At 42.5% G+C, this 71,195-nt stretch overlaps 5 protein-coding genes across 7 annotated transcripts in view; 3 read left to right on the top strand and 2 right to left on the bottom strand.

Moving 5' to 3' along the window:
* Positions 1-6,100: 6,100 nt before the first annotated feature.
* On the top strand, positions 6,101-22,873 carry pck2 (phosphoenolpyruvate carboxykinase 2 (mitochondrial)). Its single transcript, XM_083778195.1, has 11 exons — positions 6,101-6,706; positions 13,171-13,380; positions 15,070-15,254; positions 15,783-15,853; positions 16,522-16,657; positions 17,569-17,756; positions 18,648-18,810; positions 19,123-19,338; positions 19,656-19,793; positions 20,273-20,368; positions 21,252-22,873. Exons 1-11 carry the CDS (start codon positions 6,675-6,677, stop codon positions 21,719-21,721), a joined length of 1,905 nt encoding a protein of 634 aa, XP_083634321.1. The 5' UTR covers positions 6,101-6,674; the 3' UTR covers positions 21,722-22,873.
* Positions 22,874-26,586: 3,713 nt separating this feature from the next.
* On the bottom strand, positions 26,587-31,302 carry LOC310868018 (sialic acid-binding Ig-like lectin 14). The gene is made up of 9 exons (XM_083778223.1): positions 31,268-31,302; positions 31,100-31,162; positions 30,167-30,553; positions 29,272-29,595; positions 28,798-29,067; positions 28,431-28,524; positions 27,608-27,650; positions 26,977-27,232; positions 26,587-26,722 (listed from the first exon to the last, which is right to left on the bottom strand). The coding sequence occupies exons 1-8, from the start codon at positions 31,287-31,289 to the stop codon at positions 27,008-27,010; spliced, it is 1,428 nt and encodes a 475-aa protein (XP_083634349.1). The 5' UTR covers positions 31,290-31,302; the 3' UTR covers positions 26,587-26,722; positions 26,977-27,007.
* Positions 31,303-34,549: 3,247 nt separating this feature from the next.
* Positions 34,550-43,700, bottom strand: fen1 (flap structure-specific endonuclease 1). The gene is made up of 12 exons (XM_083777848.1): positions 43,651-43,700; positions 43,252-43,365; positions 41,028-41,130; positions 40,429-40,531; positions 40,188-40,251; positions 39,531-39,640; positions 39,006-39,142; positions 38,180-38,246; positions 36,988-37,119; positions 36,198-36,349; positions 35,404-35,518; positions 34,550-35,080 (listed from the first exon to the last, which is right to left on the bottom strand). The coding sequence occupies exons 2-12, from the start codon at positions 43,331-43,333 to the stop codon at positions 35,003-35,005; spliced, it is 1,143 nt and encodes a 380-aa protein (XP_083633974.1). The 5' UTR covers positions 43,334-43,365; positions 43,651-43,700; the 3' UTR covers positions 34,550-35,002.
* Positions 43,701-47,228: 3,528 nt separating this feature from the next.
* Positions 47,229-63,822, top strand: tm9sf1 (transmembrane 9 superfamily member 1). 2 transcript variants are annotated; one of them, XM_083778007.1, is made up of 8 exons: positions 47,229-47,442; positions 48,196-48,327; positions 48,577-48,699; positions 49,165-49,520; positions 49,916-50,070; positions 59,445-59,630; positions 61,134-61,407; positions 62,085-63,822. In XM_083778007.1, the coding sequence occupies exons 1-8, from the start codon at positions 47,233-47,235 to the stop codon at positions 62,476-62,478; spliced, it is 1,830 nt and encodes a 609-aa protein (XP_083634133.1). In that variant the 5' UTR covers positions 47,229-47,232; the 3' UTR covers positions 62,479-63,822. The 2 variants fall into 2 exon arrangements, with proteins under 2 accessions (XP_083634133.1, XP_083634134.1); XM_083778008.1 differs by lacking the exon at positions 59,445-59,630.
* Positions 63,823-70,208: 6,386 nt separating this feature from the next.
* ipo4 (importin 4) overlaps positions 70,209-71,195 on the top strand; it is a 19,713-nt gene continuing 18,726 nt past the window's right edge. For both annotated transcript variants that reach the window (XM_083778730.1, XM_083778729.1), the window contains exons 1-3: positions 70,209-70,673; positions 70,979-71,065; positions 71,173-71,195. The exon at positions 71,173-71,195 is cut by the window's right edge and continues 57 nt beyond it. In XM_083778730.1, the coding sequence (XP_083634856.1) occupies positions 70,608-70,673; positions 70,979-71,065; positions 71,173-71,195 (176 nt within the window). In that variant the 5' untranslated portion in view covers positions 70,209-70,607. The remainder of the gene's footprint in view (positions 70,674-70,978; positions 71,066-71,172) is intronic.

Here is a 71,195-nt window from a genome sequence, read left to right as displayed (position 1 = left end):
CGCACACCGGGAGGCGGTACAATAAACGGTAAACAAACAAGAAGAAATAAAGCGACCAAATCGGTCAAACAAAGATTAAAAATACTTAACGGCTTCCGCGCCACAGGAGATATTCGCACCGGGATGTATAGCTACTTAAAGTTACCGAATTCAGAATAACTCAAGGAAAATAATGGCGTCACATGCCGCGGGGCCTATTTTAGAGAGAATCTCCACATCCGCATTTAGGAATTTCCATACGAAAATACAGTAGCGAGCAGGGACCCAACGTGAAACTCAACAAAATATCAAAAAAGTTTTACGTAGGGTCCCGAAAGGGGCTAACCGTTTCGTAGAGACGGCCTACACGACGCGTGATCTTGGCGCTGGGTGCGCGAGGGAAAAAATAAAGCGATTTCCCGACATTTCCTTTTCAATTGATACCGTTTCATAGAGACGGCCTACACAAACGTTCTATATACCAAATGAAAGCCTGCATTTCATAGTTTACATAGTATATAACCTTTTTTTAAATGAGCAAGAAATGAGCGACACAGACGGCTAGCTAACTAGGCTAGCTAGCTTCTAGCCTGTTGTTTGTTGGTGAAAGACTCCAAGTTGGGAAGTGTATTTCAGCGAGTAGCTATACGTGGTTTTGTTTATTTACTCCAAGCTGGGAAGTGTATTTCAGCGAGTAGCAGCGAGGGTTATACTTTACAGAAAATAAACAAAACCACGTATAGCTACTCGCTGAAATACACTTCCCAGCTTGGAGTCTTTCACCAACAAACAACAGGCTAGAAGCTAGCTAGCCTAGTTAGCTAGCCGTCTGTGTCGTGTGTTAAAGAGCAAAGAGCCAAGATCATACGTCTTATACGTTCTTTTAATCATAACTAGCTCATTTCTAATGTGAGTCTATAAATGTAACATGGTGGTCCGTGGCTCAAATACTTAATGAATAATGGACCTCGACTAGATGGAAAAACAATTGTGTTTGTTTTGGTAAGAAGGAAAAACACTCGGTCATCGACGGGCCCGTTGTTTATAAACCTTCAACAGTAACCATTCCTACTGAAACACTGTTTTACGGTTTCGTACAAACATCATATATAAACATCATAACAAGTAACTTCAAGTGATAGACGTTTGAACACAAAAACAACAACAGCGTTAAGTATTAAATAACATTTAATCACTTACTTGCTCCGAAGACGGACCCGGAAGATGGTGACGTGGCACTTCCAAACAAACACTGACCAAGCCGACCTCCACGCGTCTCTTCCGTATTTGAGGACGGCGGCACTTCCTTCCGGTGTGAGGCCACGCCCGCGAGATTTAACAGCAAATCTATTGTAGTCATATTGTAGTGATCCTACTTACATCCGGGTCCCTTGGTCCCATCCGCTTCTAATGCAAAATAGCTACATAAAACGCGTGAATCTTTTCTTTTTTTTTTACAATAACGTTATTTGTCAGAAAGGAAGCCATTGAGGGTTAAAATGGGTCTTAATGCTTCCAACTCATATAACTGTCACCAACAACACTTTTAATGATATTACATGAAGCAGACAGCCCTGTGATGAAACCTTTAGCATTACACTGTGGATAATACGTTTTTATTCACAATGGAATGTTATTGTACTCTTAATATATCATGGTGTAGCACAGCACAGTAGATTCATATTTCAATCGATCTGCGATGTTAAAATTGTGCAAAACTCTGTTCAATGAATGGCCTCTTCTGCTACATTAAACATTACTAAACATTAAACGTTACTTATACCTGTTATTGAGACTCCTATAGAGCATGTTGACATGGATAGCTTGGTTAGTAGTATCTCTGTTAGTTAATGCAGTTTGATTGATTAAATTAATAGCCTATTTTATTAGACAAAAATGTAGAACAGTAGTGTCATAGAGTGGAAAATGCCATTTGGTTTAATGTCACAGAATGCAGTGCCACGTAGAGCAGCATGATAAATGGTTAACTTTATAGTGTGTTCAAAAATGGCATATCTGCAAGTTCAGTGTCTTGAATGAGATGTGCTGTGAGTTTGCATATCTGCTATTGTCCAGCATAGGACCGTTGCACAGTGAAGTATAAACAAGGCTTTAGGATTTATAAGTCGTTTTTAGAATATAATAGAATATTCACTCCAGTGAATAGCATTTATCCATTTAGATAACTTTTTGATGTTATTTAATTACTTATTTTTACACAGAAACATAATGTGTGTCTTTACAATAACTGTAATGTAATAATAATACTAATAATGTAATGTAATAATTATTAATTAAATAACCTTATTTTATTCTGAAGGCAACCGGATGTCTTAAATTAGCTAGCTCTCAGACAGGAAGTTCTAAATTAGCTCAAAAGACGGAGCCCTTTCCAGTTTCCATCTTTGAGCCTGAGTCTGGTGCATTGTGGGATTTGCAGTTGGTTTATTTTCGTGAACTACTGGTACTCGAGTCGTTAGCCTGGCTCCAGTGAAACGAAATTAGTCTCAAACACTCACTATATAAAAACAAAAACAATTGGGCTACTCATTCAACTATGCATGATGATAACTTAATTATTATTATGTCACATAGAAACAGTGATTTACTGATTTCTAAATTCTAAACTAGGTGTTTTTTGTTTCATTCGCAAATAACTTTTACACGTAAAAGCCTGCTGCAGTTCTAACTATGTACTGTAGGTGGGGTGCTTCTCCTTATTGAGTTTTTACACTAATGTTCTTTTGGCATTGCAAGGATCAAAGTTATAACTGGCATCTCTTGGGCTTCTAGCTATATCTTCAGTACAATGGCACAATGTAAAATCTGAAAAAATGTATCTGCAGCTGAATAAAGTGCTTGACAGTGTTCAGTTAGCCTACAATAAATTCTAATGTATATTTTATGTATTTAACACAAACGGTAAGTAACATAATAAGTGCCTAATTAAATTTAACATAAATAAAAAAACGAAAAAAACAAACAAACAAATACATTATTTATTCAATATTTATATCCCCGCCGTATGGACTTTTGATTAGTCATACCTTACTGTACAAGTTAAAGTATCTATCATGTCAACAACTTTGCTGGCTAAGGACAAGTCTAAAGACAAATATAAGTGTACAACGCCCTTGAAACCACCCTTTGTAAACTAAATCCAAAATCAATCACACTGTACATCAATCATAATGTCATATTATTAATATCGAGTCAGGGTTAAGTGTGAATATTCAAGCAGAGGAACAGCATTTACAGATCATTCAGGCCTAGACCTCCAGCTCCTGGCCGTTTTATCATATTGCATTGCAATTCATTTGGATACATGTTGGAATAATACAATGGAAATACGATAAGCTTTTGGGCTTTTTTCTGTTTTATCCTTTTTACAGATATAGGCCCATGTACAAATATGTTCATATATGCATTTTTGTCAATAAAACCCTAAATCAGTCAATCAATCAATCAGTCAATTAATAATCACTCTTATAAATATTTATGCTGTTATTCATTTCTGGGTATTTGTTGAGAATTATTCTGGGCTGAACAGATGAGATGGGGGAAAGAAAATAGATAGACACTGACAGACATACAGAAAAATATATATTTCAATAACAGCATCTTTGTCATCATCTTTTGGTGTGTGTCATTTAAAGGAGAATTCCATACTAAAAGGCTTTCCTACCTTTCTTTGTAGTTGTTACGTCCCCATCAAAGAGGTCCAGGTGTTATTTTGTGCAAAAGCTCCTTATTGGCTATTTCCCCTACCATAAGCCCTAAATGAATTGCATTAAATTGAATGGGAATTGAATGGGGCTATGGGGTGTTGTGCTAATTCGCTTATTTCCATTGCTTTGTATATATCCTCTCTTCATAATGTAAATATTATCCCAAGCGGCACACTTTACTACTTCTTTCGATGGAAATAAGCGAACTAGCACAACACCCCATAGCCCCATTCAATTCCCATTCAATGCAATGCAATTCATTGAGGGCTTATGGTAGGGAAAATAGCCAATAAGGAGCTTTTGCACACAAAAAAACACCTGGACCTCTTTGGTGGGGACGCAACGACTACAAAGAAAGGTAAGAAAGATAAGAAAGCATTCTAGCATGGAATTCTCCTTTAAGCATGTTCTACAATCTACAGTTCCTGTATTTTACCTGACAAAGGCTTGTAAGGTTACAGACTGACCCATTGCACTGCCACATTGCACTAAATACATTGTCAATATGTGCTTATGTCACAAGTCAGTGAGTCACCAGTTTAAGCTTCACTGCATTGGCTTCCGATTGTTTTTAGGATTGATTTTCATTCTAAATATGTCCCAAACCACAGTGACACAGTGAAGCAGCTTTCTGCTTCTACGGGCCAACGGTGTGTAACAGCCTCTGTAGACATTTTTAAAGCACATCTCAAGACCTACTTGAGCTGTGCTCAACACTCTACACTGCTTTTAAATTCCTTCTTATTCATGTCCTCACTGTATTGCATTACTGCTATTATTTTAATGTTTTATGCCTTGCTTTTCTTTTCTTTTTTTTCTCCATTGCCCTGTAAAGCACTTTGAGCTGCATTTCATGTCATGAAAGGTGCTATACAAATAAAGTTTTATTATTATTATTATTAACAACAACAACAAGACCCCAAGGACACATACCAGGTTCATGCAAGGAAACATCTTTGGTACAAAGTGCTGTGGCAAAGTTGAATGTGGGTAAACAGTATTGCATCAGAGCAACATGACATTGTAGAACAATGCAACACATGCAGACTGACAGTAGAATATACAAAGCCCATTGATTAATATTACGGAAGCATGCAGTTGCTAAATATGACGTGGAAGTGACGTAGCTCTACTGGTTCACATTTTTATTTGTGTGTGTGTGTGTGTGTGTGTGTGTGTGTGTGTGTGTGTGTGTGTGTGTGTGTGTGTGTGTGTGTGTGTGTGTGTGTGTGTGTGTGTGTGCATGTTTATGTAATCTTCATGCATGGTTGGCTGCTGACTCTGCTTGTCATCAGTGATCAGAGCATGAGGTCTGGACTCTGGAGTCTAACCAGAGACACTTTGGACTGTCACCTCTGTCTCTCCCTGTAATTATAATTTTTGTAAGCAGCAGTGCTGCACTGCCTGCACATACATCTCCTTGTTCTTTCCTGCATGCAACTAGTGCATGGTGTGCATACTGTGCAATATCTAGTGTGAACAATGTTCAATACCTATGTAAATACAATAGCATTTGACTATTGATCTGTAGCCATAGCCGTCATCACAAATGTGATAAGGTCAGCACATTGATTGATTGATTGAAATATTTATTAACAGTTTGTAGAATTTACAGTACATTTTAAGCACAAACTCAATACAAAGACTGTCAACTGTGAGTGGACGACCCAATTAAGCATTACACTTGTTTACAACAGGGTCCACATTGTTCAATTCATCAAAACATTTAAAGACATACAGACATTTAGAGACATACAAATACACATTTCTATGTAGCTAAAGTACAGAACAGGAATTCATCATATGGGAAGCAAAAAAGGGAAAAGATACAATATACAGTGAGGGAAAATGGGGGGGAATTTGTGGATATGGCCGTTATTAGCCCAAGGAGTGTTTTTTGTGCGAAGCTAATGCTTGGAATGGATTCATAATCATGAAAACCTCCTAGAATGACATGTCACATAAAGCATAATGAAAATGTGAGAATCTTGCCTTATATAGGATGTTAATGGTGCCGAAGATTAGCTGGTAACAGACGCACAACTGTTACCATGTGCAAAACATACTCTCTCCCCACGCCTTCGGCCTGGTGGAGACAATTAGTTAGTTATACAAATGAAAATTACAGGCTGGTGGCTGCTGATTCTAGACTACCAGAACAGAAGTTAAGCCCCAGACCCCAGACCCCAACCCCTGTAAACGCTTTATTGCCCAAGTATTCACCTCCAGGTCAGGCTCCCCAAGTATAGCCCAAGTACACTAAGGAAGACGACTTGTTTGTAGTAACAGAGGGAACTTGCATCAGCCACAGAGCTCAGCCACAGCCAGCAGGGGCGGTCTGATTGTGTGATCGGTGTCCCGTCATGTTGCAGAACAGAAAGCACAAGAGGAGTGTGGCGTCAACCACTGGCTGGAGCAGAAAAGGGACCAAATAATGATAATAACCTATGAGATTGAGTAACATGGCGTGTTTTTAGTCGCCGTTCACTTTATATTAGATCGATCACCGACGTCGCTGACTGAATCTGGTTTTATAGATGCCTGGGACTCTGGGAGAGAGATTAAAGACGTTCGATGCAGCATCACAACGAACTTCAGGAAACTACTGAGTTTAGCCTACACGTGGAGGGAACACGGCATTGACAGTCATTGATTGTCGTCGCTCAGGGATGTTGTTGTTGTGTGCATTAGATTATTAATGCCGCCTCCTGTAAAACAGTACCTGTTGCATCAAAGGGGGGTGTCGGTCGGTGTACACGTGTTTAGAGTGCAAGGGTCTCTCTGTAAACTCAGCACTGGACTTAGTGGACTTCAACACACGCCGCAGACCAGTCGCACATGAGTTGTGATCTGTTGTAGCCACCACAACTCGGTCCTCTCTGTTTTCCTTAGTTATATGTGTGTATATCAGAGTTTTATAAACTATTTAATTATTATAGCTAGATCTTTTTTTATTACCCGCCAAAGATGTCGTGCCTGTTACTAGGAGTAATACGAAGGTGAGTGTGTACATAATGCAAGTATTATACTGTATGTTAACTGTATGTTAATTATTATATAAGTTGTTGTATCTCTGAAAGGGGGTGTGTTCATTCATTGCATTTACACTGACGGTACATGGTGTACTGTTACTGCAGGCTACTCAGTAGGCCTACTATTTTAATCGTTCTGGCATCGTTTCAGTGTGATGTGATCAGTCAGTGTCGCTGAATAGGCGATATTGTTCAACTGTAAGGTCAGGACAAATATTTTAACAGTACAATGGCTATACAGATAAGCTACCTATATTTGCAAACCTATTTCAACTTCAAGATATGGCCATTGGCACTCTTCCTAGATACATATTCTATTCATATGTGTTTAGGACACAGTTATTAGGGCACACACATAACCTTTCTTGTCCACATTGGCAATATTTTATTCATATATTGATTAATATAGATATAAAGTATTATTAAAGACATTTATTTGGTAGGTGTGATAGATAACAAGTTGGGAAATGTGTTGAATCTTCTCAGCTGTGTTAGCATACCGGTAACTGTCAAAACTCAAAATCTGACACAGGAGTGGAGCTGCCAATGACACTGACAGGATAGGACAACAGCCACCAATGTGTTGTGTTGTGTTGCTTGTCCTTATTGTATCCTGTATCCAAATCTCTACATTTCCTGTTCTTCACTACTCTCTTCCTACTCCTAGGTTGTGTGGTCCAATCACACAGGGACAGAGGAGTACATACTGTGAGCACTCCCATGTGCGTGTGTGTGTGTGTGTGTGTGTGTGTGTGTGTGTGTGTGTGTGTGTGTGTGTGTGTGTGTGTGTGTGTGTGTGCTTGCCATAGTATGAGAATGCATGTCAGACCATTTCACAAAGAATGCAGCATGTGAAGACTACTTTATATTTATTCTTAGATCGTGGTGCTCGCCAAAAATAACGCTGTGACACGGTCATACAGCATAGATTCGAGCATTACAGATCAGAAAGAAAGTCTAATGTTAATTTGTTTGTATTTGTCCTGAAGACATTTTGAAGGACATGCCCCATTATAACATGTCCCATGCGATTCATTGCTCCTAAGGAGCATCCCATGTACTTCCCCTGAATGAATCCCCCCTGCACTCAACAGAGGCACGGCATGTCTACTGTCTAGGCCCAATGTAAAACACAGTAGGCTGGCTGTATGCAAGATGTGCATGTAATGTAAGGCTCCACCTACGTGCTGTTATGGCTTGCTTCATGTGTGTGCTGTGCTGTAACTAGACTATGCCCTGTGGAACTATTGACCGATGCGGAGTAGTGTGGGTGTGCGCGCTTATGGAGCATGTGGATTGGCCTGCTGATTCAGAGGTGTGTTTGATCGTACTGGGGGGGGGGGGGGTAAAGGAACTGTGCTCTGCTCACCCGGAGCCAAGCGACAGCAGGGGCATGCGCTTATAAGAACTGATACATTATATTCCCATGGTTATCTATCTCCTCTCACTATGCATCCACTCAGCTAGGTGCTCCGTTCTTGATAAGATCCCTGGTTACGCCCTGTAGTTGGTTACAGCTTTGGACTTCCAAAAATGCAAGGAAAAAAGTGTTTTCTCTTTTGGTTTGTCTTGTTCAAAAATGTTAATAGTACAGTAAAGTACACTACAGAACAATCACAAACTTTATTCAAAATGTTTCAAAAATATCTGATCTATAAGTTAAACGCTGTGTCGCATTGTGACGCGACGTGAGATTATAGATTGTCTATTCTTTAATTTCTTTAAGGGCAGTGTGCAGCAGCAAAAAAGATAGCTCAGCATTTTGGCACAGTGCAAGCTTCACCACTATGCTAAATGGAACCATGTTTAACTTGTGTAATTGTTTAACAGACTCGGGGGATGGGGCGAGGAGAGATGAGCACAGGATAGGGGGAGGGAGAGAAAAAAGAGAGGGAGAGAGTTTGCGAAAGAATGGAACCCTTTGGGCATCAAAGGTCATCAGGGGATGATGAGGTCTTTGAAGGAATGACATAGAATGAGGAACAGAGGAGCTGCTCTGTGCACACTTGTTTGTTTCCCATCTAGGTCTTTTGTCGCACCAGCCAGTGTCTCTACTCCTGTAGGCAAGCAAGGACCATTCTGTGTTTATTGATTCACTTTGAAATCTGACCTTTAATCTGATTTCACTTTCTAATCAGATTAGAGTTTTGACTCTGAGCACTGCACACATGATTATGGTGATTTGTAATGTGATCGAGCACAGGGGCCATGATTATCTTTGGCGATAACAACTAACAAGGAGGGGACTGTCGGTAATTTGAAGAAAGGCATATTGATCTATTTGTGGTGGAATTATCCTCATATTTGCGACCCGACTATAGATAAGCGGTTGAAGATGGATGGATGGACATTTATGATCAAATGTCCAAAATGTATCCGTATTTCCCCCGTATCCGGGGGAAATGCATGTGACGGATGTTCTGGCCCGACACTTCGATACACTCTCTGCCTTACGTTGTGTGACCAGTCTTTTCTCTTTGCAGATGAGTAAGGCTGAGACCGAGGCTACTTAAACTGTGTATGCTACATTTGACCAGTGTCCCCCAGTCGTATTTCCAAAGCCCTTTCCTTTTCCCCCTAGGCCACACCAAATCTCTTTGCAGAAAATAGCCGATCTACAAGCTCACAACCCACTGTCGATGTGCTGATATTTAACCCTTCACTATAATGATGACATGCCAAAAGTAGAGAGTAGACACCAGGGTTAATGTGGTTAAGGAACAGGTTAAAGTTCCATGTTCTATAGTAGTCTGAACCTTGAGGTTGGGTAGATGTTGTTCTTGGCATTTCGCCCTCTCCCCTTGTAGTTACAACTACAAGTTATCTTCTCACTGTGGGCTTATAGGCTTGGCTATAGTATATAGCCTTTGTACTCGCATGCTGACCAAATGTGTGTGCATGCGTGACTTGCGTGTGCCCACTCCGTGCACTTTCACATGATGCACATTGTACAATGACGCCCTCAGTGCTGCCAATTGGGAGCTGCATGCCGGCGGTTTCACTCTCTTTCAACCAACCGCTCAAGTAAAAAAAATTGATTTGTGTTCCTAGTCGTAAATGAACCACCGACTTCTACGTGAAGCGCACGTGTGACTGTAATTATAAAGCAAATGACTAGAATTACACAAATTACGATTTATTCATCATATCAGTATCAGCAATATCAGCCTGAAAATATGAAGGCTGTAGAATCGGCCAGAAATCGGCACATCCCTACATATTTGAGTATCTCTATTCTGTTTCTGTATGTTTCCTATGTTGTGGAAGGGCGGTTCTAAAACCAAATCATTTTGACGAGTTGATGAAGATTCCATCTGAGGTCACCAACAGTAGCAGTGGCCCCCCCAACACGCATACTCATTCTTGCACCACTATACTTCAACGTTCAACTGATTAACTTCCATTGACTACATTCATGATTCATTAAACTCTAACCCCTAAACACCCTAATAAATCCATGTCCTAACCCTAACCAACACTGTCCTCAATTGATGTTATTTATCTCCTCTTGCTGTCCTTGTGAGGACTTAAGGTTCATTAAGTGCATGTATTGTACACAGTTACACACACACACACACACACACACACACACACACACACACAGAGTATTTCAGGTTAAGCCAGTCATCACTATGCACTGGTGCCTTTTGTTACAGTTGCAGCAAACTATAGGAAGGCAGAGAAAGGGATCACACACACAGGGCTTCTGTTTCAAACAGCGTGCGCAACTGAACCCCTCTTCAGTGGCTTGGTGTTGTAAATACTGTGCGCTGTTAACAAACAATAGGCTGGCCATCTCCTCTCCTCTCTCATTATGTGACTGAGCTCATTGCTGAGGTCTCAGGTTGCACCGACTAACCCCAGGGTAAAACGGCAGGCCGGGCAACGGTAGGCATGTCGCCGTCCCTGCTGTCATAGGAATGCCCCGCCCCGTAGTTTAACGGCTTTGGACTTCCAAAAATGCGAGGAAAAAAGTGTTTTCTCTTTTGGTTAATTACTGTGAGGTTATGAATGGTTAATGGGGTGGTGAGGTTTTTAATCAGATGGTATGCACGCACTGCACTCCCCCTGTAGATGACCACATGTCTCCACGTTCGGACATGCTAACAGTCCGACAGTCATTAGTCCGACACCCTAACCTAACGCTAACCGCAAGCACGACGCAACACATGTCGGACCAACGCATGTCAGGAGCAACGGGTGATTTACGCATAATAAGTGTGCGCACTCCGTCTCCACCACTACTGTGGGCTCTGTCTGTCGTGCAACTGTAGTCCCGGTATACCGGAAGTGGCATACCTGTTGCCGGTTACAGATCAACTTCCCATAGCTTCACTTGATTGGAACTGGAAACAAACAGGTTCCAGTTTCAATCTGGTTATGCTACTTTCAGTAACGTAAACCAAGACTACAGTTATGCACAGATCCTATATACACATGTTATGTGAGGTGTTATGTCAGGTGTTTCACCAGGGGGGTGTAAGGTAGTCTGGTCCACTGCGTTCAACGGACTGCGTACCTTTTCAGATCCGTTGAACGCAGCTAATCAGGCTGGAGCCCAGGCTAGGTGTAACGCATGAGGAGGAACATTTATCCATCTCGGTTTCAATCCCTGCTGAGCATTTCCCTGACTAACCCTTAGGAGTCAGTGGCTAGTGCAGTGACAGAGATCGCCTTGCCAGGGGCTCAGATAGGCTGAGGTTCGTACCACGCAGAAGACTCTGGTGTCTGACAGGGAGAGCCATTTCTATTTATTTATTTTTTATATAATTTCTTTTTGGTTTTTGCCTTTATTGATAGATTAAAAGTAGGCTGACAGGAAATGGAGAGAGCCCATGACATGAAGCAAACGTTTTCACTTTTCAGACTGGATTACCAGCCTAGGGGCCCAGACAGCTACGCCAGCTGCCCGGCCGAGACCCGGTTTTGATACCCGACCAGACCTTTTTACCACATAATGTGGCAGACTCCTGGGAGATCGACCCATTGCCCATGAGATCATGCCGTGACCGTGACCTTGTGGTCCAAAAGTGCAAGATCTACCAACTAAGCTACATATTTGGCTTATTTTGGCAAATAATATAACCAATCTATGTACTTGGCGAAGAGAGGGAGTGGACTTTGTATTATCCCCTGTGGTTTTTTCTGTGGTTAAGAGCAGATTGGAGATGTTAACACTGTTATAATAAAGAATCCCTTGAAAGGAAATAAATCTGACAAGAAAAACTAGGCCTCCAAATGGTAAATGATTTATCCCTCAAGTTGTTCTAGTTGTCAATCTGTTCCAGTCTGTCTGCACGGAAACTGTCTGAGCAGTTTAGCCTGTTCAACCTCATTCACTTAAACCTTATCGTGGCCACTTAAAAATAACCCAAATAAATCAAAAAAATAATCGGCTAATAAAAGGAGGATTTTTATTTACTAAATTCAACGCCGATAATTTAGCATCAGGACCGAAGTGCACAGCAAACTATGGTTATATTTTATATATTTTTTCATTTTATGTTGATTTTCTCCCCAATAGAGGGTATGCGCGCGTGACATCATCATACCTGGAAGTTATGCGGGAACGACTACTGAGTGGCAAAAACCTACTTTCTGGCCTTGACCAGGCCTTGGCCATTCATCCAAACAGAAAAGTCCTATTTGATTGCATTAAATGACTTTAAACATTAAATTCACTTTGCCACTCAATCTGCCAATCACTTTATGCATGCGCATACCCTCTATTTAGTCATTGCCAATTCCCCCCTCATATTTGTATTGGTCCTTGTGGGAGGATGTGTAAACACTGCAGTCTCATGTCTAACCAACCACTAGTTCAGTGAGTGATGGTGATTGACCCTGGCGGCTTGCTTTCCACTCACGAACATGACCAATTATGGTCAAAACGGTGGTGGACAGATACTTTATGGTTATTATAGTCTAAAGCCCAGTTCACCAAGGGTTCTCGCAACTTGCAACAACTCGCAACCACTCTGACCTGCAACGGGTCAATACAGACTTCTTCAATTTCTTGCAACTGGTTGCAAGATACTACTACCGGTAGTTTTGTTGTGTTAAGTATAGATAGATGGCAGCTAAGACAAAGACAAATATCATTCTGGTATTTTATCTTCCGTTTCCATTTTACTTTGATTTGTTAGGTTGCATGAAATATGAATAACATTGATGCAATAATTGATGACCATTTAATTATCCCAGATGTATTGCTTGCTGTACTTTAAATTAATTTAACTACCAGTACCCAATATTGGTACCCAACACAGACTAAGAAAAATATCCAAATGAACCCTTAAACAGGTCTGACTCTTGAGGACCAAATTGACACCTACGTAACGTGTCCATTTGTACACCCTCAGAGTTACGGGGGTACTTGAAGGTTGCAATCCACTGTCCTAAACACTCCATTCATTTCTCTTGTCTTCTAGGCGGGGTGGTGTTGGGGCCATCGGGGTTCGATCCCTGGCCTCCATCCCCTCGCTGCCCCCGGCCGTTGCCGAGTTCGTTAGGGGGGCGGTGGACGAGTGCAAGCCTGCCAGTGTACACGTGGTGACGGGCACACCAGAAGAATCGGCAAACATCCTGGCTAACCTGGAGAAGGAAGGGATGGTCAAGAGGCTGTCCAAATACGAGAACTGGTAAACACTGTAATGATGATCAGAATCAAGTTTATTTGTGCTGTACATTTGTATTACAGTTTCTCCGTACCAATCCTACTTCTCTTTTTACACCAATTATTAGAGAGCGTGACTAAAATAAATAAATAACTATATTATAAAATGGTCTGGGGGTATTCACAATAAACTTGGTTCTAGTACCACTTTGCGCTTTGTGAGACTCACCAGCCACTTATCTCCAATGTGCACATTAACCCATAAGTACCTCATAAGGAGGACACAGACATCAATCGACCTTTCTGTCACGCTCTCACGTCGTGTACACGGAGAAGACCGCGGCGTGCCAGACGCTGCGCTCTCATAAAACCAGATAAGAAGGAATAATACATAAAGTCTATTATTAAATGAACTTTCATCCCAGAGGATTATAGATGTATTTACTGTACTCATTATGGGGATCTTTATTACCCAGACACATTTATCTCCGTTTATGGCTGTGGTTGTAGATGAAAGAAAGTCCTCTTTCTGGGACACTCCTGTGTTACAGTAGCACTGCAGATGCTATTCTGATGCTATCTGACACACAGACACACAGGGAGGCGGGCAGAAGCTTCACCAAAACAGCCGGGACAACGCTCTGCAGACTCACTCCCAATCGTCCGCCGTAGTCTGAAAACAGGCCTCTTCAGACTCCACCTTAGCCCACAGCACTTGCCCTAGCCTCGACAACCTTGCAGGCATATGCAAAGGCTAAAATTATGTAATTTAGATATAGCATTCTATAGTGTTTACTCATAATTTATTGTACAGACATTCTACTGTTAGATGGTTATTTGTAATGTATTTGATGTATTACCATGTGTTGTTCTTGCTTACTGTAAATTACTCTGGATTAAGAGCTGTCTGCTAAATGTCCTAAATTGTATTTGTAAATAAGGGCTAATAGACAAACATTGTTAGGTTATAAAGTTCAACTGGAGCCACAAACCACCAGGAAACATGGATTTCAAATTATCCGGTTTTATTTGCTAGATAATGAATATTGGGTTCACATGATGATTGCCATGATGGTTCTATAAATAAAGAAACTAATAATAATATCTTTCTATATAAACATTAAATTATAAAGTATGGCCTCTAGATCATATTATACATTTCCTATTGCATATTCAAATAATAATTAGCCACATATCTAGTATAAGTTCAGAATATAAATCAGAATATCAGTTCAAATCAAATTAATCAATCTTAAATATAACCCACATCATGGAGGTGACTTACATTGAAACTAGTTCAAAGACGCATAGGTAATCATCGGCCTCATGCACACGGCAAACAAGGGTGGCTGTGTGGTTTAGTTGGGGATAAAGTGAGCAAGTGAGCATCCAGGCCTGCTTTATTGAGAGGAAGTGAGGGGGAGGAAGTGAGGGAGGCACTGCCACAAGTACTTCCTGAACCACCGTGGAGTCTCCTTGTGGAGCGGAGGGGAAATTACAGTTTATGACAAACATGACCTAGTCCTTATTTACAAGGATAACTTCTCTATATTGTCCAGCTCTTAACAGACTGAAATGAGATAGCCATATACAATATACAGAGGTCATCCATATAATATATAGTAGTCGTAGTCTCCACTGGGTCTCTATTTTCACTACTTCTGTCTGCTGTCTACTTGCTGTCTGATTCTTAACGGTCCTTCCTTGTTGACAGCTGGCTGGCGCGCACAGACCCCAAAGACGTGGCTCGAGTGGAGAGCAAGACGGTGATCGTGACCAAGAACCAACGGGACACCATCCCCATCCCCGCCGGAGGAGTCAAGAGCACGCTGGGCAGCTGGATGAGCGAAAGCGACTGGCAGAAGGCTAGAGCGGAGCGTTTCCCCGGCTGCATGGCAGGTGGGGGATTATACAACATCATTGTTTTTATTCTCCATATCACTACGATAGGCTCTGCACACAGAATAACTCTTCCTACTTCCTTCACAGGTGTTACTTGATGATAATATAATAATTAAGGCTCTGTTCTGATCAAACAGAGTCAGGGTGCTGCTATTGTGCATGTCGGCTCACGGGAAACGCTCTGCTACATATACGCTCTGGACATATACAATAATACAGATGTCTTCCATATAAACGAGAGCTAGTAGTAGTCTTGGTTCTAAGAGATCAGATTCTAAAAATGTCTTCTCCATCCTGAAAGTTTTCTGAAAAAGCTATGTTTCTATGTCAGTCGTTCTTCAATTTTTCAAAAATAGCAGACCTACAAGCTCGTAGCGCGCGCTATGAGCTTGTAGATCTGCTATTTTTCAATAGCTAAAGCATAACGTAATGGCTTCCCGCCCAATACATTTTCTCCATTTGCGAGCTTGATGATCATCACTTATGTATTATTATATGACCCTCTGCTCTTTACCCTGTCTGCAGGTCGAACCATGTATGTCATCCCCTTCAGCATGGGTCCTGTGGGGTCTGCACTGTCTAAATATGGTGTCCAGGTGACTGCTGCCCTCATAACATTGCATGAATGTGACTCCCAAATAGCCATACCTTTTTCCAGGTGTTGACAAAAACATCAACATCTTAAATAGAAGAATAAATAATAATCTATCCCTATTTTGGGCTTGTCATTATAGGCAAAAAGTGTCCAAAAATGTGAAATAAGTAAATAAAATAAAGAAATAACAGATCTATTGAGCTACTTTTGCACGACACAAAATATATATTAAAAAGAAAACCATTTGGCTTGACTATTCGATGAATCGGAAAAAGATTCGATGTACTAATCTCTAATAAAATAACCCATTCTGACCGGGCACCCATTTTGGTGTCAGCATCATGTTATGCTTTAGCTATTGAAAAATAGCAGATCTACAAGCTCATATCGCGCCACCGAGTGGCGCGATACGAGCTTGTAGGTCTGCTATTTTTGAAAAATCGAAGAGCGACTGACATTTCTAGAATCTGATCTCAGGTCAGAATGGGTTGATCAGACCCAGTGTTTGTCCGGCGGAAACCTCGTATGAATCTGATCTCAGGTCAGAATGGGTTAAAAAGAAAACCATTTGGCTTGACTATTCGATGAATCGGAAAAAGATTCGATGTACTAATCTCTAATAAAATAATAGATAGTTGTGGCCCTGATGAAGTTCTCTTCTCCCGGTAGGTGACGGACTCGCCGTACGTGGTGGCCAGTATGGGCATCATGACGCGCATGGGCACTCCCGTCCTCAACAGACTGGCAGAAGGAGAGGAGTTTGTCCGTTGCCAACACTCCCTTGGAAGCCCCCTGCCACTCAAAGGTATCACCACCAAGCATTTCACAATTACAGGCCAATTACATGACACCATTATCCCATTCTGACCTGAGATCAGATTCACACGAGGTTTCCGCCGGACACACACTGGTCTGATGAACCCATTCTGACCTAAGATCAGATTCTAAAAAATGTCAGTCGCTCTTCGATTTTTCAAAAAATAGCAGACCTACAAGCTCGTATCGCGCCACTCGGTGGCGCGATATGAGCTTGTAGATCTGCTATTTTTCAATAGCTAAAGCACGACATGATGCCAACACCAAAATGGGTGCCCGGTCAGAATGGGTTATTTGAGAGTCAATCGCAATCATTTTTGCATAATCATCACAATCGTTTCCAGTCATCTGTAGACGATGGCAGAAAAGCCACTTATTTTGTACACCCACAACGCGTCCAGGTGGTCCAGATGCGAAAGCTGGTAGCTAACTTTAAGAAAGTATAAAATTACTAAATGCATGGCCTGTTTAACCATAGTACTTTTTTTTAAGTTTGTTTTGAAGTCATTTGTCATATCTGCCCTGAGCAGTTTTTATACTGGGTCCCCTCTTCTTCAGTGAAATCACATGTCTTACGGTCTTTTTTTAACTGTATATATATGATGATTTTTTTCTTCTTCATAGAAGTGTATATTTGTATGTCTTTAAATGTTCTGATGAATTGAAAATGGAGGACCCTGATGTAAACAAGTCTTTAAGTGCTTTTTTTGGTTTCATCATCGTAGCAGATTTTGTATTGACCTGTACTTTTGTTGAACTGTACCCATTCTACAAACTGTGAATAAAATGTTCAAACAATCAATCACAATGTGTCACAACACTTGAAGATCGTCTCGCCCCAGAATAGGGATGCTAGAGCCCCTGTGGTTAATGGCAGACCTCTCTCTCTCTCCTCCTCAGCTCCCCTGGTCAACTCTTGGCCCTGTAACCCAGAAAAGGTGCTCATCTCCCACCTGCCAGACTCCAGACAGATCGTCTCCTTCGGCAGCGGCTATGGAGGAAACTCTCTCTTGGGGAAGAAATGCTTCGCTCTTCGCATCGCCTCCCGCATCGCCAGGGACGAGGGCTGGCTGGCAGAGCACATGCTGGTGAGAATGAGCTCGATGGAGAGAGGTTCACTTTGTGAATATTTCTGTGGTTTTCCATTTTCAGAATTTAATCAGTTTCATGGAGATTTAGCTCTTATGCATTCATCTGCTACCACTACCACTCCCCCTCCCACCATGTTGGAATTACGTCAGAAATTCCAAACCTTTCAGAAAGTTTACAATGGCGAATTGTATAGGAGGTTTCTTGCAATTCTTGTATATTACTCACTGCAGAAAGAACAATGATTCTGTGCTTTTGATGTCAGTTCTGATTACAGAGCATTTTGTACTCCTGTAATCAAAAGATCTATACAGGTGAGATTAGTATTACTAATGTGATTTCATTTGCGGCTGGAGAGGGGATTAATCATTACCTCCTTGTCCTAGGTAATAAATGGCTAAAGTGAAGTGAAACGTCCCTCAGTAATTCTTAGGTCTGATAAGATAAAACTTCGGTGCTTCTGAGTGGCGTAAATGTAACACAGAGTCCGGTTTGGCCGGATGTTGCAACAAACACAATTGGAACCTGTCAAGGCCCAGGGATTGTGTTCTTGTCTGACTCTTAAGACATCTGCTGGTTGGTTCAGTTTGGAGTGAATCTAGGGGAGATGATATGAACATACTTGTGCATCACACACAGATGAAAAGAAGAGTCTGGTGGTGACTCCATTATGTGTCAGAGTAAGCATGTGGTTGTCTACACCCTCCCCAGACCAAGAGTGGTGCAGGGGTTTTAGTATTCTGTCTAGTTTTCAACTAATACCATGGTCATGTTTTGGGCCACACACACTCACCTCTCTTGCAATTGCTCTTTCTTTATACACAACTTCCCCTCTCACCTCTTCATTTCCTCTTCCCTTCCCTTCCCACGGCCACTTTGTCCTCTCTCAGATCCTAGGTATCACCAACCCTCAGGGAGTGAAGCGCTACGTAGCAGCGGCCTTTCCCAGTGCTTGTGGTAAAACCAACCTGGCCATGATGAAACCATCCCTACCGGGTTGGAAGGTTGAATGCGTGGGAGACGACATTGCGTGGATGAAGTTCGACAGCCAGGGTGAGAGGGGAGAGGAACATGTGTACAATCACAAGCATAAACTTAAACAAACACACACACATGCTGGTCTGGTTGAATTAATCTTAATTTATGTTTTAACAGCATTACTTGTTGTAAAATAGTGCAGAATTGCTCATTTGGGAATGGCCCATTAACACAATCCAGGAAAGCATCTGTGTCATTTTAGATTTTAGCTATATATAGCATAATACGTTTTTCAGAAAACTGGATTTAGAACGCCTTTTTAATTTAGAATGGTCCTCAGGTCTAAGTGGCTCTCTCTCTTTATGGCCATTCATTTCTTTGTCACAGGAAAACTGAGGGCCATCAACCCAGAGAATGGTTTCTTCGGCGTTGCCCCGGGAACCTCCGACAAGACCAACCCGTACGCCATGGCCACCATCGCCAAAAACACAGTGTTCACCAACGTTGGCGAAACCAGCGACGGAGGGGTGTGGTGGGAGGGTCTGGACGCCCCCACGGGTGGGGTCACTCTCACAGACTGGCATGGCAAATCATGGAAACCAGGTACGTTTTGGGCTCTAGAGACCGTTGACCGGTTCTGTGTTATGAAACCTGATGCTCGCTAGGCAAGTGATTATCAAACCTTTTCATGTCAAGGACCCCTGAATTATTTGGCTGCGGAACCGTGTTGTTAAGTTTCATAATTATTCCACACGTTTAAGAGGTCCCTGTAACACACTTTGAGAACCCCTGCTTTAGGCTCACTTTGCTCACAAACTGTCAGTATTCAGTGTTTCAAATGTTGTATTTTTGTTGAGCAACATAGTTGTCAATCAAAGAATAAATGAAAATGTTTAACCATTTACTATGGTTTACCACAGGCAACTCTACTCCATGTGCCCACCCCAACTCCCGGTTTTGCACCCCGGCCTCTCAATGCCCCATCGTTGACCCCTTGTGGGAAAGCGAAGCAGGTGTTCCCATCGATGCCATCATCTTTGGTGGCAGGAGACCAGAAGGTGAATTGAAAAATATATATATATAATCTTTTTGGGGAGGAGATATCTTCTGAGAAAATTGTACTTTGTGAGTAGCTATGATGGAATGGTCACACAAACCTAAAGGAGAGCACACAATCATGTATTGATCTCAAAGCTCTGCTTCACTGTGATTTCAGTTAAGTTCAGTTAATTTCAGTTGAATAACCACACAACCGCGGTCGGTACAGCATGGTGGGTACGCTCAGTGCAATGACGACAACAGCAAGGTCATCAACATGTATTCACTGTCACAAGGCAATGTTCACAGGCAATATTGACAAGTTTGAAGTGGTCCTGGACGGTGTTCAAAGTCCTTGGTTGTTTTTCCCTCTGATTTACTGATTCTGTTCTAGAGAGTAAAATATGTTCTAAAACACACTATAACTCCACAAGCCATGATTGAATGATAGAGTGAAGATGTATACATACAACATAGCTAACAAATCTTTATCTTCCAGGAGTCCCTCTGGTGTATGAGACATTTAACTGGCGTCACGGTGTGTTTGTTGGCGCAGCCATGAGGTCAGAGTCCACAGCAGCTGCTGAGCACCAAGGTACACACACTCACACGCACACTTACTTTATGTTCAAACGTCTATTAGCAGGGATTGATTTGCAAACAAAAACAGAAGGGGACATTTTCCAAACCACTTTAACCCTATTTTTCCTTTTTTTGGGCTGGGGCTGTTTTCTCCCCAATTTAGTAATTATGCCAATTAATTCCTCCGTGTGTGACTGTGTGTGTGTTTGTGTTGTCACTGCTGTTGTATCCTACTGACTCACCAGCCATTGAGGAATCCTACTCCTCCTCCTGCCCAACACTAGGAGTACCTGCAGTGACAAATAAACACAGGCCAATTGTGTTCGTACAGGCGCTTGACAAAGCCGGATTCGAACCTCCAGCCTCCGTGGTGGTGGGCGGGCACTTTACCACTGCACCACCCGGGCGCCTACAGTATACTTCTGCATACGACAAATGGCAAAAATAGTAAAACAAGCTCACAATGAGTTGCATCGTGACAAGTTGTGAGCTTGTAGATCTGCCTAGCTATTATTAAAACTAAAAAGGATAACATTCCTCACATTTCCACATACATTGTGTCTCTAGATCGGATACTCAGAGCTGTCATACAATTTGAAACGTTGTACACTCTGGATATTTTGCCCCATGGAAAGGATGATATTGATGTGTGTTATTCACACATCTTAGAAATGGGGTACAATAGTGATTTGTTATTTGGCTTGATCTGTATTCTACTCCCAGCTACAGCTAGGTGAGGGAACACTGACTCAGGCCTGAATAGAGTGCATTGCAATAATCAAATCATGAAGAAATAGGGGCACAATTAAAGGCAATAAAATACATATATTTGTGTAATGATAAATTTCCTTTTTATAAGCATTTATTTTATGATATGGCTTGTCCTTTTCCTCCAGGCAAGTCGATCATGCACGACCCCTTTGCAATGCGCCCGTTCTTCGGCTACAACTTCGGCGACTACCTGGCTCACTGGCTGAGCATGGAGCACCGCAAGGCCCCCACCCAGCTGCCCAAAATCTTCCACGTCAACTGGTTCAGGAAGGACCCCACCTCGGGCTCCTTCCTCTGGCCAGGCTTCGGCGATAACGCCCGCGTGCTGGAGTGGATCTTCAAGCGCTGCGGCGCCCAGAGCGAGGATGAAGGGGCCAAGAAGAGTATGATCGGCTGGTTACCACAAGAGGGGTCAATCGATTGCTCTGGTCTAGGCGGAAAGGTGGATATGGGCGCCCTGTTCGACCTGCCCAAGCCCTTCTGGCAGAAAGAGACCCAGGAGTTGAGGGCGTACTTCACCCAGCAGGTGGGAGCTGACCTGCCTGCTCCGGTGGAGGCCGAGCTCAAGGCACTGGAAGAGAGGGTACGGGATTAGAACCTGAACCCAAGCGGAGTCTAGTGGGAGCATGGGAGCAAGTAGAGATGGAGTCATTCATTAATGACACGGGATTAAGCAAGTAGGGGTACAACCGCAACCACTGATAGATAAGTCCGCTTCTACCGCTTATACAATGTTAAAGCCCTCATTCCAGGACTAAAGCCTAAAGTTATGCTTCATTGCACAACGGTGTCCCTTGACAAGAATAACAGTTTTTAGGATTTTAGAATCTGTTTTCAGCGAGCAACAGCACTGCACGGTGAAGCATAAGTTAAATTTAATTTGTGTTTTCACTTTTCTCCCTATAACAAATTTGTATCCACAATATATTTTGTCACTTCACATGGCAGTAGCAGAGCCCTCTGATCTGGGTGGCTCTGACTTATCTTGTGTTTGACGAAGGCCAGAAAGGCCGAAAGGGTAGGGTGGGTGGGTCTGGAATCACTTTACATTGATACTGTGTTTGGGGGGTACTAGGGAAGGAATTAATGAACTGTTTTTAAACTCACACTGCTGTTGCACCAAACAGATTTCAAGATTAATTTTAAGATTTATATTAAGCTAAATGATAATTATGCAACATTCCTGTCTTATTCCTAAGCTGCAATGCAAACTGAATGCAGAACACTATATATACTATGGTCAGTAATAATAACACCTGGCATGATGACTAGGGGATCAAAGCACAATCAATGTAGTCCAATAGTGCCTTACCGACTTTTATTCAGTCTCTAGGCTCCTAATGTTTACAAGAAGTATTCTCAGCCAGGTTCTGATTTTTCCATATTTTAACTATTTTAAATAACCCTTTGCTCAGCTCCGAGTCTTCTGAAATGCTCCTTGTGTCAAGATGAATTCAGCTTCGTCTACCAATACTGTGAGAACATTTTATCAGTGTTCTGTTCAGTGGAAATACACTAACAATATTTTAGAAGAATCCCATCGTTGTTGATGGTCATGTTGTAATTTTTATTCTCTTTTTTTTTGCCACTTTTTATATTGACCTCTGATATAAACACATGATTCCTCATAAAGTTTACACAAGTCATAGGTGAAATGTTGGACCAATAAGACAGACTGACATTACCACGGATAATGTGAATGTCGAGATTTTTATTACAGTGCAATGAATAAATGACCTCCAATTGAGACAGTGTTGGGTCTTCATATTCATGTTTTAATTAATACAAACGGATGGATACAAACACACAAATACACTTCTCTCTCGCTCTCTCTAGTGTTAAGAGTTTCTGTACTATTAGAGTCTATATTCTGATAGCAAGCATTCGTATAGTATAGTCCGTCTAGCAATGATTGCTATAGAGCTATTTAAGAAAATCACTACTGAACCTTTCATGCTTACCTATTTGTTAGCCCTCCAAGCAGAACACAATGGTACTGAAGTTTCTGACATTTTTGACGACACAGACCATGGGGTCCTGTTGCAGCAGTATCCTGCCACCTGGTACGCGGACATAATAAAATAAACACCGTGTTTACGGCCTGTCTGCGCTCTTTGACGACTTTTCTTTTCGTGTGAGGGCTTCTGAATCTGTGAACTATAAGTACCTATACATGCCGCTGCGAATATCTCCTGTGGCACGGAAGCCGCGGCTTCCGCGCCACAGGAGATATTCGCAGCGGTTTGTATAGGTACTTATAGTACACGATTTCAGAAGCCCTCAAAGGAAAACAGGCCGTCAAACGGCGCAGATACGATGTTAGTGAGCATATTTATGTCCGCGTTCCAAAATTCCCATACGAAAATATAGTTATGAACAGGGACCCTACAATAAAGCGACATCAAAATTTCAGAAAAGCTTTACGGAGGGTTCCGAGAGGGGCTACCTATTTGTTATGGTGATATCCTAGTAGGATATAATACCAGTAGTACCATGTTGACCATGCAGGGTAAAGATTAAGAAACATTGAAACATTGCCATGGTGTGACCCATGGTACAGGTGTCTTCTCTCCAGTTTTGATGTGCATGTCGCAGGGACATGTCGCAGGGACATCTGCTGATTGCAGAGCAGGGAGGCATTTTCATTGAACCCAGACCTCCTGAGTTAGAGGGCGCAGGGCGGACACTCTACAGTAAACACAAGGCCACTGAGCTAGTATATTGAAAATCACACTTAAGTTTGGTATTGTACCACATGATGTTTACTGCTGTAAACACATACAGGCCCTTTTTTAAACTGATTTAACCTGTTGTGACTTGATCAAGTCCATGCACAACAGGTGCGCAGCCACACCAGTTATAGTTTGACTCAGGCCAGGTGTGACTGCTTGAATCAGTCATCCTCCATCTCACAAAGACCTCGCCACTCGCCCTACACACTACCTAACACACTTCCACTTGGTTTGAGCATATATAAATAATAGAGACGGCACCGGGATTCCCCTCGCCTCCAGTGCTGTCTCTATTATTCATATATCTATGCTCAAACCAAGTGGAAGTGTGTGTGGCGAGGAGCTAGTTTCAAAAGGGGGGATTGACTTGGCTGCCATATGACGTAATTTCAAAAGCCAGACTTTGGAGGCATTAGCGCCCCTCAAATATTCTGACCTGGACCTCCTGCCTTGATTTATTGAATTTAATTTACAATACACTGTTTCAAGGCTACAATTCACCAGAAAATAAAGTCTATTTTTGACACCCTCTAGAGTTAAAGGTATATTGAGTGATTTCACTCAAAAAACCTTAGGTTTCGTTTTTGGCTGTGGGACCCAGCCTTTCGTCCAATCAGGATAGAGAGTAAAAAACGAAACCTAAGGTTTTTTGACCCCCAGGGGTTAACTGGGGACAGGGAGGAACTCCTTATATGGCCAGCACACTCTATAGTAGGGAGGATTATCACAACAAAACAAAAGAATAAGTGATATTTGAATTAAGTGAAATCACTGAATATACCTTTAAATGAACACTCAGGATGTTGCTGTGCAACTGTGTGAGTGTCCCAACAGATGTTGGTACACAACCGGATTCCTCTGAGAAGGTTTGGGGTTAATGAAGTTGTTCATTTCCTCTTCTCAAACAAAATGGTGACGGCTGATACCGTAACCTGATCACTGCTCTAACTAACCCAAAATCTCAAAATAGTACTGTTGAGACCTGGAGAAAGCAGGCCTATTGTCTGCAATCAAACTGCATGTGTACAATATTGAACCAATAAGGCAGACTGAACAGATAATGTGAAGGTTGAGATTTTGTATTACAGTGCAACCTTCAATTCAGACATAATTCAGGTTTTAAATAATACAAATGGATGGATATATGAAACATGGTACTCAAAAGTTATGACTCCTTTGAACATGACTGTTGAGCAAAGTGATGCACAACAAACAGATAATTACAGTTAAGTTCTGATATTGTTCAGATCTCGGTTAAGGTCTTATCTTAACTGCCTATCTCTGTAAAATAACCCTGAATATAAGTGATAAGGAGTCCAGGCAAATAGCACACTGCCTACCTACCTACCCAGACACAGTAACATTATTTTATACAACATAATTTAAAATAATATATTACAGTTTTGCCATTCAAGAATGCACCATGCATGCTTTAACCTTCAAGCTCTGTTGTTTTTTTCTACATGAATGCCAAATGTGCAATTTAATCGAAAAGATAACAGTAACAGTACAGAGACATTTGCACAAACAGATCACTTTATAATCAACTTAATTTAGGGAAATTATACATGAAATCAAAATAGATAATACGGTAATATATATAATAATTTAAAACATTCCGGTAATGACAATAATGTAGATCAGAAATCAGAAAGGCAACTCTGTTTGTAAAGAAATAAACTAGAAAAGGTGCCCCTCGAGGCAAAGGTCTCCACCAGGATAACAGCATTTGTGATGTTTGGACAAAATGCATGTGTAGGAGTAATATAATGAAGAATCTAACAGATCTGTGTTGAACACATGACTATAGAGGTAGTGTATACCGACGGCGATTTGCGTGATGTATGGATAAAATCTGTATGAGTAAATAATATAAAGAAACGTGTTTAGCAAAAAATGGCCTCATGATGGCACTATAACAGGCAGATGTGGAAAATGCAGGGCAAAGTTTTTCCTTGGCCTCTAGGATACCTCGCCTCACCAGGCTTTCCACCTCGGAGGAAAGCCTCGTCTCTGTTCCAACAGTGCCGTGTGAACCGGTCTGGAACATCATGTTGTAGTATTGTTTTGTAGGAACAATCAAAAACCGGAAGAATAACAATAAAAGCTCTCGTAGCCTGTAGCTTTTATTGAGAAAAATCGGTTTGAGGGAAAAGGAAGTTCCGGAAGATTGAGGACTACAAAACAATACTACAACATGGCGTAGCGATATCATCCGCTCCCGACCAGTTCATGAATCCGAAATGGAATGGTGCCCAGGCTAGCAGGGAGTGTGCATACAAAGTTGTACGGAAATGGAGAGAGATGGGGACGACAATAGACATGCAGTAAAGGCCATCGGGATCGGTTATAGGTGAAAACATGAACTGGCCTGTTATAGCGCCACCATGAGGCTGATCTGATTTGTTTTAAGTGGCATTTCTTCCTCTGCCTAGTGGGAATGTGCGTGCATAATTTCACAGAAATTGCACGCACGTGTTCATGATTTGAGGCATTTTGTTCAAAACGGACCAATCCTGCAAAATTTGGAAGGCAATCTTAGCCAATGGGGATGGAATATGGGGAAGCGGATCACATGACTATAGAGATAGTTTATACCAATTTGCGCGATGTATGGATAAAATGTGTAATGTAAAGAAATGTATTTAGCAAAAATCGGCCGCATGGTGGCGCAATAACAGGCCATTGTGGAAAGATTGGGGCAGAGGTTCGTCGTTGGCATCCAGTGTTCACAGTTTGGCATCGACCGGGCCAACGGTGCCAGAGATTAGCTGGTAACAGACGGACGGACATACGGACGGAGTGCAAAACATACTCTCCCCATGCCTTCGGCTGGTGGAGACAATAAAAAAACAAAACATAGCCTGGGCCGTGGCTCAGCGGTCCAGGCACCTTGGCTGGTAATCCAGTCTGGCAGTGTGCTGTGGGTTCGACTCCCGATCCCCTTTACTGCATGTCACCCCCATCTCTCTCTCCATTTCCTGTCAGCCTACTGTCTATCCCTCTATATAAAATAAAGGTAAAAGCCACAACAACAAAAAATAAAAGGCCTTTATCGATTGGATTGTACATTATGGAACAATAAAAAATGGAAATAGCCCTAAACCATTCCCAAAACGGGGACAGCAAGTGAAAGTAGTTAACTTCAATCAGTGCTTCTTCACTTGGGCATATAAATCATCATCTTGCTCGTTACCTGTCTCTGTGACATTGGAGCTAGTGTGCACAAGCTGTCCTGCTTTGACCTCTGCGTACTCTGTTTTCGGTTCAGGTTCCGTGACCGGCGCTGACCCGCGCCTGTAGATCTGCAGCTTGGAGAAGTCGACCTCGCCATAGTGGATATCCTCGTCCCCGACCCCAACCAGCTCGCTCTGCTGAATACATGAAGAGGAAAAGCAGTGAGTGACATTATGTGCTCAAAAATGTTAATTTACAGCCCACTGGTGGGCTGTAAGGATACTGCAAGTGGACCGCCAAATAATTGGCAAAATACTAAGATGTTAATGATAATGTAACATGAATATGTTAAAAATATATATGTATAAATGTCATGGTATTTTCTTTTTTAGCAACTACAATCCGATCTTCAGTTTACAGTCACACAGCTTTTTTAAAGCATTTCTTTTATATAAATGCTCTATGAATAAAGTTTATTATTATTCAGATTATTGTTATTTCCCATGGAAAGAATAGCCACAGGAAAGTCAGATTTGTGTCAAAAGTATATAAAACTGTATTATCTTTCTAACCTGTGTCTGTCGAGGTACAGCTGAACGTCTTCTGCGTAACCACCTGAAAGACATTAATTTGCCATTAAAAACATTTGGGGTTGTTATGCACTACTTACAATTGGAAAAGATTAAGTTTGAATTGAGAGGGAGTGAAGATAGATTCTACCAGACATGGCAACCCTTCATTGAATATTTCAATAGGTGCACGCTAACCCCTCCTACACAATAGATAGCACAATAGAAAATTGGAAAGAAAAAAAAAGGAACTGAGTGTTTTTTCTTTATTTTATGTTTTCTCATTTAAAAAAAGAATGTCTGTAATTTACAACAACATGTTGGGAAAGTTTGAGTGCAAGAGTGTCTGTCCTGTTGTCTGTTTTGTTTGTCTGTTCACACTTGTCATTGTTTAACTGTTTTTAGTTTTTTCATGTTTATCACATTTATATGTCTTTTTTATTATGTATTGTATGTGGAACATTTACATTGCCTGTTATTTTTTTCATTTTATTTAACAGAACTACTCATTATCATTGTCGATATTTTTCTGATGTTGTCATACAAAAAATGCCTAATAAAAACAGTATTAAAAAAAACATTTGGGATTAAAGAGTGGACAGAAAGAGTTGAAATGTTGTTCTGTAATCTTAAAACTTGTGTGATCAAGAGGCTCCCTATAGAACCAGCTAGGCTCCAATCTGGTCAGAGCCTCTTCTCCTGTCAGTGCCTCCCTGCAATGTTTAGCCTCAGGGTAAATTTATACAATATTTTTTACAAACCCTGGAATGGACATTGGGTATAATAAACGTACCGTCCCCCCGTATGTGGAGCCTATCATACTTACCAAATGAAGACAACCAGGCAGATGGTTAAAGTAAGCCCAGTGATCGCTCCAATAATAGCTTGAGATGATACCGGATAATCAGGCTGAGGGTTTTCTGAAAATGAGTAGCAAAGAGTCATTCTTTATAAATTGCAGAATGGGCAGACATGAAAAGACAAAATGTCCTGAGACCAGAACATGCCAAATCCGTACCTTTAACCCGTCTCCTACATTTATTAGTTTACTACTAACAATATGGCAATCTTTGTATATTTTAAACAGTATATAATGTAGCTCAGGTTAAAAGTAGGGCCCTGCTGTACATGCTGTATCCAACAACCTGAATCTCATCCACCCACCATTCCACATAGAATACTTGTGGTTTTACCTTCAATCCGCAGATGAATCTCTGATGAAGCCTGAGTTCCGAGACCATTCCGGGCCTCACAGTAATAAGCTCCACCATCGGCCGCAGAGCTCACGTTGAAGCTGTAGAATTCTCCAACAGACACATTGGTGGGTCCGTGTTGGCTGGCCTTGAACCAGATGAAACTGTGGACAGGTGGTTTGGCTGTGCTGATGCAGGTCAAGTTCACGCAGCTACCTACTGACACCAAATCAGCAGGACTGATGGAGGCTGAGGTCCACCTGGGGGCGTCTGTGGAAGAGTTGAGAGGAATTCTAGGTAAAATAAATGGCATTTTCATCTGATTCTGTGTGGGGAGATTAATGAGAGCAGATAGAAGAGATAGTCGCTATTTCCATGAGCAAATGTATCTTCCACACAACAAGAATATGATAGCGTGGTTATAGGATTAACATTATCAAGCATTTACGCGTTGAGAGAAAGAAAACATCTTACATGAAACATCAAGACGCAGCAGCGTCTTATTTGTTGTTTTGAACTTGAAGTTGTACACAGGGTAGTGAACTGAACAGCTGACATTCACGCCATCGTGCTCTGCTGCGAGTGTGAGCGTCATCTGTGATCTGACTGTAACGGTCCGATCTGCATTTTCCTCCGACTGCGTGTGCCTCTCAGCATCCCGTATTGAGGGGTTCCACTTCAGGACAGGCGGGGATGTGGGACACGGAGCGATGGCTGAACAGGTGAAGGTAGCAATGTCACCTTCCTTCACCTGGTCACCTGAGATGTTGAAGCTCGTGTTGGGGGATGGAGGAAGCTCTGTGGCAAGTTTAAAAAACACGTACAGAAATGTGTTGCACTGATTTGTAAACTTTAAAAAGGATATTTCACTTTCAAACATGTTTCGGTCATTTTAACGACTACTCAGGCTTTTGTGAGCACCCCAGACAGGCACGAAATGACCAGAAACATGTTTGAAAGTGAAATATGATTTCAAACAGACGACAGTCCTGGACTTCACTTCCTATAAAATAACAGGTAGTGAACTAGTGATACAGTTACAATAATGCACATAACACCATCAACAATCAATTATTATTTATTATGAACCTACAGTACAAATGTCCAAAAAGTGTCTGCTGAACAAACATCATGCTATGACTTATATTGCTTTTTGCTCACATATAAGTCGACGCAGAGAAACTCCACTGAAACAGTTTGGGGTTAATGAAGGAGTTCACTTCTTCTCAAATCTAAATAAATTTAAACCAGCTCTCTGGTTGCAACACTTTCTCAAATTGTGTTATCAATTGTTTTTCTTATGCATATTTTGATCTTCACTGGAGAGAGTCTGAAAACAAAGGAAAAAAAGAAGAGAAAAACCTCTTACCATCAACTGTTATCTCAACAGGATCATCAGTTGCTGTTGCTTTGTACGGGCTATTCTCCACTCTGAAGTAGTAACTCGCTGCATGGTCAGTGGTCAAATTGTAAAAGACAGTGGTGCAGTCCTTCTTGCGGAGGTCTCCAGTGATCTCCCCTTGGTAGGGATTGACCGTTTGACTACTGTTGAAGATCACAATCTCCGGACGCCCGGCGAACGCGTGATCATCCTTCATCCATACTCTGAAGGTCTCTGCTTTCTTCAACGACACTTCTTCTCTGGTGCTGAAGTTACATGGAATTTGGACACATGAGCCACTTAGAGCTCTCATCGTCTTTGGCGTTGTGATGAATAGGCTTGGCATAAGCCGTTGAGATGAGATGAGACGTATACCTGGAGGGGGGAAATTCAGTGGCAGAATAAAATATGTTAGTGATGTGTAAAATAATATGTCTTAATTTAGGCCTGAGATCATATTCTAAAAATGTCTTCTGCATCCTGATAGTTTTCTGAAAAAGCTATGTTTCTATGTCAGTGGTTCTTCGATTTTTCAAAAATAGCAGACCTACAAGCTCGTAGCACGACACTCGGTGGCGCGCTATGAGCTTGTAGATCTGCTATTTTTCAATAGCTAAAGCATAACATAATGCTAACACCACAAGGGGTTCCGGCCCAAAATTGGTTAAAAACAGGTGACATAATTTTAAAGAAAATGAAAAGCTCAGAACAAGGAGTCTGGAAATATGTACCACAATACTGCTAATAATATATATACAGATCGTATTGTTGAGATTATATTGATTATAAACACAATGCTGATGTTTCATATTACTAGGAGTGACCCCGAGGACCAGGGTTAGGAACCCCTGAAAACCGTTGAAACATTAGCATTCTGCTGCAAGGATTATGCTGAGAATGTATTTAAAATGTACAACTCACCAGACAGAAAGACGACGATTAACAAGCCTGTCAAGGCTTTCACATACAGTGCTGCCATTGAACCTGAAAATTAACACAATACTTAGTTATTTCTGTTATAGCATTTACTGAACCATGCCAGTGCTATGAGCCTGGTGTCTGGGGACCAAAGAGGATAACAGAGCTCACCTTGTAAGAGTCTATACCACATAAATAAGACTATAGTACTTACAAATTATGCAACGCTTCAAATAAAACAGGAGTGCTACATACAGATGACCAACTTCCCATTTGGCAAGTAACTCCCGTGAGAGCAGCACTGTCTGTGTGTGAATCACACTTTAGAAAATGATGCGCCAGTCGGTGTTGGAAAGTAACTAAGTACATTTACTTAAGTACTGTGCTTGAGTACAATTTTGAGGTATTTGTACTTTACTTGAGTATTTCCAATACTTTTACTTCTACTCCACATGGTACATCTCAGAGGCAAATATTGCACTTTTACCCCATTACATTTATTTGAAAACTTTATTATGTAGATCTACTTTGTAGATTTTTATTATTATTACAAAACACACATTAACCACTTCAGGCCTATACTGTACAGTTCGGCCATTTGGAAATCTACAAGCTCACAATGTGTCGCAATGCAGCGCAAGAAATACTTAATTCAATGTGAGCTTGTAGATCTGCTATTTTCAATGTGAGCTTGTAGATCTGCTATATTCAATGTGAGCTTGTAGATCTGCTATTTTCAATGTGAGCTTGTAGATCTGCTATTTTCAATGTGAGCTTGTAGATCTGCTATTTTCAAACAATTGTTATACATTTGAAAACTTGAACCAGGACATTCTGCATAACGAGTACTTTTAAGTACACGTTATGCAAAAAGAAAATAGTAAATTTTTACTCAAATATTTCTCTTTTTATTCCAGGAATTTTACTTGTAACAGAGTATTTATATATTGCAGTATTGATACTTTTTTTACTTAAGTAAAATCATTGGGTACTTTTTCGACCCCTGGTGCCAGTTTACCTTGAGGTAAATTATTAAGCTTGGCCAAATATTCCCACAATCAGGTAATTGTACACTGAATATGGAAAGCTTTTGGAACACTGTCCAAACATTCACCTTTTCCCATGAGAGGCAAATGCATACGTAGGTGCATGGAACCAGTGTGTTGAACGGATTGCTACAGGGATGTTAACTATTCCCGTTGATACTAGATCTCATCTCCAATTAATTCACAATCTCAAAACGGTGTTGAGACCTCAGAGTAGACAGGCTTTTTGCACAATAATTAGTGGGAAATCTGCTTCGGGAACAAAGCATTTAAAGGTAGGTTAATTAAGTGATATTTTTTGGTTTGTTCAGGCACAGTGGTCTCCCCGTCTCTTTAACCCATTTTGACCTGAGATCAGATTCTAAAAATGTCTTCTACATCCTGACAGTTTTCTGATGTCAGTCGTTCTTTAATATTTCAAAATTAGCAGACCTACACTCGGTGCTGCGCTATGAGCTTGTAGATCTGCTATTTTTCAATAGTTAAAGCATAACATAATGCTAACACCAAAAGGGGTTCCCGCCCAAATGTGTTTAATGAACAGAAAATACATTTTCAGCTCGGTGACAGCCAAATGTTTGTGTTCCAATTCTAATTTTATCTGCTCACTTTTGTGTCATCACTTTCAATTTCCCTCGTTTAATACGAATCCTGAGTTGTCTATCGCAATTGGATAAAATTGGTATCTCAACCGGAACATTTATTTTCTGTTTAATAAAGAGCTGGAGACTGTTACTGAACAATTAGCCTCGGAGACCACATGCATTACTGAACACTATAGCAATGAGTAGGCCTACTGTCCGTCAGAATATAGAGCTATTTAACACTTATTTAAACCAAAGAAAATCTCTTACCCTACCTTTAAAAAAACACCACACACTGCTGACAGGATTGATACTTGTTTTGTTCTTTTACCTTGGAAATAGAAATCAGCCAAGACACGAAGAATCCGGAAAAAGTTGTTTAACTCCAAGTAAAAAAGTACCTGTATATTCACAAAAAGAATAAGACTCAAGACTTTGTTTTGTGTTTCAATAAAAGAAAAGTCATTCCATTCAGAGTAAATACGTGAGGTAACAGTAATAAAGTTAGTTGGCTATTTCCCCATTATGGTAAAAAAGGGTTCCTCTAATAAACAGCGCAAATGGTCTAAGCTCTTTATAACAAGCGACAGACGCAGTTATGACAGTTCTGAGGTAGCGGGCCCCCATATAGACCAAGACTGTTATGATTTGTCCACAGACATCTAATGAAGTCTATGTACTTGATACAGCTTGTTGTCCTTACAGCATGTACATGTTTTGATACGAGATTTGTTAGATGTTGCAGTGAGGTCATCCTTATTCTTATCTTGTCACGTTTCTATCTCATATCTTCTTGTCACGCCATGTGTCCAGCACTACAGTATATGTCTCTGCTGTCGGGAAGAAACCAGCTAACTCCTAAATGTTCTTTTTTTTCCAGAAAATCAGGAAATGAAGAAAACCTTACATTTTGAAAACAAAGTAAAACTGCCTCATCAAAGTTGGTGTTGTGAATTTATACATTGTCAATGACTTGCATGAGAGGGGGAGAGGTGGTGGAGTTGGCTGCTTTAGCGTAAATGGTGTTCAATAGGAACAAATGGAAAAAAGAAACAAATGGAGTTAGTTGGTTGCCTCCCGACAGCAACGAGTATTCCCTGTCTGTGTAATAAACTTTGTGAACTTGTCACGTGATACCGTCTGTGTCACCTTGTTCTCTCGGGCCCGCCGCTTTATCAAAGGAATACTTCAGCTGAATCGTCACACACCAGTGGTGTGACACGATTGGGGGCCACCACCCAGCCTGTTACGTAGGTCCAGACTTCCGACCGAGGGTCTTCTAGATCACAACAAAGATGAGATGATGACATGAATGGTGCCAGTTTATAGGATGACAGGATTATGTCCCCCGATGACAATGATTGACATACATATTATCTCTTGACCAGCAGTCGTCAAGTCGGTGTTATCGTTGTCAGAGATGCCCCAGTCTGAGCCGTTATTCCCCTTATCAATGACCTTGGATGCAGGACATTCAGATCAAAACACATGCAGTGCCTGACTTCCATCTTCTAGAGGAACGGACGACATTTGACAGTAGAATCACTTGAACAGTACACATGATTTAGGCCCATGTAAATTGTTACACATACAATTACTGATCGATAAAGCAGACCAAACATATCCATCAAGGTATAATGTACCACTTTGCCACACATTGTTCCCATAACTTGCTTGTAAACAAATTTGCTTGCTATGGTAGGTTTACACAAAGAATTCATGTGAGACTTATGACTAATATTTGAATGGGATTTAAAACGCAAAACAGTTTGAAACCAGCAGTTTCCCTCCATTACACTACAGTCTAATAGGACAGAAATCTAAAAGGTTATATTTATGGTCCATGTATAAGGTTAGTTGCTGTGTATGTATAGTTAAGAGGCTTTTGTTTAATATTAGCCTCGGAAACCACAATATAGAAGGCAACCAATAGCAATTAATTCATTGAATTGAGGACATATGCAGGGACCAGTTAAAAACGAGCATACACTTTTGACAACTTTTATTCCTTAGCAGGAAATGGAGACAAACATTTTACATAAAACATTTGGTTAATTCATTCAATTGAATTAATAAAACAGAGGTCTTGCTGTTTTTTACACAGGATACAAAACAAAGACGAGACGTCCGGGCCCCTTGTCTAAGACAAATTTCTTCCTCGGGAGACAAATAATAAAGAACCTTGGCTTGAACCTTGAAGTCATTTAAACGAGAACACTGAGGAGACAAACTGAGCCGAGTCTTGTCTGTAATATCCTTCTAGACTTTCTATTCCCTCATTTGCCCTTCTTGAATTTTCCTGGTGTGGCTCCAGTCTTTTGCTTTTTCTTTGCAGATCCCTTTGTCTCAGGTTCCTAGATGACAGCAGTAACAGAAGGAATTAATTCAACAGGCAGCACAACATCATCAACATTTTAAACACTGGCTTATTCCGACACCTACATGTAGATGTCCACCTACATTATACAGTGGAGGAATGTCTTGCATATATATATATTATTATTTTTTGCATTTGAAAACAGTGCTGCATTTTCACAATATCAATTGCAATGTTTTTGTTGCGACTTTCTTTGTCCTTTGTTCCAGGTTATCTGCAAGTGCAGTGGTCTCAAAAACAAAAGAAAACTGACAGAAAAAGACTAATGAAGTAAATGAACCAGTATTTGTTTATTGGTACCTTGCGTTTGGAGGACAGTGATCCAGTGACAGTGAAGAATGAGTCCAGACGACCCTGTGTGCTGCCCTGCCTGCTTTTCAACATCTTCTTAATGCCGTTACGAATCCTGTCCTCACTACACACACACACACACAAAACAAAAACACTTGAAAACCACACTTTCCTCAGAGTATTAAATTACCACAGAAAATTCTCTTTTCAGTCAATTTAAAAAATGTCCCGTAGAACAGGGGTTCTCGACGTTTTTGCCTGGGGACACCCATAAATGCTTTGGCCATGTCTCATTAAAGCAAAATGTTCACCATTAGAATAATTTTATTGTGGAGAGACCTCCTGCTTCAATAGACATACAAGTTGGGGCATACATCCATTAGGAGGCATGGCTTGCACAAGTTTCACCCTATGGCACTGGCAGCCATATTGACCAATAAATGGCAGCAGCCAATGTGGTCTCTAAGTGTATTTATGTGTGACCTGGTACACATCTGTGTCACCGTAGCTTTTAACCACTTCAACCATTATTTTAAACTTTAGCTATTGGAAAATGTGGCGCAAATACTTGAATATATATTCTTTCACAGCGAACCTTTTCAACTCATATCTTTGCGGTGCCTGGAACAACATATTTTTAGGTCGGCGGCCAATTAGACATATTTTTTTGGAGGCCTAAACATGAAAAATTTTAAGCACCACTGAAATAGCAACATAGGTTTTTTTCAGAAAACTGTCAGGATCTAGAAGACATTTTGTAGAATCTGGTCTCGGGTCTTTAATGGGTTAGGGCCAGTTAGTACCTGAATTGTTTCTCTTCACACATGAACTGCACCAGTTTGTCCTCGTCAGGCTCGTTCCACTTGAGCTCCAACGTGGTGCAGTCCACCACGTCAGGCTTCAAGAACAGCTCCCTGGCCTCCTTGTAGAGCCAGTCCTCTGGGGCAGGGTGCTTCTGCATGGGGGACACAGACAGACACAACTCTGAGAGTGTACACATGGTTCCATTTGTATACGCTCAAAAGTTACAGGCCTGTAACTTTGGAGTCCCCTCAAGGGAACCCTGAGGGTCCTTGGACACCACTTTAAGAACCACTGGGTTATTTGTCAGGTGGGCTACAGAAGGTTGCTGATGAGTGATGACATGCCAACATGGAGACAATCAGACCCACAACACTGCAGCGTTGTTTTGGGTTTACAATATACATATTCCACTAAAATGTGAAAAAGCACCAGCAGCCGATAGTCATGATTTATGACCTTATCTGCTTGACTCGGTGGTGAAACACTCATCTACATAAGCATATTGTTATCCATGATACGATGACCAACTACTTTATCTAAGAGACTGAACGTCTGAACAATGATATGAGATGCATGCTCCGTTTCCTGTTGACTGTTATATATATATATATTTCTCTGTGTGTCTAATAAACCAGAATGTTACGTGCAACACGGCCTGGTGTTGACAAAATAAGTTCTCCGAGCACGCGACTCAGCTGATCCTCACCCAGCAACCATTCGGTTTAGAATGGAGACTCGTGAGGGACTACTCAGTCAAACTAAATCACAACAGATATAAACGGAACTGACCTTGGGGTCGATGTTGTCCAGGATCTCCTCAATGGAGCCATGCTGTTTGATCAGGTCTATGGCTCTTTTGGGTCCAATGCCCTTGATGGTCCCACAGTAGTCACACCCCAGCAGAATACACAGGTCTATGAACTGAATAAGAAGAATTGGGATTAAGATGAAAACTGTAATGATCCTACTAATGAGGAAGTTGATGTGTGTAACCCTAGCTATTAGCAAGTAACAGGATAGATATATATATATATAGAAAAACACGAGAACAGAATTTAGCATCAAGCCATTTGTATACACATACTTCAAACTTAAAATGTCAGTTGAATCTAGAATGATGAAAGGATGTAGTTGGTTTAGCAATAAAAAAAAAAAAAAGAATCTGCCTTTATAGTATCAGGTGAAGATAGACCGGAAAGAGGGAGAGAGAAAAGGGGAGACATGCAGCAAAGGTCGTCATGAACGGGACTCGAACACACGACACGCTGTCAGGCCAAAGCCTATATGTGGCATGTGCCTGCCCTGGACCACTTGGCCAGCGGGCGCCCTGGTTTAGCAATAGAGCGTATGCATGTGACATCATCATACCCGGAGGTTATGCAGGAACGCCTACTGTGTGGCAAAAAACTACTTTTCTGGCCTTGACAACCCATACATCCAAGCAGAAAGGTCCTATCTGATTGCATTAAACAACGTTATACGACATTAAACTCACATTGCCAAGTCACTTTGCCACTCGATTTCCCATTCACTTTATGCATGCGCATACCCTCTATACAAAATACCTATTTTAATTTATTAAATGGCATAATGCTACAATCTGTGAGTTAATGTCTGCTGTCTCCCTCTCCTGACGGAGAGAGGTTATTGCGACAATGTCCAAAATAATGGTGCTCAATCTAGTGTGGCCTCTGCTTCACAAAAAGGAGTCAAATCCACACAAGAAGCATTTTTGTTTGTACCTCGAATACACTCACACCACTTCCACTATTCCCATCATGTGCTAAAGTGTGACGTCACTGTAGCTAAAATAATTGGTTAAACTAATGTGTTATTTAAAGAAGAAGAAGTAGACTGTAGCTTTAACTGATTATGGTTACCAACTAAAGGAAAATATGCTGTGTGTAGTGTGTGTGTGTGTCTGTGTAATAAAATAAATTAAACAATTTATTTGGCCATCCAAGCTGGAGAAAAACATTACCTGTTCGTTGGTTAGACCAATTTCTTGTAGAAGTCGAGAAAACTGGAATTCCTGGATAGGTAGCTTCCTGAAATAGAGAGACACTTTATTGTAAATATTGTTATACTATTAATAGAAAAGTGGCTAAGGAAACAAAACAAAAAATACTGTATTAGTATGTCTGTCATTTGTCAAACAAATGTTCAAGCTGCTGAACTAGAAAATAAAATCAGGACCTATAAGAATCTGGAACCAAATTTATACCCCATAACCCAACCACTGTAAAGGCCCAAACATTATTCTCTAGTTCATTGACTCAGCTCTTGGTAGACTCACCAACACTACAGACAAGTTCATCGATCAAATATTTTTAAGTCGTATTTTTGGGGGGCTGCAATAGGTTTGTTGGTAATATCACATTGGAGTAAAACATTTTTTTTTTTATGTTTGATTTATGATGGGGTAAGAACGTTTCAAATATTTTCTACAAATCTATCACTTGAATAATGTATGTGGGGGGATGACCTGATAGCAGAGTGGTTAGGGCACAACAGTACCTTTTTGGCTGGGGATCCCCGGAAATGCTTTGGCCATGTCCAGCCATTCAGTTGCAAAAAATAAAATAATAATAATCTGGGGACCCCCAAAATAATTTGGCAACCCCCCAGGTTTAGAACCCCCTGTTTCCCTCAACTGTGATAATCAAATAAAGGCTCAAAAAAGCCCCCCAAAATTCACTAGAAAGTAGAATGTATGTGGAAATAACCCTAAATGAATCAGTTCAAAACGAATCCGGGTTGAGCCTTCTTTACACTAGCAGCGGAACACACAGATTTAGTGACAGTACTTTGCTTCGCTGGCGGTGAGGTGTCTCAGCAGGACGCCTGTACCAAACGTCAGCCCATCCATATCTTCTGTTGCCGTAGCAAAGACCTTCCCCGCTTTGACCAGGGCAGCACAACTGGCCTCGGCCTCACAGGGAGCCTGGAAAACCACAATTATAAATGGTTTGAAAATATTATCCTGTGACCTCACCGACCTGGTTAAATGCTTTTATTTGATTGGACAGTAAAAAATAAATGCTCACTGAATTTTCGCTTTCTGCTATTGACTAGCTAGCTTTCATTTAGGATTTTATACAGAAATGAATACAATTTCTCATTCCCGTTACTAGATCTACTGGCAGCCAAGCTTGCTATATAATGCAGACATAATGCAATACAATACACAGATTACACACACATACACACATAGTGTATACATCATATATATCAAGTTTATATATTATGGTAAAGTGACTACATTGTCATAGGGCATCCTAAAACTGCAATACATGTTTCTCAATAGAAAGGTACTAGTACAGTGAGCTCACCTCGACGTAGGGGACGCCCATCAGGGTCAAGAGCTTCTTGCACTCGTCATTGTGTTGCCTGGTGACTTTAACCAGTCGCTTGGAGAACTTGTCAATGTTCTCTTGCTCCCCTGCAGGACATGAGGGAAAAAAAAGATTTACCACTTAAAACTCTCTATAGTACTTAGTAAAGTGGACAAGAGTCGCATTTGTACTTGGTGTGCTCTTCTGTGCTTTGCCTAATATTGCAGCTCTACAACCTCATTCACAACGCGTTGTGAGATTGTTGATCTTCAAATTGTTACGGCAAGCATGATTTAATGGTTGCTTAGTGGATACATCTAATCTACCGGTATTCTTCTATGCATGACCTTTGACGGACGCAATCAAAATCAAATGTCTCAATACAAGAGCAGGGAGACAAAATACAACCACCTCAATTGTATACCTGTATGTATATTGTATTGTGTATATTCTACCATACAAATTGGAAAGAATTACATTTTATTCGTAAAAGAAAAGTTACATAGTGCTGCTTATTTTTACACTTGCACATTGAAGTGTACCTTTGATTAAGCATTTCTATTTCTTTTCTTTTTTTTAAGATATTCATGAGACTTTTTTTCAGAGGAGAACCACTAACTTCTCAGAGAAACGCAGTTGAAATGTTTGCAGTACCTGCTTCTTGTGCCTCAGCAAGCATCTTCTCAGCCTCGGCCCTCCTCTCCACTCTCTTCTCCAACTGTACCGAGATGGAAACGGAGAGAAATCCAGAAATTCACACAGGGAAAGACAGCATATGGAAACAGGACAAAACATTAAAAACATCCTCGATGGATACTAGTCATTTAACGATAAAAACAAGCGACAAAGTCTTTGTGAACCTAATGAAGTTCATATAAAACATTATTGCACTCACCTCACCAGACTTGAGCTGTGGAGGCTTGCCATCAAACACGTACACAGGTTTGATTCCATACTCTAGCATGCGTATTGTTCGGTAGAACATTCCCATCAAGTGGCTGAAAGTCAACATTTAATATGTACTCATTAGGACTGCAACTAGATTATTTTCTTAGCAATTATTCTACCGATTACTTTTTTAATTACCGTAACTGAATAATCAAGAAGTGTCTGTGTTAATGCGGCTCATGACTATGGGAGAAAACGTAAACAGTCATAAAAACCTAAAAAAATTTAGTCATTCATGAAATAATTATTTAATTAATGTACTATTATAGCCAAAGCTGTATTAATGGCGGTGTGATAAAGTTCAAACATCCGTCATGTTCACGGATCGTTAATCCATTTCGGGCGGGAACCCCGATAGCATTATGTTATGCTTTAGCTATTGAAAAATAGCAGATCTACAAGCTCATAGCGCTACGAGCTTGTAGGTCCGCTATTTTTGAAAAATCAAAGAACGACTGACATAGAATCATGGCTTTTTCAGAAAAATGTCATTTTCAAACAGACATTTTTAGAATCTGATCTCAGGTCAAAATGGGTTAATTATACCTGGTTGTCTCTCCGTCCTCGTTTTGCAGTACGTTGCCATCCTGTCGGACAGCGATCAGGAACTGGTAGATGCACATGGAGGCATCAATGGCGATCTTCCTCCCTGTCGGGGGAACACGACACAATATCGCAAGGTCATCCAACACAGATAACTGCCATGTCAGCTGCCAGGGCCGTATTAATTTCCTCTAAAACATCTAAATACGGTTGCAGCGTCAGCCTTCTTCGTACCAGAGAGAGCTATTAAACATGATGCTGTGTTGGGAAATAACAGCAGCAGCGCTTCTCTGTGACTTTAACCTTGGGTCAAGGTTGTGGGACTGGTGCTCACCTCTCTTGGATCCAGTGGAAGACAGTAACTAGGTGTCGATTGATTGATTGATTGAATACTTTATTGGCAGAAATGTAATCAGTACAGGGTACAGTCCAGGGGGTCAGTCAGACAGATATTTTGTGAAGCCACTAAGGAAATCGTAGTTCATATAATGGCCTGTTGTGGCGCTGTCATTGGACCCAGAAAAACCCATAGCCCCATAGAAGTCCATGTATTTGGCCCCAACTTCACCTAGACTGTATTACCTTAATAAACATGGTCATGAATACTTTCTGCTTCCAGTCACTAGTTTAAAGTCTCATTTATATTGTCATAATATTCTTTTTGGAAAATTATGGTCCCATTAATTAAAAAAATGACCATAAAGTCGCGTATGTTCTGAGGGGCGTGGCTACCGTTACAGTCTATGATCGGGATTCCCCTCCCACTCGAGTCAAAATAAAAACCAACGGAGAAGAAGGGGGGAAGTCTCGCCTCGTTGTCTGGGCCAGCCAATGGCCAGCTGGGCCAAAACGGAGCCAGCCAATGGCCAGCTGGGCCAAAACGGATCTAGAAAGATGGCGACTTACAGTGCAGGAATAACAGGCTTCATTTTACGTCCATGTTAGACCCGGGGAACGCTTTGTCCATATTTTTTACAGTCTATGGTACAGTCAAACACACGTCCAGAGGGATCATCGAAAAACGTCCTTGCGGTCTTGTTTCCGTTCAGGTCCTGGGTAATCAATTCATAATCATGAATGTAATTTTGTGCTTTTTTTTTATTTTCTTCTTTTTTGGGCGAAGCACATGACTTTCACTCAGCTACATTTTAAATAGAAATGCTGCATTTCCAAGAAGACTCTTACGAACCAAACTTACAAAAATAGATGAATGAACTTAAGCCCTATTTCAAATAGAGAAAATAGCCTTCAAGTTGACAACGCACTGAACGCAGTGCCGTGCAACGTATTGTGAGCTTGTAGATCTCAGGGCTTAAAGCCAAAACAAATCCCAAGACTGAAAAAGATTTTTTGCACATCTGCACTGATCTCATTAAATGACCCCTATGAAATCCTCAGGACTGAAATCCGTCCCCAGGACTGAGAACTTTAAGCCCTGAGATCTGCCATTTTCATTTTCTATGCAATTTTAGTTTTAATAGTAGGATTCATTTATTTTGTAAAGCACTGTCTGACAGTTGAATGGCAGGGAAATTACTGCACAAATAGTTTATTATAATAATTATGACGACGACGATAACGATGACGATGAGTAGTATTATTAGGGAGGCATACTATCATCCGACAGAGCATTGCTCCGAAGGAGTAATGCTCCGAGGTGCGCTGCGGGTCGGGAGAGGGTTGCGGTTAGGTTTAGGTGTCTGCCCCGGGGGAGGTTAGGGTTAGGGTGAGGGAGGAGGTAGGTTGTCGTTCGGACCAATGCTCCGTCGGATGAAAGTACTGCACTCGTATTATTATCCTGTTCATTGATTGTACTACAACTATGTATTGACTGTTCAGTCCATGTTGGAGAGATCTTCCACACCGTTTCACACATTATATGAATTGAGTCAGTAGAGCACCTGAATGCTAAATTACTTAGTTTGAGCTTTAATTATAGGAAAGCCTTTAATGTTGCAGGGATCATACAATAATGCAAAAATATGTGATTAGTATATTACTGTATGTAGTGAGTTCTCAAACTATTTCACGTCAAGAACCCCTAAATTAAGATGTAACTGTGCCAGAGACCTCCCTGCCAGATCAGCCATTTTCAAGTAGCTGATAGATTGAATAAAGTGTTTTTGATGCTATATGTTGTTATTTATTTACTGGGTATACCCTGGAACTCACTCTGTGCATTACATAATGATGATATTTAGAGTGGTGGTGTTCATTGTTAACGAACCAAAGTAGCTCTTAATCTCATTCTCCCTGATGGCACCAGGCGCTTGGTCAGCGATCAGCTTGGCGAGGCCATGAATTCCCATGATGAAGATGTGAAGGGAAACACGTCAAATATCTGAAAAAAAAACAATGCAAGTCCAGTCAGTCTGAATCCACCGTTCTGACAAACGAACTTCTCGTACGGAGTACAACACAGCAACGCTGTACATAGCAAACTTTACAGCATCCAAACAAGGCAAAATCATTGTCATTTATTGTAGAGGCAAAAGACAAATAATACTAAATACAACGTGTTGATTTTGGACTTTTGGGTATAAAGTCAACACTATACTGCTGCTGCAGCTGATAAGGCTCTGGCTTAGTGAAACTCATAAATAGAGGTTTAATTTAATTGACTCACCAAAGTGTGTATGTTCTGAAGAAAGAGCGTACTAGTGCGGCGCGGGGAAAAGGCAACAGGAAATGCGTGTGTGTTTCGCGGGAAAACAAAAAAGGAAGGCATGGTCAATCGGCGGTTCGAGCCGAGGGCAGCGCCACCAGTGGAAAGTACATTCTTGTACTGTACAGTGACAGTCTGTACTGTACTTACGTTAATATTGAGGTATTTGTATTTACTTGAGTATTTCCAATTTCCAGTACTTTTACTTCTACTCCACTACATCTCAGAGGCAAATAGTGTACTTTTGCTCCACTTCAATTATTTGAAAATAGCCTATCTGCAAGCTTGCAGCTCACAATTCGTCGCTCATCCATCCAGCATCCACGACACCGGTAACGATTAGTGAGGCCTGGCTCCCAAATGGAGAGATCCGATTGGTCGATGACGTCAGAAAAGAGAAAAGTCAACAGTCAAGCAAAGGAAGTTCCGGGTAAAGATTTTTTACCGATTACTTTCGTCGTACGACTGCGTCGCGCGCCGAAAATAGCAGACCTACAAGCCCACAAGGCGACGGGTCGCCCACGGTGCCCACGGCGTAGTGAGCTTGTAGATCTGATGTTTATGTAGCTAGACAGTTGACTCCGTCGGTACGGCGAAGTACAAACGGCAACGTCGCAAAACAATTAATAAAAGTCGCTCTTTTACGTGAGGCATATTTTAATACAATTGCGATTAAATTAACTTTAAGTTACGCTTGTTAATTATTATGTAAATAAAGTAATTATGATTATAATAATGCTATAAAAAGGTTTTATTTTAGTTATAACCCCGCCCACCCGGAACAGACCGTCAGTGGGCAGTATTATTTTTATTTGTTAAGAGGTGACGTGGTGGACGGAGTCGTTCTTCAACACCGTCTCATGTGTCGATAAAAGTACTCGGTGTTCCGGGTAAAGCTGTGCATAATCGATGTATTAATACTTGACCAAGATGCTCATCGGTATTTAGGTTTCGAGGCTCCCGTCGGCGCAGCATACATAGATAATACACGTCCATCCATAAGGAGGAGGAGGAGGAGGGAGGTGGAGGAGAGTAGATGATCTTTGGAGGCCTGGGAGGAATCTGAAGAATCCCGACAATCAGGCAGGTTTCCTTCCTCCTTTTCAGATCTTAAACGTCTTTAGCATCGCCTTGGCTTTATTTTATTCATCATTGTTGTTGTATAATAATGACACAGAAGATGCAAACAGTCTGTGTTGAACTGTCGCTTGATTGTTTTTGGCCGCCTGGTCATATCTCAGGATGCAATTTTATGAAGACTAGATGGAGATCAGTGGGTTGTTTTTTAATTTAACATGGATCATTTCTACTACTAACATTCATTGCCATTTACCATCAGTAGTAGAATAACTGCATTTTACAAAGTCCAGATGGAAGCCATCAGAATGAGCTTCTGTCAGACATTCAGTATCCTATCATTACTCACCAGTCAGTCACCTCTGCATGATAGTAAGTTTAGTATTTTAGTATTCACGAACTCCTGATTGATTGATTGAAGTATTTATTAACAGTTTGCAGAATCACAGTACATTTTCAAGCACAACTCAATACAAAAACTGTTAACAGACGACCCAAATAAAGCACTACACTTGTTGTTTACAAGAGCGTCCACCTTGTTCAATTCATCATAACATTTCGAGACGTACAAATATACACTTCTATATAGCCAAAGAACAGGAAATCATAAAGGAGATAAAAAGGGAAAAGAAAACATATACAGTGAGGGGGAAAAAGGGGTTATCCTAATCAATATGCACTTTATATCAATCTTTATATCAAGCTAGCCCTAGAATGTCTCTGTTGTTACATACATTGCCAAGTATTTCACATACAGAGCCATCCTCAGTTGTAAACATTTGTGCCTCCCCGGTCAATTCGTGATGACGTTTGTGGTGATCAGAGGAAAGTTTGGTAAATTACAAAGTAAGTTACACGTTTTGTGCCAGAACTTTCACATGGATATGAAAGTAGAGGATGTGAAATAAGAGTATGTAACAACAGACATTCTAGGGCTAATATCAAGCCTGAGCAGTGAAATGGTAATGGGACACCGTTCAAGGTTTTAGGTTATGAGGAGTATGTATGGCCTTCAGCGGTGATGGAGACTGGGCTGCATCCATCCATCCATCCATCTTCAACCGCTTATCTGTAGTTGGGTCGTGGGGGCTCCACCTAGCCTGGTTAATAAACCAGACCGAATCAGCCGTTGGCAAAAAAAGAATTGCCTGCCGGCAGATTACGGTCTGGAGAGGCTCAATTGTACGCCCATTTCCTACACCAGAGAAATGGGGCGGCCAATCGAGACACGGTATGCAATATGGGCGGGCTTTGGTACAGTGACTTTCAACGCTCGAGACCTTTGACTGACAGTAGCTCTGACCAATTGCGTCAAGGAGACAATGTTTCAACCCGCCCCCCTGGAAATTAAATCCAAGCTGAGCCTCCCCAGACTAATATCCTGCGGTCCGTGCGATATTAGTCTGGTTTATTAACCAGGCTAGGCTCCACCAGAGAGCTCCAGACTTCCCTCTCCAGACGTCCAGAGCAACATTAGTACCTTCTTCCTGGGGGATCCCGAGGCATTCCAAGGCCCTTGTAATGATGCATCCATCTCCATCTCATCCTTGGTTTGCCCCGGGGTCTCCTCCCAGTGGGACGTGCATTGAGGACTTCCCTAGGACTAGGGAGACGCTCGCGAGGCATCCTAACCAGATGCCCGAACCACCTAAGCTGGCTCCTTTCCGAGCGAAGAAGCAGCAACTCTACTCAGAGTCTCTCGCTTAGTTCTCACCCTATCTCTAAGGGAGATGCCAGCCACCTGAAAACTCTTTTCGGCCACTTGTATTCGCGACCTTATTCTTTCGGTCATGGCCACACTTCATGACCATAGGTGAGCGTAGGAACAAAGATTGCTCGGTAGATGGAGAGCGTTGCCTTCTGGCTCAGCTATCTTTCCGTCACAATAGTGCGGTACAGCGACTGCAATACCGACGCCTGCCGCTCCGATTCTACGGCTGATCTCCTTCTCTGTCCTCCCCTCACTCATAAGCAATGTCTCATTCCCTACTTGGACCTGGCTACAAGGAAACAATAGTTTAATGAAATGATATCTTTGGTCATAAAGAAGTTTATTTTTTATATTGAATAACATATGCCTTCATACACATGGGTACTAGACTACAGTGTATGGCCACTTGGCCAGAAGGCTGGGTAAAATGCCGGCAGAGAGAGTGTGGTCTGGGGCAGGGATGAGGAGGTGACACAATCCAATAACTTTGGGTGGGAATTATACCAATGACTTTGCTGGTTAAACAAGTTATCTTGCTCTAGCTCACTCATTTAATCTCTCATTTGTCTTACAAAGACAGGCATGACTTGATATACCCGTATGTTGGCTTTGTTTCTAATTAAACCGCATGGGGCATGCCCCTTATTTCTAGACGTGAAGTGAGAGGGATGAGAGAGAGATGTCTTTAGGGGACAGAGAGCCCATACTTTTCTTACAGAAGAACTAATGAAATCTTTGTCTTTGTTCCAGGAGTCATGCAGGTGGGAGTAGGACACCTGCTGCCCTGTAGCTGCCGGACCATGATGAGCCTGTACTGCGTCCTGGTCCTGTGTGTCCTGCCTGGCTGGGCGGTCAGCTATAAGCAAGCGGATAACGTCACTCTGTATGTCAACAAAGTGGGCCCTTACCACAACCCCCAGGAGACGTACCACTACTACACACTGCCAGTTTGCAGTCCAGAGAAGGTCAGACACATGGATATTTTAATTGGGGTTTGGCACTGCTGGAATTAATTTTTCATGAAGAATGATGAGCCATTCTAATAACATTATGATACGGCAAACGGTTTGAGTGTACGTCCGCCAAAATCCACAGGAAAATAAAAAACATTTTGATGAATCTGACTGACTCCGTAATTGAAAATGGATGCAAGTTAATAGGGTGTGTGTACGTGAAGTACAAAATCTGTGTTGATCCAAGCTTATAGTGAATGAGGCCCAAGGCTTTGCCTATCAGTATACAATGTAAACAAAAATACTGTACAGTGTGCACTGCGCATTTTCATTTGTCTATGAAACTGATCGCGTAACTTGAACCGCAGTATCCCTATTTTGGGGTGGACATTCAAAAATAGCAACATGCAAACTGTGCAAAAGTGTTCATAGGGTTTAAGTTGTTAATTCATGGTTCCAATCAAATTGACCATTGCCCAGTGTTTTATGATGTGGCAATAAAGGACACACTGATGAAATATGTTTGCAGATCAACAAAAGATAAAGAAAAAGGCCTCATAGCCACAATGCAAACACTTATTTAAAAAGAGGAAGCCAATGTTTCCACCTCGTAAGGTCTTCTTCGGGGAATGGCCAACAAAGCCAAGCCTGCTGCAAGTTATATTCAGTGTTCTAGATGCTAATCCACAGGAATAAATGTACAAAAATTGGTCTGTCATTCCCATTGCACTTACATTGTTGTTCTTATTTACACTCTGTTTCCAGGTACACCACAAATCTCTGAGTCTGGGGGAGGTTCTCGATGGAGACAGGATGGCAGAGTCCTTGTATCACATTCGCTTCAGAGAGAATGTTGAGAAGAAGACACTTTGTCAGCTGAGTCTGTCAGAGAAACAGGTATTTATTTCAGATTGAGGTCATATTCGGTGTATCCAACGCGTATATCTAATGTGTGACATGGTAACGCCCCGCCTGCCTCTGATTGGCCTACCGACACTGCACGTCTCGACTGTCCTCCGAGATGGGAGGTTACTCCGTGGTGGGAAAATAATACAACAGAATGCAGCCTTGTAACTAACTTGTACGTTTTATTTTTGTAGAAGAGCCAAACTAATATTGTTTATGCTGTCTGTCTGTCTGTCTCAGGTGGACATGCTTCGCGAGGCCATTGAGGAGCTGTATTACTTTGAGTTTGTCCTGGACGACATTCCCATCTGGGGGTTTGTGGGGTACATGGAAGAGAGTGGCTTCCTCCCTCACAGTCACAAGGTGAAGTGTGTGTGTGTGTGTGTGTGTGTGTGTGTGTGTGTGTGTGTGTGTGTGTGTGTGTGTGTGTGTGTGTGTGTGTGTGTGCACAATTCTAACATGAGATGTCACATTACAGTTGTAGCTAATCTCAGGTTATCATGCAGTTTGTTCTAGAAAGTAGGACCATCGTAGATACATGCACCGGATTTGCATTTTATTCTAGGTAGTTACTAGTTAGGGGATGAATGTCTCATGATCTGGAATTATAATAGCCAATGAGTCAGAGATGTATTCAGGAGCTGAACCATACAATATATATATATACAGTATATATTGCACCTTGGCTTGTAAACATTAAAATGCAATAGTGAAACTCTTGACAAAGAAATATGATGCCCCAGAACTAGTGGATCAGATATTCTGCATGCGTGCTTGTGTGCGAGTGAGTGACATTATCTCCTGTTTCTTTTCCATTTCTTCTTCCAGGTGGGTCTGTGGACCCATCTAGACTTCAACATCGAGTACAACGGCGACTCCGTTATCTTCGCCAACGTCTCTGTGAAGGACGTCAAACCTGTTCCCCTGGAGGAGGGGGGAGGGGCGGTGGCGGGAGTCGGTGTGGGAGGGGGCGGCCTGAAGGTCACGCACACCTACAGCGTCCACTGGTTCGAGTCCACGCTGCCTCACGGGCGACGGGCCGACCGCCTCAGAGACTACTCGTTTTTCCCCAAGACGCTGGAGATCCACTGGCTGTCGATCATCAACTCCCTGGTGCTGGTGGTTCTGCTGCTGGGCTTCGTCATCATCATCCTCATGAGGGTCCTGAAAAATGACTTTGCCAGGTCCGTCGCTCAGCCTTTGAAATAGTGTGATCTCTGTTTTTAGAGCCCCTTTCTGTGACACACAGCCCACTGTTGAATGGAACCTTGGTACAGAGCATTTCACTTTCAGGCCTTCTGTGACTATCTAAAAATAGAGCACAATGTAGCATTCATTATAATAATTGTAATAATTATAATAATTATCGCAGTGGAAATTTTCCAGCAGCAGTGCCAGCACAATGATTTGCACAACCACCTTCGAAATCGGTCACCACCACGACACACTCACAGCCTTGAGTTAATTTCCTGCTATTTCATTTTGTTTTCTTGAGGAGCAATGCGTCTTTTGTCTTGTGTTATTATTTCTTCTTCCATTTCATCCCTGCATTAATTAAAGTGTCTGTTGTCACGTCTAGGTACAATGTGGACGAGGAGGGCAGCTGCGATGATCTGGACCAGGGCGACAACGGATGGAAGATCATACACACCGATGTCTTCAGGTTTCCTCCATACAAAAGTCTGCTGTGTGCCGTGCTGGGAGTCGGGGCACAGTTCCTCACTCTAGCCACCGGTGAGAATTCACTCATTCAAGTACACACACGCACTTAACGTGCCAAGTTATACTTGCCGCAGTTTTGCACATCCACATAGCCTTTATTATTATTAAATTGTTTTTATTAGTTTTGCATCCACATAGCCTTAAGGGTCTCTTTTTAGCGTTATATGGAGTACAATTCATCACCAGCTCATGTCTGTTTTGACATGGTGTGCATCAAAGATTTTTTAACTGTGCATACTTTATGCACATGTGCGAGTACACTGACTGCACAGAAACACGGACACTGTTCGAGGCGAGGTTGAGAGAGGAGGTATGTTGCTATCTGTGTTCTATGTGGCAAACGCTGGCAATAAAGGAGTTTACGTAGAAGTACGGTGACCAGACGTCCCAGTTTGTCCGGGATTGTGCAGTTTTCAAGCTGGGTGTCCCATATAGGTGTATCCTGTAATGTGCGCATTATGTACATGTGCACATGAACCTGCGGTTCACCAGAAATCCACAGAAATAATTTATGTGAGATAGAGTTAACTAGGACACACCTCGTGGCCACACAGATACAATCGTATAATTGTAGTATAAATAGTATAAAGCCTTAATACCTGTCAGCGGTTCGAATCCCGGCTCCTCCTGTCTACATGTCGAAGTGTCCTTGGGCAAGTCACTGAAACCCAAATTGCTCCCCATGTGCTGGTTGGTGCCTTGCATGGCTTCTGCCGCAATCGGTGTATGAATATGTGTGTGAATGGGTGAATGTAATGCACAATCTATGTAAAGTGCCTTGGATAAAGGCGCTATATAAATGCACCATTTACCATTTACCAATGTAATGTAAATCCGTGAATATGAGTTGTGCTTTCTTTGTCCTGCTTGAAAACTGAACAGGCTCGTTGTCTGAGCATCAGTGACCCGTAGCTAGTTCCTTTGAAGTAGTGTGACATTACTAGAAACCTGAGCACACACATGCATAACGTGGCAACATGGAAGGGAGCTAAATGTTCAACGGCTCTGGTTTACCTCCTAGTACAAAAAGCCTTAAGGCACAGTTGAACAATGTTGATCATTTTCTTTCACTTTCCACTGCTGACATTGCAGTTTTGTTTTTTTAAAGTCCTATATGCATTAGACAAAGTGAACAGGCGACAAGGCCTGGTTTATTCACCAGTGAATAAATCTATTCAAAACGTATGTAAATAATCAACTTCCTACACAGGGCATTTTACTCTTATCAAACCACAGTTTTACATCATCCCTGAAATCTGAATGGTGCTTTATCACACGTGAAAAGCTGAAAACCACACATTTTGATTGTCCACCTCCTCATGTGGAATCAAGACAATTGCTTGAAAAGCTGAATTATGTGCTGCTTTTGCATTTTCATACATTTCATTCAGTTTCTCCATTGTGCTTTGCACATCCCTTACATTTGCATCATTTTTGATGAGCCCTTTTATTTCCTTTGTGAGCTCTTGCATTTTTTTCACATAAGATTTACGGTCTTTCTGATCCTTTTCAATTTAATTTGACGGCGCTTTGGCCGTGAGCTTGACCGTCCTCCTCCGTGACTCCTCCATTTGATCCTCCAGATCCATTTCGTTTGTGTCTGTACTTGTGACGTTTGTATCACTCATTTTGACATTTCCATTCAATGTACGAGAAAGAATTCACAGCAAGCAACCACAGTGAAACGAGCAGCCATAAAGTCAATTGCGTCAATCCAGCGCAGCGCGCACACAACACCAGCCAACAATCAATAGTCCCCAATGGACCAGCGGCAGCACTTCTTCCAACTGTGTTCAATTCAACCAAATACACAGAAGGAATTGGCGTGCTAATACAATTGTATCTCACGACTCACCGCTAATGGCTGTGATGCGCTGCTGCGTGTTCAAACATTTTCACCGCTGCGGCGGTTCATCTCGCTCCAATCCGAGTCACTGAGGCGCCGCTCAAAGTTCAACTGTTGCTGCGATGTTCTCCATGTTCCAATTGTGTTTCCTTGCAGATCTTATTTTCTGTTGACAATGTTGTAGCGACTACTTCCCATTGAATCAAATTAGAAGTAGTGCTATGAGGCTGAGCTGTCGGCAGGAACTGTATGACGCGTTTCTTTCAATCAAATCCAGAAAAGTTCTTATTGTAGTTAAGGTGATTTATTGACAAATAAACAAGGTCCAAGAATGTACTGAAATGTTGATAAATGAAAACGTAGGTATACTTATAAACGATTAAACGGTCAACAGAAAATATTGAGCCTAGAGCTCAACCCCATTCTCTCACTGAATGCCACTGCCCAGACACACAGCTGACATAAGTATAGTGATTAGCAGACACACAGCAGGAGCTCATCAATCAGGTAAGGGCTGTGGCACATCGAAAACCCAAGCGTGGGAAAAAAGAAACAAATAGAATAAACAACAAACAAAATGTATATTTTGGCTCCTACAATATTGTAGGTGAGAGGGTCTTTCCCCCCCCCCCATCTCCCTTATATTAGAGATAGGGTGAGAAGTTCAATCACGCGAGAGAGACTCTGAGTAGAGTCGCTGCTTCTTCGCCTGGAACGGAGCCAGCTTAGCTGATTCGGGCATCTGGTTAGGATGCCTCTCGGGCGTCTCCCTAGGGAGGTCCTCGAGGCACGTCCCACTGGGAGGAGACCCCGGGGCATCTGGTTAGGATGCCTCTCGGGCGTCTCCCTATAGGGAGGTCCTCGAGGCACGTCCCACTGGGAAAGTACTAAGTACATTTACTGTGCTGTACTGTGCTTAAATGTGTCCTCTGAGGGTGTAACATTTATCCACTTAGAGAGAAGCATTATGGTTTGTCACATGCTCACACTTTAGTGGAACTGGGTGACGCTAATATAACGCATTTAACATCCAAGCATTTAACATCCACATTTAATATTCTTCACCAACACCGTTTTTTTTTTAAACATTAAAACAAAGAAACGGCTGACCTCAACCTGTCCTGTACAACCCTGCATGCATTCCCCACATCCATCTCTCCTTCTCTGGCTTTTCATTCGCACATCTGTTGTGGAGATTGCCTCCGTACCGCCGTGACCCGAATCCTGTTCATTAACTTTCACTTTCCTTCGGTGCTGACTCCTCTCCCTTCACTGACTTGTCTGATAGGATTTGGTCCCCTCTACACTGATACAATCTGGGCAGCTCAGCAGCTGCGATATACCCCCCCCCCCCGCGCCCCACCGACAACAGTCCCACCATCTCACCCCCCCACCCCTGTCCATCCCCTGGTAGAATACAGCACATTTCCACCCACAACATATATACCCTCGTTCACACACACACACACACACACACACACACACAAATTTGCACACACGCAGGCACACAGCCCTTGTCGTGCACTCTAAGCGTCAGCACTCTGGAGCAATCCGCAGCTATTTTCATTAGACAGAGATGTGGAATTAAAGTATATAGGGACAGTGGCTACTGGGCACATGTTGACATTGTCTGCTGCCCTATAGGTGCTCTGGGGAGGTTTGGGCTTAATGCTCTTAACGACTTTGACCCTGTCGTCCCAATTTTGAGCATGTCATTATAGGCAGACATTTTGGAAAGGTTTTTGAAAGGTGCAACACGTTCATGTGCTACTTTTGAAATAGTCTTTAAGTACAATTTTGAGGTATTTGTACTACACTTGCGTATTTACAATTCCCAGTATTTCTACTCCACTACATCTCAGAGGGAAATATTGTACACTTTTAATCCACTATATTAAATTGAAAACTTTAGCTAATTGTTACTACTACTTGACTCTAACCCGTGGCGCCACGACTCCCGGGTGTCTGGACTGCAGGGTGGTTCTGGTTTTGTCGAGCACAGGCACACACCCAAAGCCAAATGGCCTGTATTCTTCATTAGGCTTGTCTTGCAGGCAAGGATCGGTTGAGAATGCCTTCCAGTCATATTGGATGTTAGGGCTTGGCTTGGGGACCAACAGAGCTGAACGTGCTGTACGATTCAGCGTTCAGGATGGAGTTCCTCCACTTTCTCCTCACTAGTATGTAGTCCAGCTGACGCAAGATACCTGAGTCTTGGAATATGCTGCATCTCTTGCCTGTTCTCTTTCATGGCAGTATCCAACGGAAGGTCGTACTCTCAACAGTCATGGTTCTCAGTTCCCACCGGATGTCGTGTGGGAGTTCAGACTGATTCAGACCGTACTGAATAACCGCTAGTTTACAGAACGCCTTCAGTCTAGGACTGGAGTCTAGGATCCACAGGTCTCCTTGTATGTTGGATTTGAATTCTCCAAAGACAATACGATCTCCCACCATGCAAAAGTGAACATTACGAATCTGGGACGGGCCGTTCCCCTTGGGCGTAACCTTGGTCCAGGAAAAGGTCTCTGGGTTGAATTTCCACAGGAAACTTGCTTCCCAGATGAGGCGACCAGTTATGTACAGCTCTCCGTTGTAGGCAAAGGCTAAATTAGACGAGCTTATTACTTCAAGATTTGGTGCAGGAGTGCTCAGCCAGAGGTCTGTCTCTGTGTCAAACACTCTGATGTAGCTGGGCCCAACTGTGGCCACACATACAAACATCTTTGTCCCGATGATGGTGGCAGATTGGTTCAAATATTGGACCAGCTGTGGGTGTCTACGTCAAACACGTAAAGCACATCTCTGTAAGGGCGTCTCCCTCCCCAGACGTAGATGCTGTGTCCTATCAGCACAGCTCTGTGGCCATCGGATCTCAGGATCTTCCTCCTGCAACGAAACCCCAGTCCGGTTCCAGTTGTCACTGTGCTCAATGCTCTCCAGCGTAACGACACTGTGTTGAAGACACACGTACAGATGCAGGTCCAGTCGTCATACTTAGCGATGTAACTGCCCCGTGTAAAGACGTACAGATCATCCTCGACAGCTGCTGCAGCAGCGGCTGTGAATACGTCCAAAGGTCCTACATCCACATGTACCGTCCAGTGAAACATTTCTCACAACACCAATCTGTCTGGATCTGTAATATTCACCGTTGGACAACAACACCCGAGTCCTAAGGTGCGCTTGTATCACTTATATTGCTTCAGTGGAACACATGTCACGCAATGCTTGGCCTATCGACACAGCCCACGATGAAAAGAAGCAGACAGTGTGTTCAGCTACACAGCTATCCTGGCCGGAGACGCCGGGTGAAACTAGACGCAGGGGACCACCAGCGGCCCCTGAGGGGGTACCAGGTCAACCAGTGGTCAGGGGACCACCAGCGGCCCCTGAGAGGGTTCCAGGTCAACCGGTGGTCAGGGGACCACCAGCGGCCCCTGAGAGGGTTCCAGGTCAACCAGTGGTCAGGGGACCACCAGCGGCCCCTGAGAGGGTTCCAGGTCAACCAGTGGTCAGGGGACCACCAGCGGCCCCTGAGGGGGTTCCAGGTTAACAACCTGAGCGACATAAACGGAGGTCTCTGTCCTATCAGATAGTTACGTTCAGGACGGAGATTAATCACAGGATGGAACTTTAATGATATCACAACGAGCGCACCGCTCCACAGGCGTCTGATGGGCAATATTCGATGGCATTTCCAGTTGGGATGTCATCCAAAGTGGTCCCCCTTCATTTTAGTGCAGGGGTTGTCAACCGGTGGTCCGCGGCCCCCTGGTGGTCCGCGGAGGTACTGCTGGTGGTCCGCAGACAGGCGTTCAGAAAAGTTGTATTTTTGCCTTTTTTTTCTTTACTTTTTTTTTTACCTTTCTAATATATATATAAAACTTATTTGCACTATTTTTACTTGTTTGTGAATAATAAAAATAACTTAAGTCGAATCTAACATTACAATTCAAAAAGTCAAGTGCTCAACGTGTCAAATAAACTAAAAAAAGCTGACGGAGCCATCAGCTGCTGCAGTGGAACAACCATCCTTCTCTTCCACCCAACGCATGTTGTGCTTCCACCCAACGCATGCATGCTTACCGTGCTTGCTGCCCAAGGCAAGCACGGTAAGACGTTGCGTTGCCATAATTATTCATCCAATTCATAATAATACGTTTGGGAAAGTCAAATCTCCCTGCCATAGAGTTATAATATCTGCCGCGGATCGATTGAATAGTCTCACATAATACGTGACGTAGGCCTATTCAATGTGCAACTTCTCAGTCTATCGTTGCCGAAAAGGCAGAGCTACAAGCTCACAACGCGATGCAACCAGGTGCAATGTGAGCTGGTAGATTGGCTATTTTTGGTGCGTGACACCGTCGTACGATGATGTATACATTACGCTTTTAAAGTGACGGTACACAATGAACAGTTCCCTCTGTATGTTAGAAAGGTAATGTATAAACCGGTGCAGGTTGTAGGTTGGTTAAAATAAAGAGAAGATTATTAGATTAATAGAATAAGATAAAAATATATATTCTGTTTCTGTGTGTGTGTGTGTGTGTGTGTGTGTGTGTGTGTGTGTGTGTGTGGGGGGGGGGGGGGGGGGGGGGGGGCGTTGTCAGAAACAAACCTACTGTGACTGTCAAATGTGTCAAATGTGTTTGGGTGATTAACTGAAATGGATTATTATTTTGAGACTTATTTTGAGTCCTGCTTAGTACAAGTAAAAACCACTTTTGTTAAACTTTTGATAATAAAATACTTAGTTTTTTTTGTCCAGCTCATGAATGTAGCCTGTGATTAGTGAGTAACAAGTAAGAAGAAAACAAAAACAATCTTAACCCATGGTGCATGAATGCCCCACCACTATTGTGTCGGGTGGCCGTGGGTCCATCGTAGATCTACGATGATCCCACCCGACACAACAGTGGTGGTCCCCAGGCTGCTGCTAGTCAGAATGGTGGTCCCTGGGTCAAAACCAGTTGAAAACCCCTGTTTTAGTGGATGAGATCGTCAAAATTCAAAAAAAAAAGTGTTCGAGCCCATTAATTAAGATTCGAGTGCCAAACCATAATGAGCGAACATTCAAACTCCCGAATGTTCGGGGGAAAGTCTTAAGGTGGTTGCACACAGGACACGTTTTTTCGGAAAACCGCTAAAAATCATAACAAGTGTGCAGGGACCTGGCCCAGGCCGTAGCGTAACGGTCTGGGCACCGGACTGGTGATCCAGTCGCGGTCACGGCCTTTACCGCATGTCATCCCCCCATCTCTCTCCCGTTTCCTGTCAGCCTACTATCTGTCCCTTAAAAAATCAATAAAAGGCGTAAGCCGCAAAAAAGATATCTTTAAAAAAAAAGAAAAAAAGTGTGCAGGGACCTTTAGAGTCCACAGAAGGGAACCTTTCAAGCCTGTTTTCTCAACTCGCTGTTTCTCTGAAAGACATTTCTCTATAAGACATATGTCCAAAACTGTTGGGTCAAACTGAAAAACCAATATGTCAATTTGAAGCTATGATTCCCGGCTTTTGAAAGTCAAAGTCATACGATTTGTCACACACGTTACCGCAGTGAAATTTGTTCTCCGCATCTGTTGGAGCGGTGAGCTAATCATTTGATTAGTAGATTTGACCCCCCCAATCCAACCCTTTAATGCTGAGTGCCAAGCAGGGTCCCATTTTTACAGTCTTTGGTATGACCCGGCCGGGGATCGAACCCCCGACCTCCCAGTTTCAGGGCGGACACTCTAACCACAAGGCCACATGACATGAAAGAAAACGAAAATGAAAACTAATTCAATGACTTTGAATGACTTTTGAATGAGCTGTGGTCCCTCCCTCCCAAACATCTCTGTTTCTCACCACAGTCCTCCCACACCATAAAAGCATGAGCCACTAATTAATAGCAATTACCTACAATCCGAGTCAACGCGCATGCACGCGAGGCGGCTGCTGAAACCCGACAAATTAAGCAACGCGGCCGGCGCTTAAGTGGCTTAACTAAGTGATGCAATTCAATTCCAGTCCGACCGACGCGCGCAGGTGTTTCAATGATCACGCGAGTCAAATGTGCGGCTAATAAATGTTTGTCTTTTGCCGCGTGTCTGCACAGATGAGGGAGACGTGTACTCACATGTGTGTCAGTCCATGCATGTGTGTGTGTGTGTGTGTGTGTGTGTGTGTGTGTGTGTGCGCGCGCGTGTGTCATGCCGCAGTTTAATCATGAGTGTTAGAAATTAAATGGAATCACAGTATGCGTGATCCTTAAGCCGTGGTCAGGAACGGTACAATTGTTGCTCTGCGTCGCTTCCTCCCTCCCAAACATCTATGCTTCTCATCACAGCCCTCCCATATCATAGAAACATGAGCCACTAATTAATAGCAATCACTAATTGAGCAATACTCAACAATCCGAGTCTACGCACATTCTCTGCGCACACGGGGGGCTGCTGATCCCCGACAAATTAAGCAACACGGAGCAGAGCCCTCCGCAGCACCCTGTATCCCTATTCACCCTGATTATCTCTCTCTCTCTCTCTCTCTCTCTCTCTCTCTCTCTCTCTCTCTCTCTCTCTCTCTCTCTCTCTCTCTCTCTCTCTCTGAGGCGTGGGAGAATCCGTCGTAAGCCAGCGATGGATTAAGTACCGTAATTTCCGGACTATAAGGCGCACCTGAATATAAGCCGCACCAGCCAAATTCAGGGAAAATCCCAAATATGTATGTATACAAGCTGCACCGGACTATAAGCCGCAGATGGCCCCCTAGTGGCCGTTACGTTAGCTCAGAGCCTTAGATGGCTCTGCAAAAATCCATAGATTAGCCGCACCGTTGTATAAGCCGCAAGGTTCAAATCATGGGTAAAAAGTCGCGGCTTATAGTCCGGAAATTACGTTACTCACTTTGTGTTTTTTGTACTACAATATACTGCGATGTAGGAGTACAAGGTTACACGTAAAAGACCCGAGGATTCAGAATGTATACTCGAGTGAAAGTACAAAAGTATTGTGGTCGGAATGCACTTATAAAGTACGAAAAGTAAAAGTACGCATTATGAAGAATGTCCCGTTTCAGGGTTTCCAAATTAATAAAAACATGTTTTTTTTTTAAATAGCAGATCTACAAGCTATCAGTGCGTCGCAACGCCCGCAATGTACATATAGGGCTGAAGTGTTTAATCAGGCACAGTTGAACAATGTTGATTGTTTCTTTCACTTTCCACTGCTGACATTGCAGTTTTCTCCTATATGCATTAGACAAAGTGAACAGGCGACAAGGCCTGGTTTATTCTCCAGTGAATAAATCTATTCAAAACGTATGTAAATAATCAACTTCCTACACAGGGGGTTACATGTTACACTTTCTTTGTTAAAGGTGCTATAAGTGATATGTATAGCAATCAATGTGAGATTATGTTTATGATTAAGGTTAGGTACAGTGACAACTGGCCAGTTACAGCAAGTGGTGTAGGATGAAAAACAATGCATTTGGAACACAAGTTTTGATTCTTCTGATGAATTGCTGTCCTGCAACCACGGTTTCCTTTCCATAGGGATCATCGTCATGGCGTTGCTGGGAATGTTCAACGTGCATCGCCACGGCGCCATCAACTCGGCGGCCATCGTCCTGTATGCGCTGACCAGCTGTGTGTCCGGCTACGTTTCATGCAGCTTCTACACGCAGATCCACGGCCAGCGGTGGGTGTGGAACATCATTCTCACCTCGTCTCTCTTCTCTGGTGAGTACGGTCTCACTGAAAAGCATGTCATGCTCATTTCCCCATTTCTTTATTTACCTTTTTATTTAACCACACATTAAACCTGATTACCTTGTTTTGGGAATGTCATTATAAGCAAATGGCAGATCTACACTACAATATGAGCTCACAAGGTGTTGTGACATGACATGTTAGTATTTAGGGCATAAGTGTTTAAAAAGGGTAATTGTGGATCATGTGTTACAGCAGAACCTTGTTTTAACCGTTCATACAGTTATCCAACAGGCCAACACACAACATACTAGCAGGTACCAAATGGCTGTCGGAAAGAGAACCCTGTGAACCATGACTTTGTGATCATGAATGATACTGAGCCCTTTTATCGTTGGTTTCAGAACATACTTCCTCCCTATTGAAAGTACTGTATTGGGCAACATTTTCAAGCTGTTAGCAGTCTCACCTCACAGCTGTTACCAAATAAGCACATCCGTTTCCTCTGTCGGGATCAAGGGTCACAACTGTGTCTGTAGCAATACTTGATTGCATCCCTCCTGCCTATTAGGGCATTCTTCTAATGGTTTCATTAGAATCATCTTAAAAACAGTGGAATAATCCACATTTATTTTGGTCAGTCATGCACATCCCTACTGCCTATAGGGCAGCATTATTTCAGCATTACTTTGTGTCTGTAAATCTAAATGTCATTTAATACATTCCCTGAAGAAGGCAACTTGTTGCCGAAACGTTGGAAAAATAAATATTTTGATGGCATTTTGTGACTACGAGCTGTGCGGCCTCTTTCCTTTCTCAGTCATAGTTTTAACTCCTGCGGTCAGCACCTCCTCACTACTGGTGTGCGCTCCAACCTTTCTGTTTGTTCGATTTAATACATCCGCACATTTAACAAAACACCCTGCACCTCATGGGCAAATATGCACTGTAGCACAGGCTAATTATCTGTAGCTAAGAAGAGAGCTACGCATAGAAAGGAGTAAACAATATAAAGATAACATATTGCAGTTAACTGCTAACTCTCAGGGGTCTTTGAGGAGCAAAAATTAACATAGCATTTAGACCATTTTAACAACTCTAACCCTACATACATCGGCTATTACTGGTTTATTCATTTTAAACGGTGACCTTTATGCTTTCCATACAGTACAGTAATATTCACTTCAAGCTAGGACTCGTGCCATAAACCTAAACCAAAGATGGCTAAACTCTCCAAGCCCACAGGAGTCTTAACACATGCAGAAATATGACCCCCCCCCAACCTGCATTTCAACAATAGTCAGTCAGTCAGTAAGTAAACCATCTCCTCCTGAGAGTAGACTTACATTTATTTGTTTAAAGAAACTAATAGTTCTAGCTCCCTCTAGAGGGTATTCAAGGTTCAAGGTTCTTTATTATTTGTCTCCCGAGGAAGTCTCCAGGCAGAAGTAAGCAAACACAGAATCCATGCCAGTTGCTGTATTTTTCCAACATTGCTGTATTTGCTTACATTGTAGTCATGTATGCCAACAGCTCCGTTGTTCCTGACATGGAGTGTGGTGAACTCTGTCCACTGGTGGAGTGGCTCCACACAGGCCTTGCCGGCCACCACTGTGCTCCTGCTGCTGGGCGCCTGGGTCCTGGTGGGCTTCCCTCTCACCATCATCGGGGGTATCGTGGGCAAGAACCGGGCCGGCAGCTTCCAGGCGCCCTGCCGGACCCGCAACATCCCCCGACAGATCCCCAGCCAGCCCTGGTACAAGCACACGGCTGTCCACATGGCCATCGGCGGTTTCCTGCCATTCAGGTGGGTAGTGGTTATGTAAAAAGGCGGTAGCTGACCTGACATTTCAAAAAGTATTTATTTAAAGATCTTTAAAGCCACGGACAAAGCCAACTTGGATCGTGACAAATCATGACAACAAACACAATATTTTGAGCCGAACAAATAATTACAAAGAAAAACAACAAAAAGTGTCCTGCCCTTTTTTTTCTTCTTTCTAATTATTTGTTCGGCCCAAAATATTGTATTTGTTGTCATGATTTGTCACGATCGTAGTTGGCTTTAATCGAGGCTTACAGATCTTTAAATAAATACTTTTTGAAATGTCTATGGGAAAAATGCATGGGGAATTATTTGCTGGGCCAGTTGTCGTCATGAAAGGGGGCGGACTGCGACTCAATCATGTTAAAATAGTCTTAGTGCTGAGTCATCATGACTGCCCTTCCTTACAAAACAAATACCAACTAGGCTTGTCAGTTGTGTATGAAATAAATTGACAAAGATGACAGCATTTTCTTTGTTTTAGTTAGTTTTGTAAACACTACAGTTTCAGTTTTCCTTTTTTTTATTAGCTAAAATGTTTTTTTTGTCAGATCATTGCCTTTGAATGGTTCACTGTTTGTCACACTTCCTCAATCGGTCTCTTCCTCCTTATCCTCTCCCCCTCACTCCTTTGTCTCGTCTCTCCATCCGTCCTCCAGTGCCATCTCCGTGGAGCTCTACTACATCTTCGCCACGGTGTGGGGTCGTGAGCACTACACCCTCTACGGCATCCTGCTGTGCGTCTTCGCCATCCTGCTGTCGGTGGGCGCGTGCATCTCCGTGGCGCTCACCTACTTCCTCCTGTCGGGCGAGGACTACCGCTGGTGGTGGCGGAGCGTGCTGAGCACGGCGTCCACCGGACTCTTCATATTCGTCTACTCCGTCTTCTACTACCGCAACCGCTCGTCCATGAGCGGCCTGGTGCAGAGCGCCGAGTTCTTTGGCTACTCGCTGCTCACGGCTCTGGTGTTCTCGCTCATGCTGGGCACGGTGTCCTTTTGGGCTTCGCTGGCGTTCATACGCTACATCTACCGCAGCCTCAAGATGGACTAGAAGAGAGAGCGCAAGGCCACAGATGTGTATGTGTGTGCAGAAGGGTTTGTGCATACGCGTAGGTACGCGTTGCGGGCACACTGTACAATACAATGCACAGTCACACACACTTTGTAAAGTGCATTGCCTCATGCCATATACACACATTAGCCTGGGCACCATTTCATTTAGGGTATATGATCCTGTCGGGAGCGGATGATATCGTTACGTCATGTTGTAGTATTGTTTTGTAGTCGACAGGCAGGAACAACAGGCGGCAACTTCCTTTTTTTCCTCTCAAACCGATTTTTCTCAATAAAAGCTACAGGCTACGAGAGCTCCCGACAGGATCATACAGACTTTTGAAACAGACCAGGCTTTCCTCCGAGGTGGTGGAAAGCCTATCTCGGTTGTACACACACACACATCCTGTAGGGGTGGATGGCAGGAGAAACAGGGGCCTTTTAACCTTGATTTGGCAGGACCTAATAAAGAGACTATACAAGCTGTTATGGTTGTGAGTTGATGAATGAACAAATGAAGGGCTGCTGTGGGACGGGACAAGGTTATATATTTAAGGATGAAACGGGGACGCTGCATTATAAAGGGATGATTGTGTCCCATCATCAGGAATGAATGGAATGTGTATGGTGAAATAAGTGTGTGGTTATAGCGTTGTATGTTGCAGTATGGCATCAGCTACACTGTTGGGTTCCCCCCACACACACAGTAACAGATACTGTACGATTTTCAACAATCTTACCTATGGAGATGACTTCCAGTTTCGTCATGCAGGTGTTGATTTCTCCTTGTGGAGGAAAGTCTCCCACTTACATGGCTGCTTATGTTGCACGAGTCAGAAGAAATCTGATGTATTGTTCCACTTTTGGATTTAGCAATAGAGGGTATGCGCATGCATAAAGTGAATGGCAGATCGAGTGGTAAAGTGAGTTTAACGTTGTTTAATGTCATTTAATGCAATCAGATATGACTTCTGTTTGGATGTACGGGCTGTCAAGGCCAGAAAGTAGTTTGACTCAAGCATTCCCGCATAACTTCCGGGTATGATGTCACGCGCATACCCTCCATTTAAACCTATGTTTTTTCATGTCAATAAAGCCCTTTGAATCCAATTGACTATTAAATGGGACCGGTTTGCCACCACCCATTGTGCTTAAACTTATTTGGCTAAAACACTGTTCATATATCTGTGTCCCTGTTGTGCATAAACATTTGATCCTTGACAAACCCCATGTAGGTCTGCAGTGGAGACATGGGCGAATGCCTGGTGTTGCATTATGTGGGTGATGGGAGCAACATTGTATGTATCGTGGTCACCATTGACTGATTTTGGTTCTGATGTAAATAAACTTTTCAATAAAATACTTCTTTGGTTTGCTGGCTAGTTCTGGGTTTCTCAATCCTTTGACTATTAGGTATTAACTCAGACTCATTTTACATGGCATTATCAATCCATTCCTAAAATGTTGGAACTTGAGAGATGCAACTTATTTCCCCAGAGAGCACACAAAGCACTTACTCGTGATTCCAAACTCAATGATTTAATTGAATATCAAATGTAAAAAAATAAATTTCAATTAGCAACGTGAACTGGCATTCAAAGCAACAAAGAAAAAAACACCCAGGCAAATAAATGTGTAGACATGTAGTAGTACTTTGCATTGTTGGCAGTACATAAGTGATAGAATAAAACAAGACTTCATCAGGGCTTCAAACTCACAGGAGTTGCCAAGAGCAAAGAACACGATTTATAAGTACTCAGTAAAAAAATAAAAACATTTGGAAAAAAAAGGGGGTAAAGATAAAACACGAACGAGACTACACACATGCACGCAGCCGTGAACAGGCCAACCACCACCAATTTGGGCGTCTTAAAACTTGTGCATGGGAAATATAACAGAATATCACAGTAGCATTCTCACTAGTCTCTGGCCAAATCACTACTACTGGCTGGTGCCGCCGCCATGAATGGAGAGATCGACCACATCGTCACTGTCGATGCTAGTATTGCCACTGGAATTGCCAGCTGTGGCAGTGCTGTATTCATAGGGTGTGGTCTGTGCGGGAGACGGGTTCAACATGGTCCAGCCGTTTGGAGGGGCCACAGGCTGGGAAGAAGAAGCAGAGGGCCAGGCGCTGTAGCCACCCATCGCTGCCAGGTACTGGTAGTAGGCCAGGTTCTGGCCAGGGCTCTGGTTGTACGCAGACACCATCTGCTGGTTGTATTGCTCCTGAAGCTGTGCACGGAATACCTCTTCTTGATACTACAGGGAGGACAGGATGGGTGTTACGGTGATATTTTGTGGTTAAAACAGAACATACATTTTCAGGTAAGTGTGTTCCAGTTCCAATTTTGTGTCACGCTTACGTTTAATCTGTTTCCATGGTCCTGACTGGGTTCTCTGTCCTGTTTGGATAAAATGTTTAATAAAAAGCTAGAGACAGAGTCCTGTTACTGATCAAACACTCTATATCAATGAGTACTATCACAATATAGATTGAGCTTTAACACTTATTTTTAAGCAAAGAAAATCACTTACCCTACCTTTAATATACAGACAACTTGAAGCACAAACATATCCAACATTAAGCTACTGTAAATGATTGGCGGTGTGTATATCGTCTTGCATTTAAGGCCACGGCCACAACTCGGGTCGGGCCTCCCCTAATGGACGACTTTTTGTGCGTCTCAGCCTGCTGCAGATTCTCTGTTACTGATAAACAGGACACTTGGGCTCGACAGATATTTCTTAAATGTTATAACTTTTTAGACCAGAGAGAAAATGGAAACCCTCATAGCTTTCATAATGATGTGGTCACTCACTGCTTGGATGTTGTCGGTGTCGAGTGCAGGGTTAGGACTGGCATTAGGACTGGTTTTCTTGCTGCCGACCTTCTTGAGAGAAATGTCCCATTCGCCGTCCTTCAGGTGTCTCCTCAGCTTCATGCGGCGATTCTGAAACCAGGTCTTCACCTGAAACACCAGATAAAATAAATCTATTAATATTGCCCATAAAGCCACCAATTATCCTCTTTCACACATTATTAAACACTGCACAAGAGTCAATGATTGCCTGTGTGTGTGTGTATAGTTAAAGGACAACTTTAGTTTTTTTCAACTAAGGTTCATGTTTTAGGTTGTTATTAGAGAAATTTAAAGGTGAGTGTTAATTTTCTTTCATTTGCTGCCTGCTTTTGTTTTTGGGATTTTAGCAGTTTTTGACAGGGGGGCGGGGGCATTCGAGCATGGGGCTAAATATGTGTTTTTTTACAAAATATGGCAATTTATTTTTTTATTATTTACTATAGTCCTAATAAACCCCAAGAATTTACAACTGACCACAAAAGATCACAGGATCTATTGAATATGACAAACTGACATATTGAGCCTATACACACAGTATAAGCCTTCCCCCAGTAGGCTACCTTCACATTCAGTAGATCCTGTGATCTTCTGTGGCCAGATGTAATTTCCTGGGGTTTATTAGGACTATAGTAAATAATATAAAAATAAATCACCATAACATTTTGTAAAGAAATACATATTTAGCCCCATGCTCTGAAAAAGAGCTAAAATCCCTAAAACGAAAGAAAGCAGCAAATGAAAGAAATGAACACTCATCTTTTACTTTCTCTAATAACAACCTAAAACATGAACCTTGGTTGAAAAAAACTAAAGTTGTCCTTTAAGTACATTCAAAAGTATTAAACTAGATTTACATGACATTCTTTAGTCTTTACCTGTTTGTAGCTTAGCCCCGTGACTTCTCCCAGCTCCTTCATCTCACCAGGGGTGAGATACCTCTGAGTGTTGAAACGCTGCATTAGGGTGTCCATCTGACCCTCTGAAAATGCTGACCGGGATTTTGGTCTTGGTCTATCGCGGACAGCATTCGCTGCTGCTTTGGCTCGCTTGCCTCGCTTCTTTGGGGTGGACAGAGGTGCGTGTATGGGGTCAGGGGCGTCGGGTTCAGGGGCATCCACGTCCCCTATGGTGGTGGGGATATTCAGATTCTCTGTAAACGGAGAGAAGGGGACCTGCTCACGTGTGTCGGGGCTAAGACTGTCCCTCCCATCGTCGAGATCCATCGCCGAGTCAACTGGATGTGCTTGGGGGAGACCTCGCTCGCTTGGGTTGCTGCCGGAGCTCCATGAATCGGTGTTATGTGCGGGTTCAGGGTTGTCGGGGCTAACGCTGTCCCTCGCAGTCGCACCATCAAGGTCCCTTAGTGTCCATGCAACTGGCTCTGTTTGGGGGAGACCTCGCTCAGTTGGGTTGCTGCCAGAGCTCCATGAATCCGCGTCATGTGTGGGTTCAGGATTGTCGGGGCTAACGCTGTCCCTCGCAGTCGCACCATCAATGTCCCTCGTTGTCCAGGCAACTGGATCCGTTTGGGGGAGACCTCTCTCTCTTGCGTTGCAGCCAGCGCTCCATGAATCGGCGTCATGTGTGGGTTCAGGATCGTCTGGGAGTGGGCTAACACTGTCCCTCCTGGCATCAAGCTCCCTTATTGTCCAGGCAACTGGATCTGCGTAGGGGGGTCCTCGCTCTCTTGCGTGGCAGCCATAGCTCCATGAATCTGTCTCAAGTGTGGGTTTAGGATCGTCTGGGAGCGAGCTGACACTGTTCTGTCTTGACCAGGTTTGTGGATCTGCTTGGGGGAGACCTCCACCTCTGCTGCTGCAGCGAGGGCTCAATGAATCTGTGTAGAGGAAAGCAGAGGTCGAAGTTAAAAACTGGTTCTCTGGGGTCACAACAATGCTTTTAAAATGTGCGATAGTCACTGGTCAGACAAATCTTCCATTGCAAAAATATATATATATATTTTTTGTGATATTAGTATGCCCATATGGGCCAGCCGTTGGGCAATACATTTTTGAAAAACAGGCCCTGCTTTTCAGACTGGGTGTGGGGAAATCTTATCATGCAATTCTCACTATATACCACGAGGTGTCGCCATTGAAAAGGGTGAGGCGGGATGTGTATTAGAAGAAAACTAAAGTTTTAGGGGGTTTTAGGGATAATGATTGATTACTTTAACAGTTGGCCAAAAAAAAAGGTTAGTACAGTTCAATTATACAAGGTCTTCTATAAGAGGATTTAAAACGCAAGAAAGCCTATGGCTTGTTTCCATTGCGGCCGTCCTCAATGGACTACACCTCGTGGGTTTGGAGGGAGCGCGTGAAGCATTTTAGTTTTACTACCCGTGAGCCAGAAAGGCGAAACAAAGTACAACCATAGACTTAAACATATTTGTACAACCCTACATGCGATCAACTAACTTACCAGGTGACGCGTGGGATTCAGAGTCGCTTGATGGTGTAGCAGGCCTATCGTCGCTGCAGGCGGCTTCAGGTGCATGATGTGCCCATGCCTTCTCGTACGGATGGGCCGGCATGTAGACCTGGCCCGTCTGCGGGTTGCTGTAGTACTGTATGACACCCTGCGAGCCTGGATAGTGATGATGATGGCCGTTCCCAACGACGTGTGCCGCCGCGGGGCTTTCGGGTGGCGACGCGGCCTCCCGGGTCCCCGTGACAGCTGCAGCAGCGGGGTTATAGTGAGACGCATGGGGCATGCCGGGGTGGTGATGGTTGTGGTAGTTTGCGACAAGGCCCGAGTCAGCCCATGCTGCCGCCCCGGTGTTCTGCTCTGGTGCCACCCCCGGTTGGTGGTACATGTAGGCGCCGTACCCGTACGCAGCCGCGGCATAAAGACCACCAGCAGCAGGGTGGTGGTAATTGTAGCTTAGCTGCGTCTTCCACTCCGCCATGTCGAACCAACCCCTACTCCTTTACCAATTAAAATAAACGGGTTAAAGGGAAATAAAAGCGACGGAACCGCTCAGGTCCAGTATAGGTCGCAATAATAAAAACAAGGCCTAAAATTAAGCAGTATACATCTCTGCACGGATCCGTCCAAAGCAGTGTTGGTGAACTGGGGGAGCCGTTGATAAGAGGGGTGTGGTTGGGGCGTGCACCCAGGTGGGTTGTGGACTCGTCACTGCTACATTTTAATTGGCCAATTTGGCCCCAGTCTCATTTGAATCCCTTCTAAACGCAACCGGGTTGGTCTCTCTTTTCTCACGTCAAGGAGTAATACAAATATTTTATTTGCTGTGCTTCTGACCCCATCTGAAAATATATCCATTTGAAAATATGTCGTGCCAGGGAGTAAGACCCACAGAAGTGTTTATATTATAGGCTATTCCAGTTTAAAAATGTGTATAGAACCTATTATACTCCACATAGTTACATGCATAGAATATTCAATAATGATTCCACCAACTGCCAGAGATGCAAAATCTCTGATGGAGATATACTTATGCTGTGGAGCTGTCCATGCTTGGAGGAGCTTTGGAAATATATAGGCCTAGAACAACTTACAGAAATAGTAGGGTGTGAAATAGTACCTGATAGGATTTGGATTTTGGATACATGTAGAAATGGACTCACATTAAGAAATAGGCTACTTTATTTTGCTGGCTGGCTGGCACAGTTGGGGGACAAAATCGTAAAATCTGATTGTTTTCACAATCTGAAAACTCATTGTTTTCAGATTGTGAAAACAATCTGTGTCATTATGGGGAGGAAAGAAAATGTGTATGATATGTTTGTCTAAATACAAATATCTTAAAAAACACACACGCACACACACATTTGAGTTTTTTAATGTGGCATACATTAGCTGGAACCCCCAGGAGTTCTCAAAGGGGTTCCCCAATCCCCAGTAAAATGAGTTAATCAGTTGATCTGCACAATGTCTGAACAATGTCTGAACATGTTGTGAAGGCACTGAAGGGTACTTTAGGCTAAAGGGTATACAGCGCTTGTAGTGGAAATGTGTGCGTGAACCTGTGATAAATGTAATTCGATTTGTACTCCCACAAGCTCTTTACAGTGATGGTTTGTTTAGGAATTAGGACTGTGTTGTTTATAATGCTTCCCCTCTGTGGTGTGGTACGTGGCAGTTGATGTAATGGTTCAGTTACCACTGAAAGGGTTTGAGAGAAGTGCCATTTTCATTTCTATTGACCTGAACAGTATGTGTGAAGCTGAAGCATATAAATGGCCTGCATTACGTTCAGGATTTTATAATGAAATTATCAAAGATGCACTTCAATTGTATGTATGTTGTATTCTAAAAGGAATTTAAATATTTTCTTCCATGACAAATAAGGTGTTTTATTTAATGGGTATATAGATTAGATTAGACTTGAGGTGAGGAGTTAGTGAGTCATTTTAAAGCCAGACCCTCCCCTCCAATACCTGCACATTGTCTGAACATGTTGCAGGCCAAGGTTGATTGAACCGTAAATTATTCATTATATCATTATCACCCACACCTTCTCCACCATTTGTAATCCTTTTTACGAAGATGATTTGTGTTAGGCCTGTGTTGTTTGTGCACCCTCTCTCTGTGATGTGCAAATGATCCAGTCACCACTGAAAGGATTTGAGAGCACTGCAGCAAGCCTAATGGTTCCATTTGCATTGCTTTTCATCTCTATGCATGGTCAGTGTGTGTGAAGTACTACAGTGTTGTAGGCTCAGATGAGACCATGTTTTGGGAGACTGAAGTCAACTGGGCCATCTGTTAATAAAGTATTCAATCAATCAATTTAAAATTATTTTTTTTGCAGCAGCGTGTCCTCCGTTCCGACAGATGTCGCCGTTCGGCCGGCTCACGGTGCTGGTGCATGATGCTGTCCCTTTAACACGCCAAGTTCGCCAACTCACATGGAGCTCCATCCATCCATTCCTTCGGATCCATCCATAGTTCAGCCCGCGTGGTGCATGGGGACGGTGTGTCACGACACAACTTCAACCGAACCTCACCCACCTTCCGTTCACCGGCGTATTATCGTATTTAATAGTAATACACAGTGTTATTAAGGCAATTCAGACAGCTAGCTGTCAAGCTAGCCACCCAAAACTACTATTTGCATAGGGAGGATTCGTTGTCATTTGACATTCTATCTGTCAAGCTTTTGACAGTACACGCTGTCTGGACGTCGAGGTCTGCTGTGGGAGTGGGAGACTGCCGACAACTGCATTTAAATCAACTTTGTGATTCAAAGCAAGACTGGTAATAATAATAAGACGACAGACACCAGAGAAGTGCCAACATGACAGAACAACTGGAGCAAATTCTTGGGCAGCTGTCACAGCCAGACAATGCAGTGATCCTGCAGGTAACAAATGACGGGTTTGTGTCATTAAATAAGGTCTAAATCCATCTAACTTTTGTTTATAGGCCTATGTATGATTTTGCATACATTACACATACGCCCTTGATTGTATTTTCCCCTTCCCAATTTGTGTTTGTCTTTTATGTAGGCTACTACTTTTATTGAGCAAATGAATAACATCAAAATGTTCAACAGTTTAACTGTCAATCTCGTAATATCAACGAGGGAAATTATGTTTGTGTAGACAAATGTGTTTTCTGAGTCACATAACTAGTGATGTGTGTCTGGTGTCCGTTTACCCCCATCAGGCCACAGCCCAGCTGAAGCTGGCTTTCAAAGATCCGGCCATCATCCCTGCACTGTGTGCTGTCATGACTGGCTCTCAGAACCCTCAGGTATGTTTTTATTATTAACCTGAGCTCTAAATATTCTCTGAAGATCAACTTCAAATCTACTTGTGTTATAACTTTGGTATTTTATTATCTTTTCACCTCTTGTTTAGATCCGGCAGTCGGCTGCAGTGAT

Source organism: Protomyctophum parallelum, assembly GCF_964188405.1.
Source record: "Protomyctophum parallelum genome assembly, chromosome: 12".
In the NCBI taxonomy this organism is placed as follows: domain Eukaryota; kingdom Metazoa; phylum Chordata; class Actinopteri; order Myctophiformes; family Myctophidae; genus Protomyctophum; species Protomyctophum parallelum.
The sequence above is the reverse complement of the archived record's forward strand: the minus strand, read 5'-3'. Positions and strand labels throughout refer to the sequence as shown.

Bases quoted from the DNA above. Each gene is read 5' to 3' on its own strand.
- pck2 (XM_083778195.1), top strand. From the start codon at position 6,675: ATGTCGTGCCTGTTACTAGGAGTAATACGAAG. The intron at 16,658-17,568 runs GTATCACCACCA...TCTCCTCCTCAG, and splicing joins AAGCCCCCTGCCACTCAAAG to CTCCCCTGGTCAACTCTTGG. The intron at 17,757-18,647 runs GTGAGAATGAGC...GTCCTCTCTCAG, and splicing joins GGCTGGCAGAGCACATGCTG to ATCCTAGGTATCACCAACCC.
- LOC310868018 (XM_083778223.1), bottom strand. From the start codon at position 31,289: ATGTGGTATAGACTCTTACAAG. The intron at 28,525-28,797 runs GTAAAACCACAA...ACTCATTTTCAG, and splicing joins GATTCATCTGCGGATTGAAG to AAAACCCTCAGCCTGATTAT. The intron at 27,233-27,607 runs GTTAGAAAGATA...TCATGTATTCAG, and splicing joins CTGTACCTCGACAGACACAG to CAGAGCGAGCTGGTTGGGGT.
- fen1 (XM_083777848.1), bottom strand. From the start codon at position 43,333: ATGGGAATTCATGGCCTCGCCAAGCTGATCGCTGACCAAGCGCCTGGT. The intron at 40,252-40,428 runs GTGAGTGCAATA...ATCTCGGTACAG, and splicing joins CACAGCTCAAGTCTGGTGAG to TTGGAGAAGAGAGTGGAGAG. The intron at 35,519-36,197 runs GTACTAACTGGC...GTGTGTGTGTAG, and splicing joins TGTGAAGAGAAACAATTCAG to TGAGGACAGGATTCGTAACG.
- tm9sf1 (XM_083778007.1), top strand. From the start codon at position 47,233: ATGCAGGTGGGAGTAGGACACCTGCTGCCCTGTAGCTGCCGGACCATG. The intron at 49,521-49,915 runs GTCCGTCGCTCA...TGTCACGTCTAG, and splicing joins CTGAAAAATGACTTTGCCAG to GTACAATGTGGACGAGGAGG. The intron at 50,071-59,444 runs GTGAGAATTCAC...TCCTTTCCATAG, and splicing joins GTTCCTCACTCTAGCCACCG to GGATCATCGTCATGGCGTTG.